Source organism: Chelmon rostratus, chromosome 22, assembly GCF_017976325.1.
Source record: "Chelmon rostratus isolate fCheRos1 chromosome 22, fCheRos1.pri, whole genome shotgun sequence".
In the NCBI taxonomy this organism is placed as follows: Eukaryota; Metazoa; Chordata; class Actinopteri; order Chaetodontiformes; family Chaetodontidae; genus Chelmon; species Chelmon rostratus.
In genome coordinates, this window is record NC_055679.1 from 12,964,149 (window position 1) to 13,022,850 (window position 58,702).

General features: G+C 44.1%; 1 protein-coding gene across 1 annotated transcript; it reads left to right on the forward strand.

The window, feature by feature from the left end:
- Positions 1-3,543: 3,543 nt before the first annotated feature.
- pcloa (piccolo presynaptic cytomatrix protein a) lies at positions 3,544-58,436 on the forward strand. Its single transcript, XM_041964078.1, has 27 exons — positions 3,544-3,755; positions 5,742-6,265; positions 6,332-6,816; positions 8,443-9,480; positions 24,572-24,769; positions 27,725-31,823; positions 32,149-33,692; positions 35,313-37,383; positions 39,186-39,233; positions 39,825-39,907; positions 40,131-40,206; positions 41,762-41,887; positions 44,412-44,520; positions 44,999-45,063; positions 45,284-45,468; positions 45,794-45,844; positions 46,051-46,181; positions 48,275-48,301; positions 49,408-49,501; positions 50,571-50,642; positions 50,721-50,967; positions 51,540-51,800; positions 54,276-54,417; positions 55,047-55,108; positions 56,178-56,312; positions 57,896-58,041; positions 58,232-58,436. Exons 1-27 carry the CDS (start codon positions 3,544-3,546, stop codon positions 58,373-58,375), a joined length of 12,375 nt encoding a protein of 4,124 aa, XP_041820012.1. The 3' UTR covers positions 58,376-58,436.
- The last annotated feature ends 266 nt before the right edge of the window (positions 58,437-58,702 follow it).

Here is a 58,702-nt window from a genome sequence, read left to right on the forward strand (position 1 = left end):
GTGTGTGTGTAAATTGCTGGCTTTGCACATGCCTCAGAGAGCGCTTGTCCCCGGGCCTGTGTTTGATGTTGTGTGTTTACACCTGTGTGTGTTTGCGTGGCCGTCTGTCCGTCCGTGTGGGTGCCTGCGTTTGCTTTGCATGGCTGGACTCAGTCAGTGTGTTTACGCGAACGTGTGGGTGAGACACAGATAGAGGGGGAGAGAGAGGAGTGTGTGTGTGATTGTGTGTGGGGGGGGGGGCATGCATGCACGGCCTGCTTCCGCCTCACAGCGTCCAGACAATCAGGCCATGCTCCAGCGATCGGTGGGAGGCCGAGGAGGAGCAGAGCGGTCGCTACACTACCATCGTTTATCACCAAGGACGGAAACCAAAACTCACCTCTGCCTACACATACACATACTGTACAGTGAGATGAGGAGGAGGGACAAAGACTGAGAGGACAGAGGAAGACAACGATCAAAAAATTAGGCGTATCTATACATAGGAAGGCCGGGGAGAGGAAAAAAATGTGTGCAGATAGAGAAAATAGAAACGAGGAAAAAAACAAAGCATGAAAGGAAACAGTTCGAAGGTGGGATCTGAAGCTTATAGCTGCAGCGCCCACCAAAGTCAACAGGACATCCACATATAGCCGTTTTCCCTCCGCTGCTCTGTTAGAGCGATAGTTTGACGCTGAAAAGCTTAATTTCTTTCTCCCTGAGAAAATACGTGTAAGCTAAACATGAAGCGAGAGCGAGGCGACGGTTAGCTTAGCAACAGCTGGCTTGGGCTAGGGTCACGCCATGTCATGTTTTGTTTGTTTAATCCTGAATTTTGTGTCATGTCATGTCTTGGCGGGGGGCGCTAACTTCCTGCACGCAAAAACGCGTCTCTCTTTAGACAGTTAAAGCTCGCCAGAACTTTTTGTTTTTGCAGCGTTAAAGCTGTTTGTGCAAGAAAAGCCATAAATAGTCCAGCGCATAATCCCCCCGTAGACCGAGCCATGAGATGGGTATGTTAGCTTAGCATAAAGACTGGCAGCAGGGGGAAATGGTGAGCTCTGGTTCTGCTCAGAGGTTCAAAATCTACCTACCAGCAGCTCTAAAGCTCACTTGTTAATAGGTTGCATCTTGTTTGTTTCACCTGTACAAAAAACTGTAAAGATGAGTGACTTCCTGGAGGTCCAGCATAAAACTACAAATTGTTCTTTTTTTACATCTTAAACAAACAAAACATTAGCTTTAAAGGTGCTCCTAGGTGGATTTTGTGGAGCCATGCTAGCTGTTTCCCCCTGCTTCCAGTCTTTATGCTAAGCTAAGCTAACCATCTCCTGATTCAGGCTTCCTGTTTACTGTACAGACACAAGAGAGGTGTCAATCTTCTCATTTACATTTTACTTTTTAACGTTCCCAACATTTCACTTGCTTGCGTCCCCCTGATGATTCCAGATTAGCATTTTTTAATCTAAAATCAAACAGTCACACAAAGATAATTCACTGGTATCTGACATCCCACTTGCAGAAGCTGTCATTGCATCTACAGTTTGGTTTTGAATGATGATCTGTGGTGTCACGTGGTCTTGGATGCTTTTATTCAGAAGCCTTTCCATATAGTAAGAAAAGAAAATATGGGAAAATGTAAATATTGGCCTTCGGCTGTGCTCCCCGTGGTACAGATCCTTGTCACCCAGTCCTCCTGTCCACCCTGCCCAGGTACTGAGGGCTCTGAGCTGGGTGCACAGAGAACACATCTGCCCCAGAGCTCCACAGACAACGCAGCAAATGAGCACTCGCTGTCACATTGCAACACATCTGCTTGACATACAGCCGAGCCGACGTGTTTTAATATCCTGCTCGCTGGATCTGGTGACTGGCCGTGCAGCTAAATATACTGTGGGTTCGTTTTGCAGCCATGTTCAGCATGACGGCTGATGTGATGCAATTGTGCTGCATCATTTTGATTTCAGGTTCCTACACCGGCGTGTGTGATGTTGTTATGTTTCACAGATGCAACACACCGCAGCCTCTGTGTTGATTTATTGATTCAATTACATCATGTCTTATACATTGCATGAAGCCATGTCGTCACGCGCTGCCTTCTCCATGATAACAGCAGCGATCAGCTCTTCACAGGTGGGGAGGAGACACAGAATTCATTCATGTGGCTGCAGTCGGTCTGACTTCCTCATGTGCCTCTGCCAGCACTGAGTTGCACATGAACATATTTGAGAATATAAAGGGTTCAGATGTGGAAAAGAGACATCTGACAACTGCCAGATGAAACAAAAACAAAGCATATGAGATATTATTCATGTTATGAGTCATCTGAAGACCTTCGCAGATGCTTTATCTGCTTTTTTATATTTATACTGGAGATTTCTCCTGAAATTAGATATATGGCATTTTAAATCATTCTTTGATGTTATTATTGTTGTTATTGCTTTGTGAACTGTGAACTGAATGGCTAGTTGTGGAAGAATAAAGGTACACATAGAGTGACTTATCATACATAAAGCCTGAAAAGCATTTTTCTGATCCTGGGACATCTAAGACTTTGTGGAGAGGTGTTATGTGTGTTAATGCAGTCGCCTTTACTTGAACTTCCACAAGCCTTTTTCCTGAAGCCCCCAGATGCCTGACCCACAAACAGTACTTTCAACTCTCTCCTGGTTTTCTACTTTAAAATCAGGACCATAATTAAGGACTAAAAGAAAAGCCTCAGCGACCCCCTCGGTCCTCTCCGCTCTGCCTCGACTCTTTAAACAATCCCATCACCTTTCAAAGACACATGTAGTCGAGTTGGTCCTCCTTAAAAACACATTTTCCTCCGCTGATGTCTGCTGATCACCTGTCAGGGGCGGGACATGCGCGCTGAGCAGGAGAGCCGAGTGGCTGCTGGAGAGTCCGCGTCAAGACACCCAGCGTTAGATAGCAGGCAAACGGAAGTAAGGCAAGATTGGTTTCAAAATAAAACATTTAAAATGTTATATTGGCGGTTAAAATGAATGAAGTGCGAAGGTGGCGGAGCAGAGTCAGGAGTCAAGCTCGGACGCTTCAGGTGAAGCCTGCAGACTCATTTTCCACTCATCTGGTGTGCGCCCTACGTTGCCTATTCTTTGGGAGATATAGTCAATTTGTGTGGAAATATTTCCATTTTTAATATTTATATTAATTGCAGGTTGTGTTTTCTGCAGTTGAGGCTAGTTTTCAATTGCACAAACTGAATACCTGCATTAATGCCGCTTAATTAGGATTTTATTTTGTAAGATCTACCGGAAACCACCTTCTGTGGCTGTGAGCAATAGTAAAACAGTGACCCCCCTCACGGAGAACTGTGGTAACTGTGGTGTACAGCTGCAGAGATGCGCGACACAGAAAAACAAGAAGAAACGAGGGAAATGGGAAGACGGCGCAGGGAAGGAAAATAACCGCTGAAGAGAAACCGTCTGAGATGCTCCGAGACACCGAGGAACACCGTCGTCGCTGCGCTCTTTGGACATAAAAAACGCGGAGAGGGCTCGGATCGTGCATTGATCCGAATACGGTGGACGGGAGGGGTCGATCATGGGGAACGAAGCGAGCCTGGAAGGAGGCGAAGGGCCGCCGCCTGGGCTACCAGAGGGGCTGGCACCTGACGGGAAGGGCGGCTTCGTCCGGGTCCCCGAAGGAACTCCGGTCAACCTGAGTGAACTCAGCGAGGAGCAGAGGAGACAGCTCGCCGCGGCGATGTCAAGGGCGCAAGGCAGGCAGCCCGGAGGCGCAGCGGCTGCACGAAGGCAGGGCTTCTTCTCTTTTTCTCTTTTAACATCCATGCACTTAAAATACCAACATCGAGCAGGCGTGCGTGAGGCAGGAACGAGCTGATGTGTTGTGTGTGTGTGTGTGTGTGTGTGTGTGTGTGTGTGAAGCATCGTTTTGTGAGGAGGCATAGAGCCCGTTCACGCCCATTTTTAATCCCCCCCCCCCACGCCAAGAAACGAGCCCGTTCACATAGCTCACGGTGGCGGATGATCATGAACATCTGATGGAAAGCTCGCCTAACGCGGCTCTCTTATTGGCCCGCAGGTCGCTTTGATGGTTGTGTGTCTGCCGTGTTTGCACGGATGCACGAGCCTGCTCTCACCTGCCCGCGGCGATTTTCTCGCATTTGACGTCTAGAATTCGGTGCGAATCGGTGAATTGTTTGACTGCGTGAGATCAGAGCGTAAGAGACACACCTCCAGTATTTGTGCGAAATTTTCGAAATGCCTGCTGGGTAAGAAAATCTGTCGTGCCCAGTGTTTTTTTTTTCTCCTCCCATCTGAACGATCCCTCCGCCACCTTTGTCAGCTGGCTCTCTCATATTTGCCAATTAAACTCCTGCTAAACTGCCATTGAATGGCTCGTGCGCCGGATTTGCTGTGTTGTGCAGGGGGGGAGGAGAACAAAATGCTACAGCTCCAAGGTGCTTCACATTTCTAATTCTGCTCATATAATCGTGAAAGAGAGTCCTGTATCTGCTAAGATCGCACCATGTGGACTGCTAATTGGCTCCAATTGGGGGAGAACTGTTATTTATATCCGAGCTAGAGATGGGGGGAGGGGTGCATCAATATTAATATGACTATAAATAGAAGAGCAGCGTGAATGTCATCACTCATAGACTTCCCCTCCTGCTGCTTTCTGAGTTTTTTATTGAAGTGAAAGTGGGGTTTCGTTCATTTCTGCTGTTGTGGAGGCGTCAGTGTTGTGTGGTCGCTGTCCGTGGTGCTGAAACACACGCTGCAGTGGATTGGCCCAAGGCGGGCATTGCAACATCACTGCTTGTGATATTTGCAGGGCTCTCACCCTGTAAAGTCATGTATTACTCAGTGCACATTGTAAAAAAAATAATAATCAAACGCTTTATTTATTCTCTGCATTAAACTTTATTGCCTAGGAGTGTAATTTGTCTCAGACATAAAGGCAGAAGCGCCAGGGACTTGCAAACAGCAGCCCGAGCACACATCATCACACAATAACAAAACATTAACCAATCAGCCCTTTAGTCCATTTGATGCATATCTCCGAGGAGCTAGCGCCGACGTTTGCGCCAGCGCCTGGCGGTGTGTGTAGGTTGCGTACGTTGCTCAGCCTGAGCTAACAAAGCTGTCTCAGCTTACCCCCACGGAGCCGAGCATCTCCCCCTCCATCTCAATGATCTGCACTCCGTGTCAGTCAGCGGTATTCACTTTCCTGTCAGCTTCACCCGAAGGCTGCCGGCTGCACAGTCTGCGTTCACTGATGTGTTGAGAGGGCCCACGATCGCACGGAGCTGAAGCTGCGGTCTTAACCTTTGTTGTTAGCAGAATGAAGCTGCAGGAGCAGGCAGAGGAATTAGCAGATATCCTTAGCAATGTTGTTTGAGATGGAAAAACGGTGAATGAATTGAAAAGAGAGCACAGAACATAGTGGGCAGTAACTCTCCCTTGTTAGTGTAGTATCAGAGAGCCTGACGGAGCTATTTAGGTTTAAGTCTTTATGTTTTAATGTCAGTTGATCACTAACAAACAAATTCCAGTGGCAAGTGAAAGGATAAGGCAGATAAAGCAGCGACAGTATATTAAAGAAGTATCAGGTCTGAGACGTTTGTTAACAGATCTATCGTTTTATTTTGGCTCCAGCTCAGATGAGAGTCGGTTTGCATTTATAAGCTTCAGGTTTTTCCACGTTGCCGAAATTAACACAAGTGAACAATAACAGCAGTGCTAACAAAAACTCTGTTTTCTTTTTCTCTTCTCCAGACCATCAGAATCTGATGCCCAGCAGCGTTCCCAGCAGGTAGGGGCCTCCAGGGGCCCTACAGGTCTCAGTAAGAGCCGCACTGTAGACGCCTTCAACCAGGGTCCACCTGGAAGGCCCGCACCGGGCCGCAGCCCCTCATCCCTCAGCCTCTTTGAATCCAGATTCCGGCAGGAGCCAAAAGACCCAGAGACTAAGTCATCTGGCATGTTTGGCTCCAGCTTTCTCAGCGGGGCCAACCCGCTCAATGCCGTGTCGTCCATGACGTCCTCCGTCTCCTCCTCCATATCCTCCATGGGCGATTCTGTCAACATGCCCAAGTTTGGACTGTTTGGGGATGAGGAGGAGGGGGATGCATCTGCAACACCGGAGTCCAAGCAGGGAGGAAAACCACCAGTCAAGGGCCCTCAGCAAGGGCCAGGTCCAAAGGGACCACAACAGGGAGGACCTCAGAAACAGGGTCAGGGCCCTCCTGGACAGGGCCCAAAGCCAGGGCAAGGACCCCCTGGGCAGGGACCCAGGCAAGGTCAGGGACTACCAGGTCAGGGGCCCAAACCAGGCCAGGGACCCCCTGGGCAGGGACCCAGGCAAGGTCAGGGACCACCAGGTCAGGGGCCCAAATCAGGCCAGGGTCCCCCTGGCCAAGGACCCCCTGGGCAGGGACCCAGGCAAGGTCAGGGCCCACCAGGCCAGGGTCCCAAATCAAGCCAGGGCCCCCCTGGCCAAGGACCCCCTGGGCAGGCCCCCAGGCAGGGTCAGGGACCACCAGGCCAAGGACCTCCAAGTCAAGGCACCAAACAGGGTGGCCCTCCCCAACAAAAAGGTGGACCCCCTCAACAAGGACCTGGACCCAAACAGCAAGGGCCACCAGGACCTGGGGCTCATCCTGGAGAGCCAGCTAAGAGCGGAGGGCCTCCTGGTCAGCAGGGGGCTGCAAAGCCCGGAGGTGGACTCTGTCCACTGTGTAAGACCACCCAGCTGAACAATGGATCTAAAGACCCGCCTAATTACAATAACTGCACTGAGTGTAAGAACCAGGTCTGCAGCCTCTGTGGGTTCAGCCCCCCAGACTCAGCGGTAAGACAGTCAACAGTTTCTTTTTTTCTGTTTCTGTTTTTCAACTGTTGGTCCTCTAATCACTCACATCGATCTGAGCATTTTGTATGTAGCTGTCAGTTTTCCAATTGCTAAATATTCTTTGGTCAAACAGAATTCCAGTCTGCTGTCGGGTGTACCGCCGTTTATCTACTAATACAGACACAAGTCCATGTTATTGATGGCAGAGGGTGGGAAAGGTCACACATTATTAACTTTTCTGTGTGTGAAATATCAAAATATCAGTCAGCTCAGTCCACATTACTCTATAAATTTGTGATCCTAAAAGCTGTTTTACTCTAGCATTCAGACTAAAAATATTATTTTTCTTAGAAACATCATGAATCAACATCATGAAACTATGTTGTGATAAAGAGAGAGGAAAATGTCAAAAGCGGTCAAACTGTATTGGAAGCAATGGAGAATACTGAAGAGTGACTTGTTTCAAATAGATAAAACAATATGATTTCAGAAATAAGACCAAAAATTGAAGCTGAAGGCTTGATTTTAACTGTGCACATAAATCCGGCACCAGCCTGTTAGCAGCATATTGCTGTTCTCTGAGCATGGCGGATGGAGCGCATCTCATAAGAGTGGCACATGATTTGAGGAACAGAGGGACCATATGGACCCAACGTTGGTCAAGGTGACTCATGTCATGGCCACAGGAAGATACTGTGCCAGCCTGTGAGGACACTCACACACACATGGATGGTGAATGCTGGTGGGCCATGATTACAGCAGCACAGAATGACTGGTTCCTTCTCGGGATTTGTCACAATGCAGATAGTACTATGCTGTTAGGGTCATTTATTTATCGGAATGAGCAGCTCAGGAAGTGGATTTTCCTTGTTTTTTAATTCAAAATAACGGCTCTAGAAACTGAATGCTGTTTGCAGTTACAGTTTGGCTGAATTCACCTCATCTCTGTTTTGGTTGTATGCATCCATCACACACAAAAATACGCACATTGTTCGGTTCTAGATGGTGATCAGATTGTCAACATGGGCCTTTTAAACTGTGGAGATATCCTGCACACTAAACAGAAAGCAGTGTGGTGGAGTCGGGCTTCTTTGGGAGCAGGTGCTGAGATATGCTGTACGGCAACTCCAGTACCTGTGATGAATGAAAGAACAAACAGCATTGATTAATGAGTAGTATTTACCTTTCTGCTAACTGTCTGTTTATAACATTCCTCTGGTTTACAGACTTTGTGTTGTTGCTGAATTCAAGCAATCATGTAGAAAGAACTGCCTTTTTAAAATACGATTTTAATGAGGAGCATTTAATGTTAAAAAAATGTCATAAAAATGGTCTGACTATAAATATCCAGTGCCATTTTTTTTGACTGATTAGTATTTCTGTAACTGTTGCCAGATTTGAATTCTCTCACGTCAGGAAAACAGGATTTAACATCATTTGAAACACTAATTAATGGACGTGTCTCTGAATTTGTCTTTTATTTTATGCTAAACGAAAATAAAAGGGGTTTAATTGGTTATGTTTGCCTGTGTATATACAGTAATTACACATCCCACTGATGTCTGTGCTCACAACAGTGGGGAAATTTGTTCCAGTCAAATCTAACCCATCTTTTGTTTCATGCAGGGTAAAGAGTGGCTGTGTCTGAACTGCCAGATGCAGCGAGCGATGGGAGGTATGGATCCCCCTGGCATGACAAAACCCAAACAAGGCTCGGCCCCACCCTCGCCCCAGAGACAGGCACCTGGCAAGCCGGGAAAGCTGCTCATTAAGCAGCAGAGCACCACCGATCAAGGGTTAACACCGCCAACCACGCCGAGGCAGAAGTCCCCGAGTCTGAGCTCTCCTGGGCCGCTGTCCCCAGGCTCTTCAATGGGAGGATCCCCCAAAATAGACCCCAAGACAGGCCGCCCCATTCAGCCCAAGTCCAGTCCCCAGCAGTCTCCAGCTAAAGGCAAACAGGAGTCTAGCTTCTTTGGGGGGTTTGGAGGTATCAGTCTGGGAGGCTTAACAGACACGGCTAAACCTCCCGCGGCTGCTTCACAAGCTACCGAGACCGTCACAGGGAAACTGTTCGGCGGGTTTGGCGGTTTGATGGAATCGTCGAAGCCTCCGGCGCAGGCCGCTCCAAAGCAGGAGGAGTCAGTGACTGGGAAGTTGTTTGGAGGTTTTGGAGGCTTGACAGAGTCGGCAAAACCTCCCGCTGCTGCTTCTCAGATGTTCAGCTTTGGATCATCGTTGTTGAGTTCAGCCGCCAACATTGTCACTGGAGAGGAGGAGAAGGCGGCCGGATCTCTGCCTGGGTCGCCGCCGGACTCCCCCGCCGACTCCGGACCAGGTTCCCCTCCGGATTCTGGCCCCGGCTCGCCACCCGACTCCCCCTTCTCCCCTCCTGGTTCTCCCCCCGATTCGGACTCTGCTCCCGACACGCCACCTGCTAAGCCCAAGAAACCCCTCAGAAGCATTTCTGTGGAGCAGGAAGAGAAGGCCCGAGCAGCCAAACCTGCACCTGCACCAGCCTCAGCACCCAGGGAAAGCTGCCCTCTCTGCAACGTGGAGCTGAATGTTGCATCAGCAGACACGCCCAACTACAGCCTTTGCACCGAGTGCAAGAAGAAAGTGTGCAATCTGTGTGGATTTAATCCTACTCCCCATTTAGGAGAGGTAAGACACCTTATTACAACTACAGCTGTCTTGAGCCCCTCAGCTTCCTGTGCTTTCAACACACTGCACCGACCAGTAATTTATGCATTCTGTCGCATATAAATAGAACGCAAACATCCTCTAGATGCTTCATTGAAATAGGTCACTGTAAAGATACCATCAGGAGCCGCAGAGTTTTCAGCTCTGCGCTTTTCCCCACCAGCGTCGAACAAAGTGATCTGAAAGGGGGATAGAATGATATTAGTTGTTCTAAGTACATCCACTTATCCACAGCAGACACCGTAAAGACACTACACATGACATGTTTGACCGCCGAATGAATGGTTGTGGTCAGTTATGCTGTGTTTTAAAATGCCAGTCTCATTACTATCAAGCTTTCTTTAGCAGAGAGGGCAGCGAGAAATGTGAAGATAAATTAGGTCGTTTAAATGGACGTCTCATCACCAAAGAGCACTTCAAACAATTGACACTTGACTCTGAAACTGAATACTCTGCGTGTGTGTGCAGTGTGTGTGTTGGCGTGACCGTGTCTGTATTCGACCGTGTGCACAGAATGCACATGTTCCTTCCTCTTGCTACTACTCTTTTATTGTACTCAGTACAATAAGAGATGCTTGATGATTTATTTGTGAGTGTGTGAGCGTTTGTGTGTCCATTCAGTGTCTTAGTTTGTCCAACCATGATGTGGAAACCGCACGCTTATGGCCTGCTTATGTCCTGAGGTGTGGGGACTGGTTTTGTGGTGTTACTGTGGTGTTTTGTCTCATATGGAGGCAACATCACAAGACTGTGTTGAGTTCCACAGAACAGATGGTACTCAATGGTGTAGGATCACTATATTATGGGAACAGAGGCCAAAAAGTGCTTTCGGTTGAGTGGTTTCTCAGCATGCAGGCGAAACATATTCACATATGCTACACCCACATAATAATCCAGGCGAAGTATCCTAGTTATTGTCTATATGCCACTCATAATCGCCACAGTCTTACACGTTCATTGAAACTTAGAAGCCTTGCATGATTAAGTAAAGCCATAGGTCACACACAGGATGGCATTTGATCATGTGATCCACAATCACGTGCTCGTCAACCAGCAGCTCTATCCAGGCTTCACGTGTTCGCTACCTCGTTAGCTGGTGGTTTAAGTGTGTCTTCTGTAATCTGCTGTGTATTTCTGGCTCTCTGAGGGGACTTTCATAACACAGAGTGAAACTAAGCTGGGAATGAACTCCACCTCCACTCTATTTACAAGAAATGCTAAATTCTCATGGGATCAACTCAAATCAACTCCTGCAAAAGAAAAGTCTGGCGGGGGAATGTTGACTTGAAGAAATACGTACGTCCCATTACTTATATGTATTATTGGTAACTTAAAAAATGTAAAAATGATCACATTTCATTTATGTGAGAAGATTGATACCACTCTCATGTCTGTTAAACACAAGGCTACAACCAGCAGCTGGTTAGCTTAGCTTAGCACTCAGACAGGATAGTGGGGGAAACAGCTGTTTCTTGGCTTGGAGCACTAACTTTCTGGGGTCTCAAACGTAACCATTAAAACGTTTTTCTTTACAGTTTAGAATTAACATGTTATTTTGAGAGCTGGGAGAGTAGATTTTCCACGTTTTTATTCCGTCCTCCACATTGCTGCAAACCCCAACTGGGCACAACTATTAATATGAAATTGACTCTTATTTTGTTGTGATGCTTCAGATTGGACACTATTTGTGTGTTGCTATGCGTGTTCCACATTAGTAATGAAAATATCTTCTGCCCCACTGCTACCATAAAAATCCAAAACAAGATGGCTGCCATTTGTTTACAGTCGTGATTGCGCTCCCACTACTGACTCCACTCCTTTTAAGTTTCGGACTCTTGTCCTATTCAGCAGCTCTTAATTGCTCCTGCTTGCTGGGATAATGAGGAGCTGAACTGCGCAATCACTTAATTGAGGCCAAGCATGGGGAAAAATGTAATTATGCTAGAGAGATGGGCACCCAAGCTACTAGTGGCCTAATTGGATATAGATTAGTCCTTTGAACAACATCTTGTTGTAAACCCAGAATGGTCAGCTCGGTTTTGTTTTTGAGACGAATGAATTCTAAATACACTTAATAACAAGTTAAATCTTAAAGCAGCAGCAGCAGCTTGTGGAATATGGCTGCAGAAGGCACAAAGACTCACATACACAACACCTTGGCTGAGTCATCTGCCCCCTACGTATTGCGCCTCGCTTCTGTGTCATTCGCTGTCACAATGTCGCCTGTCAGTGGGGGTTCGTTCGCTGACGCACGAGTGTCAAGTGCGTACCTGAGCGTGTGCATGCGGGAGCTGAAGTGTTTCGTCTGTAAGGCTGTTGCATGCTGGGAAGGCTGGTGTGAATTTGCGTGCTGTAGGTGTGTTGCTTGTTGTGGTTAGTGGAAGTTCTGATTGTCTTCCCGTTGAAATGCTGAAGGTTGAGAGTGCCTGCGTACTGTATGTGTCAACACATGCGTGGGAGTAATCTCTGTTTCCTAAAAGGATTTAAAGGGCAACAGGAAGCATGTCATTCCTATCAAGGCTTGATCTGGGACTTAGGTGTCTCATTACTCACCTTCGTGGTTTATCTTTCTGTCTTTCTTTCCACCACAGCCCTCCATCTTTGCATTTTTTTATATGTTTATATTGTCATCTTTATGTCTTCTTTCTCTGTATCCTCTAATATTTACCTGTCTGTATTAGGCCTAGACGAGACTCACATAATGCCAGTGTTTTTTTTGGTGCTTATTCTCCCTTTAAACACGGTGTCTTCTCTGTGTCAGGCTCTTTCTTAGCAGTGCTATCCCTTTGCTTTTCTCAGTGTCGCTCCCTTTGATGCAGGGAAAGTCTGTAAATGCGTGTCTGTGTCTAGCGATGCTACTGTAGCTCCGACTCTATGTCACGTCGCCCTTATCAGTAATGAGCGCGCTCGCTGGAGAAGTCTTACGTAAAATGGGAGAGGCGCCACTTCGCTAACAAGCACGAATCAAAGAACTCGAGCTAAGAGAGGAGGCTGCAAGCCACAAACTATATCACAGACACCAAGGAAAACCAACTAAATCTCACCTTTCTGACCAAGCTTTGTGGAACATTATCAGTCACAGCTGAATTTTTCCAATTTTGGAGCTTAATAACCATCTGTGGTTCGTTTAATACCCTGCAGCTTAACATCCAATCATAGATACAGTGATGTAGTTAAGGATGGGTGCACCTGTGCCCAGTTTACTGTGCAATTCTGGCAAAAATATTAACAAAATGTGCCCTTTTTTAATATCTTTTTATTTATACTGACACATGACTCATTTATTGTGACTGGAGGTTTGCAATTTACTCACCTTTATATTTACCACTATGCTACCACAGGTATACAGCTGACAAAGTGTTTTACTCAACAGAAGATTGTGCTGTAATACATCAAATGATCTCCCTGCTCTTAATTATTTAACACTGTGAGGCTGTGGAAAAGGGAGGATCCTCGCAAAGGAAATGTTTCATTCTAAAACTCCGCAATTATTATAGCTCGCTGGGTTTCCAATGGAAAGCCCATTAGAAGGTTGGTGGGAGTATTTTTCCACTGAGTGCTGTGAAGATAAATAGGTCATCCTGCTGTTAAACCAAACATCCAGTTTAGACGACTGACATCACTTTCATCTGAAGGATTTGTTTCACCTCAGACTGGAAACATGCCAACCAGGCTCCATTCAAAATCTTTATCTTAAGCTATTTAAATGACTTGTTCTACATTTTGGGAAATGTACTTATTTGCTGTCTTGGCGAGGATAGCATGAGAAGATTGATACCACTTCCATGCCTGTGTGATAAATATGAAGATACCATCTGCATCCTGTTAGCTTAGTTTAGCATAAACTACTGGAAACAGCTAGCTGGGCTCTGTCAGAGGCAACAGAATCCACCTACCATCACCACTGCTTACTAAATAACATGTTATAGCTAGTTTGTTTAATTCATACAACAAACAATAGTGTAAAAACTTTTTAAGGTGGCTATGTGCTGGACTATTTCTTTCTAAGGGCAGTAACTTCCTGCTTGGCAACCTCATGGTAGTAGTAGATGCAGCCCTGTATCATTAGCTAGCAAGGTTCCCCAAAACATTAACTGTTAACTAATTTTGCTCAGAAAAATGTAATTTTTTCTTAAATGTTTTTAACACATGAAAGGTGAGCAAATGAGTGGTCATAAACACAGTCTGTAAGCCAGCGTTGGGGCAGAATGAAAATTTAAAACGTGCTAGCTAGCAGGTTCCGCTAGCTAGGCTAAACACTTCCTTTGCCTATTTAAATGTATAAATAGTTCCTCGTCTGACTCCGGCTGAGGCAGCATACAAGTGTATTCCTGAATACATCATAACGATCCATTAACTTTTCTTGCGTGTGTGTCTGTGTTCATGTTTTAAACACACTGTTCCATTGTAGCGCTATATTTGAGTAATGGCAGAAAATATGCAGAGGTTAAGCGTTGGGATTAGCCAACTTGATGACAGAAACAAATGTGGCTGTGCGTGTTTGTGCATTCATGTTTGCCACGGTCGGCCCAAGTCCTGCGCATCCTCACGTCTGCGGGGGCCTGATATGCTAGCGCACACTCGCTGCACGGTATTTCCTGTGTCTTCCTCCCTCATTGTTATTCTGTGGTTGTGCACACAGAATAACAGTGCCCACCCACAGTCTGAACCCTCCTGAGTCTGCGCTGGCAGATAAAAGCCTACTCCATGGTCATACATACAATACACACACATGCATGTAGCATACAGTAGCAGCCTTTGGTGTCAGCTGGCACACATGCAGTCAAGGCCCACGCAAAATCCTATCCTGGTGTCTGTTTGTTATCCTCTTTACGTAATCATCTTGCATATATAACCCAGCTGTGATATGAATCTGTTCTTTTTTTACTGTAGTTTTATTCCCGTTTAACGCAGGTTAATGTGTATCCGTATTACAGTCCAGTTGCCTCACAGCTTCGCCATCACTTGCCCAGGAGGCTGAAGTGTTCAAAAATAGTCACAGCCACAAAAGAGCCACAAAGGGGAGAACACAAGCTACTGCGGGGCAGCTCTCGCTCTCCGTCTCCATCTATCTCTCTCTCTGCAGGCTCTTTTGTGTTCCCTCTTTCATATTTCCTCCTTTTAAAAGGGTGTGTCTGCTGCACCAGGCAACCCACAGAGCCCCCCCCCCCCTTCACGGCCACCTTGGAAGGCTTGAAATGGGTGGTATTTTTAGACATTAAGGTGTTTTGTGTGTGTAATGCTTGGTCTGTTTGTTGGCGGAGTGTTTTAGCTGCTTTGGCAGTGTGAATGCCAGTTTGAATAGGAATATACTGTGCATAACAAATTGTTTTGCCTGAGTGGTAGCACACACAGGCTTAATAATTACTGTTTTTCCATATTTACCAGCTCCTGGACCTTGTTCAAGCCATGACAAGTGGCTGATCATTGTTTTAGGAACTGCTATGATTTAAAGGAACTGTCCTCAGGCGCTGCAAACAGCCACCTCTTTTCCTTTTTATAGAGCTCCCCCTCCAGCTCCACTCCAGAATGATCTCCAATTATCCCCTTTCTAATTTACTGGTGCTTGCATGCTTTGCAAGGGCCGCATTTTAGCCACTGAGCCTTCAGTGCCAAGAAGTGGGGGGAAAAAGCCAAGACATACAGTGTGCCAGCACTGAGCCCTGATGAGACGGGCAAGAACAGGCAGGCAAACACACACAGAGACACTTAAACACACACATCCTGGCACCGGCCTCATCTAGTTAGCACAGGCTGTTGTATTTACAGCCTGACTGTCGCTGCTCTCCCTCCTCTTGAACACAGGGTTTACCGTAGTGACAGGAAGGTCTCTGATTTGAGTTGAAAAAAGCAAGTTGGCTTTGTGGATGGAGTGTCTGACTCTGACTTCCCCCATAAAAAATTGATATTCAATAGGTGAGCCCAGCAGCAGAGCCTGGATGAGGAAAGGGCTTCACCACCAAAAAAATCATTTCCATGCATTAAAAAACCTGAGAGGAAAGTGGATTAACTTTTTTTCCCCCACGTTTAAAGTAGTGCCTTTCTTCCTGATTGGAGAATATAGAAAATGCCAAAGAGAGTGAAGCTGGAAGATGCTTGTTGGATTGACAGGAGATCCTCGTCACATAGACAGTATAACAAGTGGACAGAGCCTTAAGTGCATTAACCCACATTCTCGCTACTGGCCAGCAGGGGTCCACTGGTTGCAAAAAGAAGTCTGATTGCATGTAAGCTTATGAGAAAATAACCCGAATTCTTGATTTATTACCTCAGTAAACGGTTCCAAATGGGTTCATGGTCTTAATCACTACTTTAAAGTCTTCTTCAATACAGCATGATATTCTTTTTGTAAATTATGGTCTCATTTAGAGTAAAATAGAGTTAAAGCAGGGTATGCTTTAGGGCCTGGCTACCTTGTGATCACTACCACGGCGTGTCTTTGGGTTCTCCATCAGATCCAATCAGGATAGAGGCTGAGCAAAGTGTACCTTCCCACCACCCTCTGCCTCCAAAAATCCAAGATGGTGACGGTCATAATGACGAGCTCAGTGCTTCAGAATGGTTCAGCCCACAAACCAATGGACCCTCACAGTCGCTCACACAGTGTTTATTGCACAGTCTATAAACTGCCGCTGTTTATTCATTCACAATTGCAACAATTGCAGTTACACACACGCATGAGTCAAGCTGAAAGACACACTTTCCATCCTCCAACGATGTAAGAAAAGAATGTAAAAGAGCCGCAAAATGTGTAACAAACAGCGACGGATCACATGTGATTGTGGAGCGGAGGAGGACAGGCTCGAAACAGAGGAGCGAGGAGACGAGAGGGAGTGCTGTGACAGAAAGTGGAGTCCAGCAGGCGAGTGGAGAGGATGGGGGGATGTCACAAAGGATATGGGTGGCAGCCCATGCTGCCCTGAGCAGTGTAGACCATGACAACCTGACTATTGTGGTTTGCTTTAGCGCTCGTGACTCACGCCTCTGAGTCACATTTGCAGCACCTATAGGCAGAATTTACTGTCAGGCAGAAACATCTGATGAAGCAAGAAATGTAAGATCATACGAGATTTATGAGAGTAAAGCAGGAGGTTAGAGTGTGTGAAGCTGAATTACAGCTCTGTGATCAGTTCTGCTTAGAAGTAGAAATGTCTTTCCTCTTGACTTGAAGAAAATACCTAATTGGGATTTAAATTGTAATTATTTTTATAAATTAAACTCCAGACCTGTGTAATTAAGTCAGAGAAATAGAACTTTTAAAGTAAGCTTGCTTTGTTTTCTGTAGAAATATTTACAAGTTCGGTACTTAAGCATCATTTAATACATTAGTGGCTAATATTACTCAGTAGCATCCAAGTGTAATCATCACATTCAAAATGCTGTTTTTTGGACAAGAGCGTTATGTGTATGTTGTTTTATGACAGAATAAAAGTAATCTAAACTCGTATCTGACAGTGATAGCACCGATATCAGGCTGAAAACCTCTAATCACATTCATGTGATGTATATTTGCTTTGTCATATGAAACCAAAGGGTTCCTAAATGGGTCAATAACATTACATGCTTGAAACAGAGTCGCTGCTGCCGTTCAAGTCGTGGATTGCTCGTGTTTGTGCACGCATTGAGTGAAAAAGCCGCTTTGTACTGTGCAAGAACAATTAATTTGTGTCCATTTTGTTTTACACAATCATTGCACAATTTATACAGAATTCATATACAGAATTACTGTCCTCCCACATTAGAATTTGTAAATAGTAGTTTTTTAGGCAATATACTGCATTGTATGCAAATGTCATATTTGTAGTTTATGCATAAATCATACTTTACATTCCTTGTAAGTGTGCAGTAAATGTCATACACAAAGCACACATGAATACATCACTTCTATGCTGCAAACGCAGCTGCAGTATTTGGCATAATGTGCTACTGTCTGTTGAATGGAAGCCATTTCTTCTCCACCTGATAACGCCATATCTCCTTTAAACAACAGCAAGCCCCTAAATGTTTGTGTTAACTAAAGCCTACAGCCCATTACGCCTAACCTTCACACTGAGTAGAGATGGGGGGTGGGAATCTTCCTCCCCCTTCCTCTTGTACAATTTCCCCATCCACCTGCACTGATACGCTTTGTAGCAGAAAAGCTTGGTAATGTTGAGCACATTTATCATCAGATGATGAGTATACAAGCGAACAGACAGCCCGGGCTAGAGCTGTGCAGTAAGACCCAAATCTCATGTCCTCTTTAGGTTATGTCATCTACGGATAGCAGCGATACATATCACGATGGATTTTTAATCAAGTATGTAACAAAATATATATGAACATGTAAGGTTTTAAAGATTTTCTGGCCCGTGTCAGGTGTTTCATACACAACAGCGTCCCTGCAGCAGAAGTAGCTCCTCTTTTATGTCCGAGCTCCTTGTTTTGTCCTGGCTGGTTGGACTCCTCCTCCTTGTTCACAATGACTCCATCATGTTTGTTTGAGTTGCTTTCGTGCAAACCCTGCCTGCATCCGTGCTCGGTGGAACGGCGAACAGTTCTGTTTGTTGCCTCCACCAGCTCTTGAGAAAAAAAAAACATCTGTCTCTTTTGCTGCTACGTGTTTGACTTTGTCCATCAGGCAGTTGCTAATTTTGTCTGCCCGCCATTTGGCGCTCCGCCTCGGATACAGCGGGTTCGTATGTGAGCTTTTTTTTCGGCTGAAAACAGCTGCCTGCTGCTGGAAACGTGGCAACTGTGAGACTGAACCAATCAGGTCATCTACAGCCTGTCAAACCAAAGCTAACAGAGGCTAGCTGCACAAAGCTGCAGAATTGGCTAATAATCCTGTGAGGTTGTTATGCAACCACTTTCTCATTACATGTCGTTATTTGATTCATTAAAGCAGTCTTATTGCTTAACGAAGGTAATGATGATGATGACTGGAGCTCTAAACGAGTAGGACAGCAGGGAGTTGTGGTTGGATTCTGCATACATTTATTTTGCTGTATGGCTCTTTGGGACAAAAGTGCCCATTGTGTGACATAGAATATGTAAGATGACGAAGGGAACAGAAGCCTGAACCAGCAGTTTGGAACCAACGATATTTCAAAGCCGTTGACAGATGAAAGAAAAGCATCTGAAAATCCTTGAATGTCTCAACTTCTCCTGTTTCAGATGGGAAGCTGGCACATGCAGACAGATAATGAAGTGGGCTGTCACAGATGGAGACAGAAAATGCTCCGAGACAAATGTCTTTCCTTAATCCCTGGGCTCATAGGTGCAGTCTCACACCTATTATTTTGTTTGAGATCCACATACGTAGATTTACACTCAGGAAAGCACACGTTTTCTCTCTCCCCTGGCAGGGGGAATATCAGTCCACAACGGCCTGACACTCCTGTCAAGACAGAGCAGGAACATTCAGATTCTTGTTTGTCACCTGTCAGCTTTGTCGGGTAAAAGATCAGCATATAGAATTGGAGAATCAACTTTTCTTCAACCTCTATTTACCCGGAGAATGGTTGCTCTGTCGGCTTGCTGCGGCGTCCCTGCAGCACTCTGCTTCACCCATATTCGGTTACACACAGGCTCCGACCAGCACAACCATTGTCCTCTTGTGCTGGTTACTAAGCAGCAGAGGGTTAAAAGTACTTTTCTCAGAGGGTTTCTGACAGCAGCTTTTGATTTATTCAACTTCCCGGCTCGGATTTCGCTGCTCATTTTGGGATTAAAGCCAGCAATCTCCTGGTCCAAAGCCCAGTTCTCCAACCTTAAGGCAATCGCCGCTTGCACGACATTTAGTTTCATGATTCGAGCAAGAATCACATCAACACATGAGCACGGATCAGTTGGACAGCGTGCATGCAGCACATGGATCCCGAGATGGGAACATATATAACAGTGGGACATTTATTAGGACAAAGATCTTTTTTGGCTTGCAAAGGAGCTGATGCTGTGATGTTCTGCTTCCAGTCTAATGCATTATAATTAAGTTGGCCGCTCAGCAATGCTCATCAATGAGGAAAGGGCAGCGACTTCACTTTTTGCACAGAAAGGTGACTTGAGCAGTGCTGCAGAAAGGACACTAGTCTTTCAACAGCCATATTATTTACATGATAAGGATTATGTTGTGTTTTCGCAGATTTACACCACATAAATTGAAGCAGAAAAGTTTGTGTTTTATCAGGATAAACATGTCCGTATCATGTGATTATAAATGCTGTCTCTGCTAAATACTTTTCACAAAGAGCAAAATCGACAATACTTCATATCTTCAAATGCTTTGTTAGCACTCAGCAACATTCCTAATAAGCCACCAAAGCATTTTCAAAGCTCCGTACAAGCTGTACGTGTTGCGTGCTGACAAAATTATCTGGCCTTTGTCTTGGTTAAAAGAACAGTGTGCAGTACATACTTGCCTGCATAGTAGATACCCATGGATTGAAAACACCAACATCATGTTTAAGGAAGAATCCTTTTTTTTTTTTTAAGTATTTGCTTTCTTACTTAAAGGATGTCATATATTGCTGTTTCAGAGCTGTGGACAGCCCTTTTTTCCCTGCTAATTTTGACAGAGAATTCATAAACTCCCCAAAATATTAAGCACTCTGCTAATGCTACATTCTTGTGTGCTATTTCATGGTTAAATAAAAAAAATTGACTTCATCGTGGTGCCAGGCCTGCGAGAAGACGTTAGCTTAGCTCAGCTTAGCTTAGCGTAAAGACTGGAAACGGGGGAAACAGCTAGCCTGGCTCCGTTTTGAAGGTAACCACATCCGCTAATTAACACATTTTTTCTCGTTTGCACAAAGTACAAAAACTGAAGTGTAAAAACAAGTTGTGGTTTTACGGCGGTAATGTACTCGAATATTTCTTTGCTGGGAGCAGTGACTTCCTGGAGTCTTGTCACAATTGGGTTTTCAGCCATTTTTCCAACGGCCCAAGCAACAAACTGTCCAATCAGAGGGACACTGGGCACATCTTTTCAGACATCTTTTTGGACTATTGGTTTTTTGGAATAATAGGCTGTCCGAATAATGGTCAGACACAGTTGGTTTTCCTTTGGACAAAGCCAGGCTAACTGTTTTCAGAGGCTAGCAGAGCAGGAAGATACGCCACTGCATGTGTAGCTGACATCAAGTAAATCCTCGCTCTTTACTGTACCATTTTAAGGTCATTCTTGGCAGTCATCATGAACTGCAGCTTTTCCCGACTTCCTGGCAATTGATTAGCAGGTTTTACTGGGTGATAATGTTAAGCTCGTTGGCAGGAGCTGGTATTGAGTCACCTCCAACGACCATTAAGCTCCTTGTCTTCCACTGCTTCGCCTTTTCCTCCACTACATCATGCTCCTTTTCTACTGCCTTTTGTTTCCTCCTGCTTGCTTACTCTCCCTGCTTCTTTTGTTCCTCCTCTTGTTTTTCTCTTACGTGTTCTCAGATTTCCTCTCCTTCTCCATCCTCTCGTCTTTCTTTGTCCATCTGTCCCATCCTCTTGTTCTCCCACTCTCAGTGCCAGGCTCCATCTATATTTAGATGGGTAAAACCCTCATAGGATCCCTTGTCTTAATCAAAGAGCTGCACCGACCTTCACAACACTCCAACTCCCAGTTGGAAACAATAACCGTACATGGTTACGGCTGCAGCCCATCTTGTCCCAATATCTGGTTGCCGTCTGCGGTTTTCAGTCAGGCTTTCTGTCCTTGGACGAAGTTTGAAGCGGGAGAAAGTTGGAGATGGAAGAGAGGTGGAAACACTCACACTAAATCTGTGCATGAGCTTGTATTTGTTTGAGAAATGTGATGTGGGAAGAGAGATTGACTTCCGAGGTATTTCGTGCCTTTCGTCTGAGTATATGTAAGTCATCAGCACCGTCACAAGCTCATCTCTGTGGGTGTTGGTGTGTGTCAACTTCTCGGTATCCATGCACATGTGATGCTAGAAACCGTCTTTGTAAGCTGGTGATGTGAGTGAGTGACTCCTCTGCTTTTATGAATCATCCATGTCGCTGTTTGCGGGACTCGTCTCAGCAGACAGACAGAAATACACACAGGCGTGTCGCATTTAAAAAGCTCGAAAGGTTGTTATATAAAAATACACCTGTCTTGTTAGTGTTAATGACAAGGCAAGGCTGCCGGAGAAGAGAGTACCAATCCCTGTGGATTCACTCTTTGTGATTGGTGTGGTAGAGCTGGTGAGAAATCTCTGACGGCAAAAGAAGACGATCCTTATGAAGAAAATTCTGTGTAGGCCTGTAACTAATGACTGTTGTCAACGTCAGTTCATCTGCTCATTAACTGTCGCCATGCAGTGAGGCTTTACAGATGGAAATGTTGGTCTGTCAGTCTGTTGGTAGGTCGGACGACCCAGCCCAAGTTACTTGTTTTGTCTGGCAAAAGTCCAAAATCCAGAAAATTTTAATTCCTGGCAGCCACAAAAAGTTGCCATATTCACTTGATAAATGAATAAAATCATTTATGATCAAACTTACCTGTATATTGTCCAGTTGGCTGATAGAATAAATTACAAATTGAATAACTCCTGAACAGCATAACTCCTGACAGAGAGCATCCTATATCAACTGGCATGTTTTCCTTTACAATAAAAAAAACTTTATTAATACAGGCAAATACTGCACACAACACCTAGACAATATGATGACATAACAATATAACCTCACAAAAAAGACTAAATTTTACAATTGCAAAATTGAACATTTATTTTATATCTTGAATTTGGCATTGAAAGCTTTAAATGTGCCTGTTGTCTGTGGAGATACTCATTCATGCAGGTCATGGTACTTTTAGGGTATTTATCCTCTTATCCTCCCCTCTCTGGTCCATAAGACTTCCTACCAGCCTTTTGGATGAGAGGCGAAACGTCTTCTAGAACTACTAACAAGTCCAATTGCCCTTTGGAAAAACCTTAAATGTGCCTGTTGTGATGTGTTGATAACGTCAGTGATGACTGGCTCTGAAGGGGCTGAGGCTGACTGACTGTGTGACTCAGAGTTTTTTCAGCTTTTCGTATCGGCTGCCATCTCTCCAGCTCTCAGTGCCTGCTCTCTCTGGTTTAACTGATGGAGCCATCAAACTGGAGAAACTCCCCTCTCAAGGCCTCCCAGCAGGGACGGATGAGTGGTGTTGATAGCACACGCTTGTTCATGCACATACATGCGCTTACATCTGTACTTTGTCCATCATCATGACTGAGGATTAACTGGATTTCTGTCGAGTTGCGATTGTAACTCACTAGCATTCGCAAACCTTGGAGATAGAAGGAGTGGTGGCATCTCTGTATGGTGTTGTTTTTTTCCTTGGCCTCCTTCCACGTGTCTATTTCCTTCTCCCGTTCCAGATATTAAAATCATCCCTTTCATTACCACTTCTTTCATCTTGTGAGTCGCATTTTCACATACATAGTAAAATATTTGCCCTGTCAAAATATTTTTGCAGACTTTTTATAGTTGGGTACATGATCCGTATGATGTGTTTCCAGGTGTGTCATTCTCTCTAGAGTGTAAGCCCCCTACTGTTTAGGCGTGCACTGAAACACGGCGGCTCATGCCTTATTTACCCTGACTTTGCAGCAGCGACATCCCCTGTCATCTTCTCCCATCCTCCTCCTGTCTGCCTCTTTCTTCCTGCCTCTCTGTGCTTGGAGAGAGGTGGCTTGTCTGCTGCATGGCTTAACATGCAGGCTGCGATCTTCTCTGAAGCCCGAGTTTAGCATAAACCCCCCTTTAAGCGGAGCGAAGGCATCCACAAGAGGGGTGTCACAGAGGAATGTTAGAGCACTTGGTGCAATGTGAAATGAGGTGTTTACGTCAGAGTGGAGGGTGGTTGAAAACATGCTGACTATTACCTCCTCTGAGGCTCGCTGTATTTGTGTGTGTGCAAGTGGTGTGGCAGGTAGACGAGTGTTTGTGTGCGTGTTTCCCATAATACATGTCCTGGTCTGGACATTGGATAGGTGTGTGCATGCGTTGTTAGTTAGCACTGTTAATAGCTACCGTGTTTTGTTTTCTCAAATCCCAGCGTGTGGATTGTCTACCATCACTTTAATTTTCACTTTAAGCAAAAAATTTCAGTTATAACTGCAGCTCTTGAATTATAGCCCCCAGCAGGACCTTCAGCCTAGGTATGCTCCTCTAGAGCCCTGTTTTTAAGTGAGTACCTGGAAATATACAACAGTTATAAAATAGCCATGACAGGACAGATTTAGCAGAGCTATTAGATGACAGATCCGCTGCAAGCGTTAAGAGGTGGTTAAGGACTACATCCCAGGTGATTCTAAGGAGCAAATTATAGTCAAATTATTGTCCTTAAAGAATAAACAGCACTGAAAATATTCTTTAAATTGACCTGTGCTGGGATTCAGCGTTTGAAGAGAGGTGCAATTGAAAATAAATAAGATGTCAGGGAGCGTAGAGTCTTGGGAAGAGCGGTGCCTTACACAATAGTCATGCAGAAAGTGCTGGTTTCTTTCAGTCTTGAACATTTGTAAGCAGTTAAATAAACAACAGAGAGTTAACACAAGGTTTGGGTTATGTGCACATTCTACTGTCATGTTTAAAGCATGCATACACATATGCACACCAAGTTATATGACCATACAAACACAATATGCATTGGAACACAGTCTCTCTTTTAAGTCTGCTCCATGAAATGTCTGCACAGGCCACCCAACTCTTTCTGACACGACTTGTTAAACCCCTGTCCCATTACCATGCATTATACATGGACCTATCTCTTAAGTCCCATAAATGTAAAAGCTTCCCTTGAAATAGAAGAAGTCACACTGGTGCCCTGTCACAGTGACGTTTTAACTACGTAGAAACATGTTGTTTCACATAACAGTGCCAGAATTAAAGGAATACATCTCAAATTATACTTAGTTATGGGGATTTTTTTAACAGTGTTGTCAAGTCATTTTGTGCAATTGGGGCACTTCACAATAATGTGTAACCAATCTATGTCAGTTACTTATTTTTAATTTATTGGTAGAAATCATATTGCTTTAAAGAATTTGTATTACTTACTAACAATTTTCAATCAATCTTTTTCTTACAGAAAGAATGGCTTTGCCTCAACTGTCAGACCCAAAGAGCCACGTCAGGCCAGCTGGGAGACATGCCACCACCAGCCATGGCTTCCCCAAAGAAGCAACCACCCGCTCCTGCTCCCTCCTCCACCCCTGCCCCAGCTGTTGTAGATAGCAAACCTGTAGTTGAAGCAGCAAACTTAACCCCACCAGCTCCTGAGGCCAAGGTAGTGCCTGAAACCATTCCCACACCTGCATTAATTTCACCTGATCATGATCCCCCTCTTTCTGTTGGTGCCCCTCCTCCTGATTCCACCCCTCAGGAAACACCACAGTCAAAAGAACAAAAACAATCATTAACAGCTGAGGCAATATCAGTAATTCACCCTGAACAAGAAGCTCCAATTTCAGACAATGTAGCAGAGGGTGTCCCTGCAATCCCAGCAGTTGAGCAACAGCAGAACAGCTCTGAGAAAATAGCAGAGGACCATCCTCACCCTGAGACTGAGCCATCTGATGCTGATCAACAAACACAAAGTGCAACTCTCAGTGAAATCCCAGCAGTTGAGCAACAACAGAGTAGCTCTGTGAAAGCAGCAGAGGACCATCTTCACCCTGAGACTGAGCCATCTAATGTTGAGCAACAAGCACAGAGTGCACCTGTCAGTGAAATCCCAGCAGTTGAGCAACAACAGAGTAGCTCTGAGAATGTGACAGAGGACCTTTCTCTTCCTGTGGAAAGTGAGACACAAAATCTATTGACTAATACAGGTTTAGACAAGACAACAGTCCCTGCTGAGGTAGAAACAGAGCCAAATCCCAAGATTACTCAGAGTGAGGTTGCAGCTCCCCTGACAGATAATGAGAAAGTGGAGCCTACTCCAGAAAAGCTTCCAGAACTGACAACAAATTCATGTGAGGCAAAGGCTGACTTCGTCCCAGAAGCAGTATCACAGGAAGTTCTTATTCAGCTTGATCCAAAGCCAGATTCCTCAGCTACAAATGTAGAAGAAGAGAAAATAACAGAAGAAGAACTTGGTAGGCCAAGTGAGAAACCCCAAGATGTACCCCAAGCTACTGCAGCAGGTCATACTCCATCAAATGCAGCAGATAGAGCTTTAAATGTGGAGCAAACAGACATTATTCCCAAACTTGAGGCTGACAGTGTAGCACCCCACATCAAGGATGAAATTACTACAGAAGTAAAGGTAGAACCAGACCCAGTAATAGAGAAGCCAGTATTCAGGGAAGGTGCTCCTCCTCCTTTGGTTGAGGGTGTAGGAAATTTAGCTCCTGTTGCCCTTGTTGACAACACTGAGGTCCCTAAACTTGACGAGGCCCAGCAAGAACTTAAACCAGAGCCAGCAAAATGTGTAGAAAGTTCTCCAGTAGTGTCAGAGAACAAACATCCTAACTTGGCTCCAGAGGAGGAAAGTCAAGCTAATAAAGTGGAAAACAAATGCATAGAAAAAGAAGAGGAGCCTACTCCACTTGACCTAGCAGATAAGTCATCTCCTTTTGCTGCAATCGATGGAGAAACTAAAGCTCTGGAGAAGGCAGAAGAGGCAAACACTGTTGAAAATAAAAGTTTTGAAAAAGATATTATTGAAGGGGAAATAGCAAAGCAGAAAATACCTGAGAGGGCCGACGTGGAAAGTGAGATTAAAACAATAAAGGACACAGCTGGAGAAAAAAATGTTGAGGAGAAAGCTGTTGAAAAAGAAACTGTTGAGGAGAGGGTTATTGAGAAGTCAGGAACTGAGAATGAATCATCTAATGGCAAACCCTTTGAAGAGGAGGGAGTTCAGAATAATGCAGCTGCAGAGAGGGCTATTGAGGTAAAAGCTGACGAAGGAAAAGATTTTGAAGGAGAGGCAACTGCACAGAAAACAGTTGAGATGGCAAATGACCAGAAACCTCTGGAGGAGAAGGTTAATAAAGCCGAATCAAGTCCAGCACCGTCCTCTACTGACACAGAGCATATTTGTGCTGTAATGGAGAAGAAACAATTAGAAATGGCTAGAGCACTTGCTCCAACTAACGCTGAGGAAATCCCAAAAGAAGAGATACAGATACATAAAGAGATAGAACCAGGAACAAAGTCTGACCAGCCTATAGTCGAAGTAGAGAGTGCAGCCCACAAAGAGAAAAAGCAAACACCTCTTGACACAATGTTAAAGGCAGATGATAAAACCGACAATGCAGTGGGTATGTCTGAAGAAAGGGTCACTGTCAAGGAGTCAGTGCAAAGTGCAGAGGTGGTGTCAGGCATCATTAGTGAGACACAAGTCAGCTATACACCCTGTGAGGAGAAACTCATTCATAATGAGACAGAAGCTGGTTCACAAAACACAGACAATATTGCTGGAAATCAGCATGAAGTAGAAAAAGAGACATTAACTCTGACAGGCAATGATGAAAAACAGTTTGAGAAAGTCACAGAGCACAAAGTGTTAATCAAAGAGAAGGAGGAAGAACTTGACAAAAAAGAGGCTGAGTCACAACTTGTTGCTGGAAACATCCAGGAACCTACTTTCGTATCAGAGACAAGCTCAGTCTGTGACAAAGATGGCACTGCACAGTTTGATGTAGAAAAGAACAAAACATCAAAGAAGGATGAGATATCAGAGACCACTTTTGAAAATGGAGGTGTGTCTGTATCAGTAGCTTCAGTCCCAGTAGCAGAACCTAAAATCCCAGTCTCTGTAGTTAGTGAGCAGGACAAAGGCCCAAAGGAGGACAACAATAATGTGGAAGTGACAAAGAAGGCTGAAGCTCAGCCTCTGGGAAAGCCCAGTGATGAAGATGCAGTTGCTGAGGTGACCATAGTATTTGGCGCAAGTGGTGGTAGACTAGATTATCTTTTGTACTTACCATATTTTAGAATGTATTTAGATGTGTCAGTTATGGAAAATGGAAATGGAAACTAAATATTGCAATAACTGTTTTGCTTTCACATATCCTTACTTCCTTATTTTATGTATTGGAAAAATATTCTGTTTTTACAACCAATTACTGGATTTCCAGAGGCATATTTTCAAACCCACATTTGTTATTTTTCATGAATTTCTCTACCCTTTATGTGGTGCACATGTAAAAAACTTTAAATTCCTGTTTAGATATATTCATTTTTATTGCAGTATCTCAGGAAAACATTAACTGTGTCTGTTTCAAACCAACAGGTGACAATGGTGGAGACCCTGAAAGAACCTGCAGAGAAAGAAATGGCTGCCAAGGAGGGCAGTCCCACCAGCCCATCAGACCTAGCCAAGCTGGAAAGCACAGTCCTTCCCATTCTTGAGGCTCAGGCAAACACACAACCAAAGGATGAGGAGAAACTAACAGACACTTTGAAGACCAGACGCAAATTAGAGGTGCTTCCTCTCTCACCTGACTCACCCAGCTCAGAGGATGACAGAGAACTTTCTGAGAAGAATACCAAAGGTACCACAAAGAAAAAGCTTCTTGTGCCCATGGATGTCAGAGCAGATTCCCTGGATGATAGCAGTGAAAGTTTTGGAAAAGAAAGCCCAATGTCAGGGGATGATGAGGATTTTATTCGAAAACAGATAATGGAAATGAGTGAGAATGAGGATGCCTCCCCGTCTGATGAGGAGAATCTAGTCCGGCGAAAAATCAGAGAGGATGAGAAGAAAAAAATGGAACAGAAGAAAACAGAGACAGTAGAGAGGAGCACATCAGGAAAAGCCAGGCGACTTACGAAGAAAAGCACTATAAGTCCAGATGATGAAGAAGATAAGCAACTCAGAGGCTCATTGGATCAACCTGATATAGACAAAGAGGAGGGACCAGAACCAAAAGGAGAGGAGCATCAGACTGGTACTGCAGTTCGCAAATTCCAAACTATGGAGCTGAATGCAACCAGCAGCCCTATGCATATACCTAATGATGATGGAGAGCCTGAAATGGAAAGCCTTACAGACTCTCCAGATGATCGGTCAAGAGGTGAGGGGTCATCCAGTCTACATGCGTCCAGCTTTACTCCTGGAACATCCCCAACATCCCTGTCATCACTAGATGAAGACAGTGACAGTAGTAGTCCCAGCCATATCCGTTCCGGTGAGGGTAAACAACATAGGAAAGCCAAACACAGGCAACCTGGTCAAATGCTGCCAACTATTGAAGACTCTTCTGAGGAAGAAGAGTTACGGGAAGAAGAGGAGCTCCTTAAGGAACAAGAAAAACAAAAGGGCTCAGGGAAAAAATCCAAAAAAGACAAAGAAGAGATTCGAGCCCAGAGGAGACGAGAGCGTCCAAAGACGCCGCCAAGCAACCTGTCCCCCATTGAAGATGCCTCACCAACTGAGGAACTGAGGCAAGAGGCTGAAATGGAAGAAATCAGGCGATCATCCTGCTCTGATTTCTCCCCCAGTATTGAGTCAGATCCTGAAGGGCTTGAAATCCATGCTGCAAAGATTGCAGCAGTTCAGAAAACGTATCAACTGCCTACATCAGTATCTCTTCAGTCCCCAACAGATAACCAAAATACTGAGAAAGAACAGAAAAAAATTCTCAAATCTGCTGATGAGACCTATGAGGAAATAATGCTGAGGGCTACATCTCCAACAGTTGACAAAGGTGAGATGCAACCAGGAAAAGAGTCCCTTTACGGAGGCATGCTCATTGAAGACTATGCCTATGCATCTCTTGTTGATGATTCAACAGCTGATCTGGGGGCTCCAGAGAAGATTGTTGTTCCTACTCAGCCTAAAAAGCTGAGATCACCAGATGAAGTTTATGAGGACATGATAAAGAAGAGGAAAGAATTCATGCAGCTGGAGCAGGAATATCAAAATATGCAGCCAAAAAAGGAAAGTACTACCCCAGAAATTGTGTTGCAACCTGCTGAGAATACCTTCTCCAAAAGCAGTACAGTAACATTAGGTAAAGATGGGAAGCCATTGCTGGATGCTGAAACTGCCTATGAAGAGCTAATGAAAAAAGTGCTGACTCCTGGAACAAGTCCAACTCAGCAGGAGCCAGAAGTGGAAGCCACTGCATCTAGAAGGGCACTCCACCCCATCCCAGATTTAAAGGTGACGCAGTGCTCTTCAGGAGAGTTGTCCTCTGATGATGAGAGTATAAGCAAGAAAGGAGAGGAGATAACTGCAGTGTCAGATAAGGCATCATCTGCAGATACTGAGCCTGTGACAGTGTTTTCTGAATCTCCTCCATCATCCACATTGGATCAGCAACCTCACACCACAATCGCAGCATCCCAAGCTGATGTCATTGACTTATCTAGTGCACTCCCAAGAACATCAGCCCATGTGATTGCCAGTGTATCACCCTTGCCCACAGTCCCCCAATACACACCAAGTATTCCCAGTGTAGTGTCAACTGCCCCACCTGTGCCACCCAAACCAAGCGTACCACGTAGGGCTAATTCTCAGGAAAAAACAGAAGTACCTGTTGCACCACCACTGCCTCCTCCTACCCCACCAAAACCTACTGTTTTTCCCAGGAAACCTCCAGTTCCACTTCCACCTCAGGCTTCAGCAACTTCAGTCAGGCCAGAGACAGTGGCTATGACTGCAGCCCAAGGACCACCTACAAGACAAGCAGTTACACCAATGTACAAACCTCATGTTCCCCCTCCTATTCCTCCAAAGCCATCCATTCCTGTTGGGATTGGAGATAGCAGACCTGGACATGGTGTCAAACCACCAATTGCACCAAAGCCTGGCTCACAGCCTTCGTCACCTGCCCATGCCCCACATCCACCGAGACCAACTGTACTTCCCACTGGTTCTACTGACATAGCCCTGAATCTGAGCCCTTCTTCTGAGAGCAAGCCGTTTCAACCCTCACCAAAGTCTCCTTCTTCTCCAAGATATGCCAGCAATCTTCGTGACACGTATGTGGTCATCACACTGCCGTCCCAGCCTAGCTCTCCAGTAGACAGTGTCTCAACTCAAGCTCCCTCTAGCCCTGGCCCAGCATCTCCTTCACGCCAAGCTCAACCCCAAAGTTATCACCAGCCACAGCCTCAACCTCAGTCATATCCACAGCAACATCCACAACCAACCCCTCCTCAAACAACCAGGGTGCCTCTGGCATACACTCGTGTCACAGAATCCATTGAGAGTCAAGAGATTTGTGGCCCAGAAAAACATGTCTCTAGTTCTTGTCACATAATTGAGGCTATATCTGCCTCAGCACAGCGACCTGTGGTTATGCCTAATCTCATCTCTCAAGTGGTCACTACAGAAGTCCAAAGGACCATGGTCTCTGTCGTTCATGAAAGGACACCACCACCAGTGCCAGCTCCAAGGGCAAATGGTGTCCCAATCTCAATGGAGAAACCCAAACCCCAATTTCCAGCACAGAATGGACAGGCCCTTCAACCCTCTGAGGTGGTAGATCTTAGGACTGTGAAGGTGGACCCAGAATCAGACATGAATGGTGTGGATCTGTCTTCTGGCCCAGACTCAAGACGGCAGTCCTTTGCAACAGATAGCAGTCGTCAGAACAGTGCGGTGCAGTCACCTGTGGTGAATCTCAGTGCTGAATCATCCACTCTATCTATAGTGACTGATAGCATCACCATTGTGACCTGTGCTGCCACAATCCAGCAGTGTGACAATTTAGACACCTCTCAAGCATCTTCAGTGCCCCTTCAGCTAACAAAAAACAAAGCATTTGAGCCTGTCTCCCAAATTATATATCGCCCAATTGATTCTCAACCCTCCACTCATGCTGGTACAGAGATCCCTATTAACCTCTCAGTAGGATCAAGCACAGGTGGGGGGACATTCCAGACCACCCCTGTTACTATTGCACCCACTTCTACTGCAAGTTGTGCTGCCAATGGATTAACTATAGGTTCAACCACAGTGGCGGGAGCTGTTGACCTTAGCACAACGAAACAATTCAATACTGTGGTATCAGTTGATGCTGCTTCTGCTGAAGTGGCCACGGCTGTAATCACAGATGATGATGGCAAACCGGTGGATCTGACTGCAGGAAAAAGAGCTGTATGCTGTGATGTTGTATATAAGCTTCCATTTGCAGGAAGCTGTACTAAACAGCAACCTACCACACCCTTGCCTGAAGACCGTTTTGGATATCGTGATGACCATTACCAGTATGACCGATCACCTTATGGCATGAGAGGGTTTGGTGGAATTAAACCATCTATGTCAGACACTAACCTGGCAGAAGCTGGCCTGTTCTTTTACAAGAGTAAGAACAGCTATAATTTCAGTGGCACCACAGAGGGTGCAGTAGATCTTACCTCTGCGAAGATTTCTGATGCAGGTCAGTGCAGTGACATTGCAGACCTGTCACTTAAATGTCACTTTGAACTGCCTCCACTCATTCATGGCTAATGTGCCATTTTTGGTTTGTTTTTGTTTTTGTTTTGCATGGACAATTCTTTTTTTTTGTTCATTCATCATAATATTTTTGCATGTGTCTGCATGCTGTTACTGTCCATCTTGTTTATGCTTGTTGCATATCTCAACAATGGAGTTTTTTTTTCCATTTTCCACCTTTTTTCATAATTTGGATAAGGCATGGCTTGCTTCCATATTGAATAAGTCTGTATTATTTGGACTCAACTGATGTTTTTGACTTTTGACAGGTGAAGCTGTTGACTACTCCAAGAAAGGAACTTACGCAGGACTGACAATTCCACCCTATTCCCAAGCCAGAGTCACAAGTGCTGTTGGTACTCTCTTTGGTACAAGCAGTGTCTTAAGGTCATCAAATGGGGTGGTCTATTCTTCTGTTGCAGCACCAATACCATCTACATATGCCATTACCACCCAACCTGGGTCCATCTTTAGTACAACATACAACACCCTGTCAGGTATGCACACCAGCGACACCATGCCTTCCCTGTCCAACCTCCAGAACTTGCCACTTACACGATCCCATAGTTTCCTGTCCACTATCTCCACTCCTGCAACAGAAGAGCAAGGCGATGCCCCACTGAATCTGGAGATCTCTAGAGGTGGAACTACTGCTGCCCATGCTGTCAGCACAGCAACAACCTCTTTATCCCTTGACACCTACACTGATGCATCCCTGGAGGCCATAGCTGCTTCACTTGAGGCTCTGTCTTCACCCATGGTTCCTGGGGATGGCCAGTATCAGGCAGAACGTGAGAGGCTGGAGATGGAGAAACTCAAGCAACAGCGCCTGGCTGAAGAATTGGAGTGGGAGCGCCAGGAGATTCAGCGGTTCCGTGAACAGGAACAGCTCCTGGTACAAAAGGAACTGGAGGAGCTGCAGGCCATGAAGCAGCACATCCTGACCCAACAAGAAGAGGAAAGACAGGCTCATCTAATGATGCAGAAAGAAACTTATGCCCAGCAACAGCAGCAGCTTGAGCAGATTCAGAGACTTCAAGAGCAGCTGCGACTTCAACTGGAAGAGCAAAAGCTTCGTCAGATGTATCCAGGAGGGGACATACCAGGGCATGGCTTGCAGGAAGCAATTGTTATAGGGCCTGATGGCACAGTGCTGGCCCGAAAGATCACGGATAGTGGGTGTCAGACAGATGAAGAAGATGAGGCAGTCAGCAAAGCTTATACAGCAGGGAGAAAAAAGAGAAGTGCAAAAAAGAGTGTTGACAGTTGTGTGCAGACTGATGATGAGGATCAAGAGGAATGGGAGGCTCAAACCAGAAGCCGACAAAGCCGACCACGCACTGCCAGAGGTGATAGGGGTGGACAGTCAGAGATATCTCTTCAAGCTCACACTGAGATTTCTATACAAACAGATACAGAGGGGAACATTAGAATGGACACCAGGATGGAGCTGTCTGACTCTGAAAGGACCTCACCAAAGAAACGACCTACCCCCTTAGAAATAGGCCAGTCTCCTAATCTCAAAGTTGAGTCCTCTACACTTCAAGCCCCTCCTAAATCTCCCAAAGTGCTCTATTCGCCCATATCCCCCTGTATATCCCCGAGCAAATCCCTTGAGTTTGTGTCCTATGAGAAGTCACTGGGTGATACAAGCCCCCAAAAGCTAAGAGGAAGTGAAGATCCATCAAAAGCCTCTCCAGGAAGTCCCAGGGGAGCAAAAGCCATGCAGAGATCCTTGTCTGACCCTAAGCCCATGAGTCCAACAGGAGAAGAAAGGGCAACATCTGGCACCCAGTATGGTGACAGTTATACTGTGAGTATTATAAGTATCACTTTAATTTACAATAGAAAAAAATAGGCACTAGCTCACAAGAACAAGTGTTTTTTTCTTATTTATTATTATTATTTTTTTTTTATCATCATTTTTATTGTCAGAAGGCAAGAATGTTATTTGTGTTTAAACTGCTCTTTGAGTCAGTAATATGCAAAGTTAGATGTGTCTGGTGAGGTGTTTGAGTATTGAGCATATTTCTTGATAAAATAACATGGTAATAGCTCTAATGATGACAGTTTCTTTTAAATTTGGTTTGTTATGGCATTTAAGGTCATATGAATTAGACTTTAACTGTTTTACTCACAAATGCGTAAATATTTTTCCAAGCAAACAAGGAACAATAGAAACTCACCTTGTACACCTTGCCTTACTGATTGTAAGTCAATCAGTTTTTATATATTACTCCATCGGTCAAGTGTCTTGCAACACCAATGAAACCATCCTTTGTTATGTCTTACTCATAGCACAAGTGACATGATGGCTCTGTAGTTAACAATCCTGCCCTACAGCAAGAGATTGCATGCTGTCTTCATGTTTGCATGAGGACGCTTGCACAACACACAATATGACATGCATATTAAGTACTGGGAATACTGCTACCATTTTGACTACTTAATACTCCTGGTGGATGAAGGAAGAATTTAAAAAAGAACAATTTAATAGATTGAACTGAATGGAGATTTAATGGAATACCTGCTTTGTGTATTAATAGAGAATTTTGCTGAGCCTTCACACAAGCAAATGTAGTTATGCATATATACTCCTTCATTGAACTTAATGTTATACAGTGTTGTTGTTTCCATTCTGTACACTGGTGTGACCACTTAATCTCAAAGTCTCCTCTAATTAATCTAAAGAATTACAGTATGTGTTACTACCATAATACTCTATTACATTTTATGAAAACACTCACAGTAATGCGCAAAGCTCTAATGTAATTTTGAAGGGAAACATATATTGTACATACAGGGAAATGAAAGAAACAACTGAATAGGTTATGCATACCCACTTAAGCATCCTATGTTGCTCTTGGCCCTCAAGGGGTATAGAAGTCAGTTTTCTGCCTGGGCAATTCACTCTTGAGAATCTCATACATACATAAAAGGATGGGAAATCAGCTGAGCTTGCATGAAAATATTGAGTTGTCAGAGATCCACAGAGGCTCAGTGTGAATAAATTACTTCTTTTGAAACCACACTGAGGAGTGTACAATTTAGTGAGTAGTGGGCAACATTTATGGGCAAGAATACATATCTTATTGGGATGCACAAAAGGTGATCAATAAACTGTGTTTTCCTGTGTTTACCTTTATACACTTAAATCCCCCAGTGTGCATGTCCTAATTTTTAGTCATTACTTTATATTAACACTATGGAGACTGGAATTGATTCCGTTTTCCCCTTGTTTAATTTGACAAATGAATTCAGATAATAATAATAATTATTGAAGTCATGCAAAATTAAGCTATTATCTCAAGTTAATAATTTCTGAGTAAAATGGTTCAGAGAAAGTCATAACCAGCTGTCTCATTTATGGGGATTAAAAAAAGGCTTTGAGTTCCTACAGTCCCAATCAGTTTTTTGTTTATCTTTGATACAGGGGAAAGGCTCAGGTGGCACACCAACAGGCACTCAAAAGAAGGTGAAGAGGACTCTCCCCAATCCACCATCAGAGGATGAGTCAACAACAAGTGGCCAAACAGCATACAGCACTGGCTCTGCCCGCAGAAGAATGTGCCGCAATTCCAACATGGCACGAGCCAAGATTCTACAAGACATTGATCGTGAGCTAGATCTGGTGGAGCGTGAGTCTTCCAAGCTCCGCAAGAGACAAGCAGAACTAGATGAGGAGGAAAAAGAGATTGATGCCAAGCTTCGATACTTGGAGATGGGCATTAATCGTAGAAAAGATGTGCTACTGAAGGAGCGAGAGAAGAGGGAAAGGGCCTACTTACAGAGTGTTGCCGAGGACAGAGACTATATGTCAGATAGTGAAGTCAGTAACATCAGAGAGACTAGAGGTGGGCGTGGAGGTGGTGAAGATGAGGAGATTGAAGGTCATGGTCTTGAACGTCCTAGGACAGCTCCCCAGTCAGAGTTGGATGACTTTGTGCCACCTCAAACCAAGCATGAGTATGGAAAATACTCCCAGTACCAATATAATCAAAGCCAGTACCAGCAGTCTCTCTACCAGACTCCCCAGTCCTACCAGTCTCATTCTATCTACTCCTCTGTCCCCTCACTGACTAGCTCCCAGCAGCAGAGTTACCACCAGATGCTCCTGTTGCAGCAAAAAGCTGCCAGACAAGCAGCCCTCCTCTCAGAGCTAGATGCAACTAAGTATGATGTCATTAGCCGCCAGCCTGACCCCACATCATCAGCTTACCTGGGAGTCAAGTATGACAAATATGGCAACCATCTTGACCTCAGAGCCTTGGAGGTAGGAAGTATGGCACGTAGCCCCATGTCAGGTGTCTCTGATTCCTATTACAGCGATGTAGATCACCACACACCTCGGAGTTATATGTTGCTGGAAGATGCTGCAGAACTGGCTAAGGGCTCCACAGGTCTGTCTTCATCTTATAGTTTGGCTGAGAGGGAGCTGGCTAAGGCAGAGAAGCTACTGCGTAGGAGTGCCGCCGATCTGGGGTCTACTGACTACCTGGGATCCACCTCTAGGCTCCATACGTTTGGAAAGACCCCTGATGAAGAGGATACAATGGAGGAACCCTACGAACTAAAACTTCTGAAACAGCAGCTCAAGCAAGAGTTTAGGAGAAGTACTGGAGGGACAGAAAACCTAGAACAACTGACAGGTCTCTCCCAACACTACTATACCCCTAGTTCTGGCATCTCTGGTTACTCTCAAAGACAGTATCCAAAGGCGGATAAGTATAGCATAAGTCGTCTTACTCTAGAGAAGCAAGCAGCTAAACAACTTCCAGCATCCATGTTGTACCAAAAACATAAGACTCCATTGTTAGAACCTAAAATATCATCCAAATATTCATCCATTACAGACAACAGAGGTTTGGAGACAGACTATACCAGCTACATTGGGTCTACCAGTGCATCCCCAAGGTCCAGCCGGCTCCTGCAGGACGAGATTACCTTTGGTCTTCGTAAGAATATTGCAGAGCAGCAAAAATATCTGGGGTCTACCTTGGGAGCCAACTTGGCTGGATCTCTAAACTTGGGCCAAAGCTTAGGTTTGGACTCTGCCTATCCTAGTGGCAGTCGCTCAAGACCCTCATCCAGGCCCACATCTTGCTATGGTCTGGACTTATCTATCAAAAGAGACCCTTCCAGCTCTTCACTAAGGCTGAAAGGAGACGGTGAAGCATCTGGAGATGGACCAAGCTATCAAACACCCTCTGGTCGCACCAAACCCACCAGCCTTCCCATTGTGCAAAGTGGCCGTGGCCGAATACCCATCGTGGCCCAGAACTCAGAGGAAGAGAGTCCACTGAGCCCTGTCGGGCAGCCTATGGGCATGGCCCGTGCATCAGCGGGACCTCTGCCGCCCATCTCAGCTGATTCAAGGGACCAGTTTGGTTCCTGCCTGTCCTTGCAGGACTCTCAGCAGCAGCAACATATCAGGGAAGAGCCAACCAGGGGTAGGGGTTATGTGCTGCTGGATGACCTTCAGGGCACCATGTCAGATAGTGAAGGTAAAAAACAGACTTGTCACACTGTTACTCTTTTACTACTTAAAATTTCATCCTTGAGAGTGTCTGGTTATGGTTTGTCTTGCTTTCATTTATTACTATTGTGTAAAAGTTTTAGGTTTTGTGTATTTATTGAAAGTCTGCATGTGTCTGTTTTTCCTGTTTTGATGTTTAACCTTGACTTGTGGTGAATGTATCTTCTTTCTGTTTTCTGGTGTCAGTACTGTTGGTCAGTCAGTTTATATCTGGTGTGCATGCATGCCTTGTACATTTTGCTTGGTGTCTTAGAGGGTATGCTTGAATGTATCTTTATGCATGCGCTGTGTTTCTGTCTGCATTCCAGATATTGTGTAACATTTTCCAATATTAGTTCACTGCATGACACCATTCAGTCTAACTTTCTGTTACAGCCACATTGTGTGGGAGGTTTCCTTCCTCAAATTGCAAATGCTCACTTGTGGAAGTCTGCACATTATTTAGAGCATGCTGTCATTTGTAGCTGTTCAACTCTCAAAGAAGATTTTCGTAGTCTTTCAAATCCTGCTTTTTAATGATGCAAGACTTGAGCCACAATAGTCGAATAATCCTTCAAAATTTAGATCAGATCTAGAAAACTTTTTTTTCCTAGAAATAATAAACTGAAAAAGTGCCTCCCCCACTAAATTAACTCAATTGGTACAGAATTCTGTCAGTTGAACCACTTCTTCTGCAATTACTCTTCAAAATGACAATATATTGCAATAGTCCAGTATTTTTGGATTCTACAACAGTTGGTGTAAAATGTGGATAGTGTATGACGTTTGTGTATTTAGTCTATAAATATATTTGTGGGTTAAATTATTACACAAAACTATAGGCCACATCAAAATGTTAACAAATTAGAATGGCATACTTTGAAGCAGGATACAGTCATCACAATAGGGGGACCTTGATTGTATTTTTATTGCGAAATGCATGCTATTTGGTCACAACACTAACATGTGTGTAATAAATATATCACTTTAACGTGCATGTCTTGTCATGAATATTTGCTTGTATATATTGTGATACATCAGTGACTTTATGTTGCATGGAATACATTTATGCCTGTTGACCTTTTATACAGGTTTTTCTTATCCTGCATTTCCTAAAAGAATTACTGCCTCATTTTACTCAAAATGAACACACTCTATTAGTATGACCCATTGTTTTCTGTAGTTTTGATTATGAAACAGGAAATGACCTGATAAAAACCATCAATAATGCAAGAATACTTCAGAACTGCTGAGCAAACATTTATTTTTCCAGACACTTTTTATTACTAAAAGCATATTGTATTCTGACTTGTCATCACTAAGAGGAGGCAGTGTTGTAAAATGTGCCTCATTCCAACAGGAAGACGATTAATCTCATAAGCAAGAATATAACATAAATCTTAGTTTACTGCAATCCCCTCTTTCCTAACCTTTGGATATGTTTTGCTTGGTAAAAGCCATAGACCATCAATTCAATTTATAAGCAATATATTGTCAATGCATACTCGTCCTGTCATGGTGAAAACCATTCTATCACATTAATTGATGTATTCTGTGAAGTGCTTACTTAAGCAGCAACAACCTGGTCAGTTTCCTAACTAACAACAGTGTTTTCATGAAATGGGATGCAAAATGTGACAACTTTATTAAGTTCAGATTCTAACAGAGTTTTGGTTTAATCATTTAAAGATCCCAGTTTTGAGTGGTTTTGAATGCAGCAATAACTACTTGTTAATAAATTCATATGGATCCCGTCATTTTGCAATGTAAACCGATTTGCCTTGATTCCAGCCCTAAGTGATTCCCTGATGGCTTTGAACAGAGACGATGCAACCAATGGTAGAGTATAGTTCAGTTCTCTAGTCATCCATTAGCTAACATATTAACCTACATCAAGTCAAATGCACATCATCATAAATTGATAGCAAAATGTTGGGGAGGTTTAAGACACTGAAATGGCAAAGAACCACCATAATTTGCAATTCTTCAAACAAATTTCAGTGATTTTACATTGCAAAAATGTCATATGATAAGACACATACCGTTCTGTGCATAATGCAAATGTACATACCCAACATTTACATTCATAGAAAATTACCACATAGGTTTAAGATTATGCTACTATACATCCTGTACTAATGCTGTTTTTATTCACTGTCTAACTGCATTTTGTGCTGATAATACCTGTGAAAAATGTTGCTTCACATCTTTCCCCTCTTCACATGAAAGTGAAATAATTAGCATTTTTTGGACCCTTGTTTTCCTCATATTTTTATTCCAATCACTAATTAATATAGACTTTTCATGCTCAGGATTTTGTTTAATAGCATATAGTCACGTTTATATGAACTGAAGAAACATCCTAAATAGAAGGAAAAAGTGCAGGTTCTCAGACCGGTTCTGAAGTACTGCTTGTTTGTATCCCTGAAGCGTACCACCTTAGACGAGAGGAGACAGACTGGTTTGACAAACCTAGAGACGGACGGTCAGAGAATGGACAAGAGAAGAGACAGGTGAAACAGGAAAAAACACACAAGTATACTGCACGCACAGACACTGGTAAAGTTCTTGCATGTACTCTATAGTCCAAGGAGTGATGAAATGCATGCACCCACGCTCAATTTCAAGGCACTTAAATGCCTCATATATATGTCCATGTTGCAAAGAATCCATACTTAACTGTTTCCCATTTACCCTGTACATACATGACATCTCACCACTGTGTATGGGCCACAGGGAAAAGGTCCGTACTACCCCTTCCCTCACCTCAGGGTCAAACTGCAGAGGGATCCCAAAGACCGCAGTGTCTCAGGTAAAGTACCACAGTTTACTACATTTCATTGCATAACAACAGCAGCATGCCAAGAGAAGGACTAATATGTGTTCAAAGAGGCATGTATTACAAGCTAATGTGTTATTGACTGTGATGCATGCATTAGATTTTATTGACCCCATTGCTTACTGACTGTATCAAATATGCACTGCTTACAGCAAAGACATTCTCTTTTTATTCAATGTGAATGATCATAAATAGATTCAAAACTATTTTGAAATAACAACAGTTGAATGTACGTATTAATATGGATCATAACATCTCATTAGTTTGACAGAGCATGACTTGCATGCTTCACGCATTGTACTTATTGATATTCATGCCAGATCTCAAGAAACTGGCGAGTCACTTCCCCTGCCATTACGTTCCATCACACCATTCCTCCAGGCTCGAAGCAGGCAGACATTTCATTCCCTGGCTTCCCTTTTGATTTGGCTGTTCTCCACGCTCATCAGTCATTGCCATGCTCAAAATGGCGTATCCCTCACACTTAGGATTATCTTACGCAATTAACAAACAGCCCACAAAGGAAGTGTTCTGTTTACGAGGACCCGGTACTGAACTGAGTCATTTTGCCTCAGTCATTTGGTTCTTGCTTCCATTACCATTATAAAGTGTTTCATACTGTAAAATGAGGGAAGCTCCAGTTCTGTGTAAGTGAAGGCATTTTTATGTGTGACCTGTGCAGGGACAAATAATAGATCCACATGCAATTTGGAGATAATCAGCAGAGGAGCTGACATGTATGCTGTTGCTGTTGTGTGTGCTGCTCTACAAAGGCAGAAAACTGTATGCAGAAGCAGTGAAACTGAGAATGAGAACTGAGAGACAAACGAACTGAATAAAAGAAAAATTGTGTTGCCTTAATTTTTATGCTTGTTTAGGCTGAATTAACACCTCCATAACTGCCGTTTAACCAACATAGTGCCTAAAAAATGGAAAACATGAGCTACAAATAAAATGTGTTCCTCAGTCTTTGTAGTCCAAGAAGAAAATAAACTTTATTTTTAATATATACAATCTGTAGTCACAGGGATTAAATGTAAGATATCTGTTTTGCTAGTGTCTGTCTGAATTAAATGATTAACGCAGTTTAACCACACCAAATAACAACAATTTCACACTGGTCAAAGCTGAGATGACATGCTACTCTGCTAAGCTAGCTAGCATGAGTTTTATTTAAATTTTTTCCATCAGGATTGCCCTATTTCATTTAGTTGTGTAGAATAATGAACACAACGATCACGATGGTACATAGGAGCAGGTATTTATAGGTTACGGGGAAACATCTGCGAGTCAATGTGGCTGTAGCTTAAGCTTTAGCTAAGGCTAATATCTCCCCAGCTAGCTTTCACTCGATAAACCTCTCCTGCTTATACTTCTGTCTCTCCGTGACAATTTTATATGCTGTCTCCCTGAAATAAACGCTATGCAGATTGTAAAACTGTGCCGAAAATTATTGCCAAAAGTATTGGTGAGTCTGAATGTTTGCGTGGCGGTCGCAAAAACAGGAGATGCCATGTGTTTGTTTCAGGAAATGGTCTGGGTATCCGTGTGGTTGGAGGGAAAGAGGTCCCTGGCTGTAATGGAGACATTGGAGCCTACGTTGCCAAAGTGCTACCCGGTGGAGCCGCCGAACAAACAGGAAAGATTCTTGAAGGTAAGCTTTTTTTACCAAATCAATTCAATCAACGCCATGTGTAGGCGTTAGGAAAATTAATTAGTTAAGTACGCAGTACTTAACCAGGACGCTGCTAACATAGCTTATCATCTGACCTTTTATATATAAATATTTATTAAATATTTATTTCTGACTTACAGAATACAGTGGTGTGGTTTTAAATCAGTAATGGCACATAACCCGCTGTTGGGGTGGAGAGTTTGTAAAGCAGGATTTGTATTTTTGTTAATATTGAATATATTAACTAAAAAAAAGTAGGCTGAAACAGCCACAGTTAGCTATCACCAAGTGACCAAGTAGCCGTTGTGCACTAACTCAGTGATATACGACCTGTGAGTTCACACTCACACACCGCTCACTGACACCACCTCAGGATAAATTGCTGTGTGGTACAGTAACAGAAACACATTTCATGAGGTGCTATTGATTTCACATGGGGGAGTCTAGGAACAGTTAACCCTGCCACCCTCCAAGTCCATCTGTCTACTCATAGTCCCCTTTAATCTCTGCGTTGAGCCACATTGAGGGTGTTGGACAATTGGTAAAGCTGTGGCCCGAGCGCATCTGAAGCTGCCACACTTGTGATCTATGGATGGTGAGATCGGGAGAGAGAAATACTGCCTGGTTTGGACCTGCGTAGTGTGAAATCCGTCTGTCTGCGCTCTGTGGATGTGTGTGTGTCTGTGAGCGTGGGCAATTCTTTTCATACTTTCTGTTCTTGTTTGTGTCTCCTTACATTTCCTTTGACATTGCTGTCTTCTCTGCGTTTTTCTCTCTCCACTTCTCTACGAGGACATTCAAAAAGGGCTCCAGCGAAAACTGCATAATCAAAGAAATGCAAATAAAACAAACGCACGTGGGAGTTAGCTCCCCAATGTAACTCGATAACAAAATAAAGACATGTTTTATTGCAAAACAGGGGAAATATAAGTAGAGCATATCAAAACAAAACTGCTACAGCCATGCTCGCAACTCTGTGAGACACTAATTAGGCATGAGTGCTTTGAGCTAAATGCTAACATAAGCATGTAACGTTCACCAGGTTCTCCATCTTAGTTTAGCATGTTAGCATGGTGCATTTGCTCAGTGGTGCTAAATACAGTACAGCTGGGGCTGAATGTCAGTTTTGCAGGTATTGGGTGAATTAAAATTTCGACCTGTTGATGGCGCTAGATGAACACGAAAGTCATAAAATTTTGTTCTATAGGGACCTAGAATATCCAGTCCACACCTGCTCGATATCCCTAAGAAAAATGCAACTTGCATACTGTGCTGTTGTGTCATGCTGTGTGTTATGTCGCCTGTGTCTTATAAATAAACTCACACCGCAAGGAAACACAGTTTACATGTAAATCCTCTGCTCCCCATGTCCCTGTCTCAGCCCTCATCCAGCCCGTTCTATACTAGTCTCATTCATTATTACTCCATGTACAGACAGAAGTCTGTTGATGATTGCTTCGGTCCAAGAGTCAAGATGCATCTGCGGCGTTGTTAGCTGTGAGGACAACTCAACCATAATAACACCCATAACCCTGTCATCAACACTGAGCAGAAAGGCTGCAAAGTACTTTGGCTCTGTCAGCGGGAACACGGCGTCTCACCCTCCGTGGTGTGAATATGGGGAAACGTTGTCAGATTCAACAGGCGTAGAGGCTTAGTGTTGCAGAGGCACAGAAACAGAGTGCGTGTACGAATCCGCACTTGTTTGTCTGATCACTGAATTTCAAGTTTCAAACGGCAGCACGCATGCAAGCCATAGACTGTCTGTCTGATGATATCAGGGTGAAACTACAGCAGCTTCCCTGTCACTCACACATGCAGCTCGAGAGTATCGTCGCAAACAGAAGACCCTCCTGATGAGCTGTTTCAATCTGTGTAAGTCCTGCCAGTGAGGCAGGGTGTGTGTTTTTGGAGGATGCAGTGGGTGTGCTGTGTTGTGTGGATTCATATGAGCTTTTATATTAAATATAAATAAATGGCCTGTTCCTTCTATGAGACGTTAGTCTTTGCTGGACCAGATTGATTTTTGTGTTCTTTCCAGGCCGTAACGCACCGCGTTTGAAATGTGCTGCAAATGCGAGTTTTATAGCTGAAATAAAAATGAGGGCATTTTCATGTTCGTTTTAACCCACTTCTGTGCCTCGGTGCTCTACAAGCAGCTTTGTCACACAGCTGCTGTTTGGGCTGTCACCAGCATTTATCTCTCCGCTTTTTGGCTTGCCGTCTGATGCACATGCTGTTTGAGTACAAGAATCAAAGCCTGGTTTCTCTCAGAAGACTGCTCACTGTGAATTTAATAAAACGATGGATGTTAGACCCTGAACTGGTCCCCCATTCAGGTCAATGTGAATTTCATTTTAGAATGAATTGATCCCTTTCAGAGGCTTTGATTTGGTTTTGGTTTGATGTGAATTGTTTCAGCAGACATTTATCTAAGTATACTGTTTTTTTGATTGTTTTCTCCTTTGTACTTGTGCGCTACCATATTTGTGACTGCGTGTAGGAATGCAAGTCCTGGAGTGGAATGGCGTTCTTCTGACGGGGAAAACCTACGAAGAGGTCCAGGGGCTCGTCGGACAGCCGTGTAATGAAGCAGAAGTGTGTGTCAGGCTGTGAGTATAACCTTTGTCACTTTCTTTCCTCTTCATCTTTCTCTCCTGCATTCCACTGTGAGCACGCCGCACCCATTTTTTTCTCTCTTCCTCATACTTTCATCATCACTCTCAAATGAATCTTTGATCTGTCATCTTCCTGATCCAATCACTGCTCTTTTTACATTTCCCCGCCTCTTCATCTCTTCTTCTCTGCTCCTCTTTTGCTTCCAGTCATTGTCATGACTTCAAAAGGCTCAATTTCCCCCTAAATTACACATAAAATTCTGAGACATCCATCTTTAAAACAGAACCTGATTTCCCATTTTAATTATTTAAAAGTAAGTCATGATTGGTAGCTTTGCTTTTCCTGAGTTTATCAGCAATCAGACCTCTTTATCTATGTATAGTCCTTCAACTTAGTTCCTCTTTTTTCCTCATTTGACATGAATTTTAAATTCAGAATTATATGACCCCTTATTTTCTGTCTGTCTTTCAGTGATCTCAACATGCTGGCTGAGTCTGAAGGGTCCGACCACCTGGATTTCCAGGAGCACAGCAAAGGTGAGCTACTCGCTTTTTCTACTCGCCACCGTTTTCTCAGTATTTCCAAATTAACTTTTGTCTCTTGCAATTTTTAGATTGTTCCCATATCGTTTTCATCTGCAATACTCTCTCGTTTCAAGTTCAGTCATGCATTACAAATCGATTACGTGGAACTCTTCATTCTATGTGTTTATCTCCATGTTTGCATGCCCTTGTGCACCTGGTGGGACCCCTCCAGGTGACAGACCACCCAGGTCTCCAGGTGTTGACCCCAAGCAGCTGGCGGCTGAGCTGCAAAAGGTGTCCCAGCAGCAGGCTCCCACGTCCACCTCTTCCTCCGGCCTGCCTGCCACCACCTCAGCAACCTCTAGCCCCGGTCAGCCAGGATCACCCTCCGTCAGCAAGAAACGCCACAGCAGCAAGGCGAGTCCAGGGGGGCGGTTTGAGACATATTTTTAGCTTGTATCCCAGCTTGAACATAAACATTTTAAGACTTACCACATTTGGCAGCTTTTCTGGTTTTGTGAATATAACATGTAGCACTTGTAGTTCATCTAAAATGAATATTAAAACAGATGCATCAGTTTCGAGAGTTTAACTAGTAGTTTAGCCTCAAGCGCTGCATAAAACCCAGCACAGCACAGCACAGCACATAGTGTTCAGTATTAACACCCACCAGTAAACACAAAGTATCCACCTCCAGATTTTTGCCAGCAGTATCTAAGCATGTTGCTTTTATCGCTTACAGACTGCAGAAGGAGTGAAGACCCAGTCCCACCCCATCTCTGGAGAGATACAGGTCTGTGAAAGCAAAGGATCAGCTCTGTTTAAATGCTGATGTTTTAGATTTAAGGGTGTGTGATCACTGTTTAGGGAAATACAAAGTGAATCCTGTATTTTATGTTCTTAAAATTGTTAGTTTTATGCAGTTTTCAGTTTTCTCACATCGTTTCTCTTCCCAAATGCATTTAAATCCATTTTAATTCAATCTGCTTCTTTTTGCAGCTTCAAATCCACTACGACAAGCAGCTCGGCAACTTGATCGTTCATGTCCTGCAGGCCAGAAACCTTGTCCCGCGGGACAACAATGGCTACTCTGACCCATTTGTTAAAGTTTATCTCCTACCAGGGAGAGGGTGAGTCAAGGGTGTGAAAACTGCAAGCACGCCTTAAGTAGTTCAGAACAGGAACAGGAACAGGAAGGTCAGCGTAGGATAAATTATATAAAATGAGAAAAGTGTTGCAGCTTTACCAGTTTTGTTGATTTTGAGAGATGGAGGTGTGCAAGCTGCGATTGATTTCATAGTTTTCTGTCTTTTTCAGCCACTTTTGGAGAAGGAATTAGAGCGCTATACCTACTTAGATATCCCCAGGCTGCAAAGGAAGCACCTTTTTTAAGCTCAAATCTAATTTCCATTCATTTTAAAATCGATTTAAAATTGATTTTGGCTCACCATGACATCTTTCAATGTGCAGCACATGACCTGTCTTTGGTATCAGTTCCATGGCGCATACACACTGCACATCACGTTCGTCAGATCTTTAATGCTGTAGTCCCAGCGGCATCATGTGATACAAACTCGTTGTTGTGGGGCTCATCAGCCTCTTATCGCTGCTGAATGACATACAACATTATGTAAATGATATGAAGGTGCCAGTGTTCTTTTGTTGATGTTGCTCCCGTTGATGGGTGATGAGCGCAGTCAAAATCAATAGCTCTCATATTCACGTGCAATACGATCCACACTCCCTCACAAGTCCAGGGCTCTCTTTCTCGCTGTGATTGCGCTGTAACGTAATTGACTCTCCCACCTTCTCTGCTGTATGAGGTCCTTCGGGAGAGTGCTTTTCCCTGGCATCGTTTTAGATAAAAGCAATAATATATGGCTGTGGGCTTTGCAGCCGCCACTCTCACGAGCCTTTAGTTTGACATGTGCAGGTGCAGACGCCACAGTGGGTTTTAGACAGGGTTCGGGTTATGCTAAAGGGGCTGGGATAGTGGCACCCACAAGCCCTGCAGCCACCCGACTGAAAGTGGTTGCAAAAACATGCCCACTTACGTAGGCACATGCGTGCAAATCCTCGTGTATATGCTACATGTGTGTATACATGGACAGGCTCACAGCTGTCTGAGCACCGACTGCAATCCATACAGGGCTTTTCAGTTGCATCACAGATCTCCTGGCAACCACATGGAGCTCCTGCAGTGAAACGGGTGGTTATAAATAATAGCTTAATACACAGACACCAGGAAAAAGGGAAAAATAGTTGTGATTCAGTGAAAGTAATGCACATTTCAATGCCAGTGTGTACAAAGCTGGGATTATGCTTCATCGGGCTGCACGTAAAAGACAGGAGTGTTGTTCGGACGTGTTTCCATTTATGTTTGCACAGATCGGGTGTATAACATACATGTCCCCTTGGAAAATGTCACCTTTAGCAATGTAAAAAAACATAGACGAAATGAGGAAACAAATTTCAATTTCACTCTGGAGTGAAACAACACGAGAGAATTTGGATTTATCAGCATGAATGGACGAGATGGGAAATAATATTAAAGTGGAATTTAGTTTCTAATGTTGTGCCATATGTTAACAGAGAAAACTTCTCCATGGGATGTTAAAACAACCAATCAGCTTCCTCTGCATAGGTTTCCAGAGATGTTTTCGCGTATCTCTGCAGAAGCATAACTCCAGCTTAAGTTCTGCAGGAATCTGTCATTCAAAACACTTTAACTTGTGATTCAGATCGGGGAAATGTTCATTTGGATAAGTGTTAATCCCTTTGATTTTCATGTTTTACACAGTGGTGCTCTGTAAAGAGATGATGAGTTGCTAGCTGACAAACTATATAAACGCAAATTAGATTAGATTTTGTGTTTATATACAAAAGGATGAGGTCCTTGTACCACAAACTTTTAGTTTTCTGTTCACTCGGGCTCATGAGCAGCAGATCTCCACTACGGTTGCCAATGGATGCGTTAAATCACCTGAAAGCCCCCTCAACACACATACATGCTATTCATGAGACACTAAAGCACAAATCCAGTCCACCGCTGCAGCACACCACAGTCCCCCCTCCTGCCCCACACTGAACCTAAATACAGTGATCTCCCCTTCCCACACACACACTCACAGTCCACAGACTCTCTCTTTGACCCCCCACCCTCCCTCTGACTATTGTTTCTGTATGTTGTTCTTTATATTTAATGCATGCTGGACCCCCTCAGTCAGGTCATGGTTGTCCAGAACGCCAGGTATGTGACTTGCCCACTTTGGTACTTTGGTTCTGTTTTGGTTGAAATTTGGTTGTCAGTTTGGTGAAGGTAACAAAACATTCAGGTTGTTTTCTAACTGTTCGGAAGCAAGTCAGTTCCACTAATTCCACTAGCTTAGTCTCTCTGCATCACATTTTAGAGGAGCTGAATCTCTAAATATTAACATCCACCCATCTCTTTACCATATCACTTCTAAACTTATATCCCCTGTGCTGACAAGTAGTGTTTTCCCAGCTAACTGTTGTGTTCTCCTGGTAGATAGTCTGTTTTTGTTCCTAACCATTGTAATTTGAAGTCCTAACATTGAACCTGACACCCCTTAGTTTGTCCCTGTTTTGTGATTAAAATCCCTCAGTAATGTCCTACATCGTGCCCTGACATCTGACTGTACCCTCGATGCCCCGCCACGTTCAGCACACACTCCCATTATTTTGCTCTGCAGTCCTTATTCATTCCATTATTTCAGTCCGTGTCTTGACCAAACTAACTCTTACGGACTTACTCATATGCTACAATCTTAAATCAAACCCTACGCACTGCAAAAAACATCCATCTTAAGTAGCCATTCATTCTATTCCAGCGAGTCTGCTGCGATGTAAAGTTGTTTTTCCCTAAAACAAGTGAAATAATTAGTCTGTGAGGTCAGATTATGCTGTTGCTTCATATGCAAATTGACTTCTTTTTCAAATAAATGTTTTCTCCTTTTAGTAGGTCAGTGATCTGCTGAGCTATTGACACTAAAGGAAGCAAGAGTTTTATCAGAAATAAGTCAGCCTCTCTTTCCTCACTGACATTCACTTTCACTTGTTCCAGGGCATCAAAATTTCATGATTCTAAATAACTTGATGGACATCAAAATGGACTTTTTTGCAGCACACCCTGACATCGTACCCTGCCGTCCATGCACGTAGGCCCATACATTGTTACCGTCCGAACAATGTGCATCACATTCATTCTCTCCTTTCTGCTGTCACGTTGTGCCCTACTCCACTATATTGTGCTCCCTGCATTGTGGTGGTCCACTGATCTGCAGGGCTTTTGCACGGCTGTGACCAAACCTATCTCGTTCTGATGTGTTCCCACAGTGCCGAAAACAAGAGGCGGTCCAAACACGCAGGCAAGAGTCTCAACCCCGAGTGGAACCAGACTGTCATCTATAAAAACATCCTCCTGGAGCAGGTATGTGGTCATACACCCGTTTCTCACAGGCATAGTTGCACACGTTCAGCGTCACACACCTTTTGATTTGGGTAGACGTGCATGGGCTCATATTACACCTAAAAAGTTGCAAAAGCAGTGTGATTTGAGGATTGTGTATTAATAACTTCAAAAAATGATGTCAATATTGTCTAGAACTCTACAGTAGTCAATGTATAGAAGGCAAAAACAAGACAAATTACAGAGTGCCAACTTACATGTTAAAATTATATAAAAACAAAACAAAATATTGCCTTTTCTGTGCTGGCATGCTGACTGGCACCGTGGCCACTGGTTTTAGTCAAGCAGATGGATTTGCCACTGGGATTTAATTATACAATTTTAGATCCCATTTTAGAATTATTGGACCCTTATGAATCATCGCAAATTTGTGGACTCCTGTGGTCTGTGTTTTTAAGCTGTCCTCTCCCTCTTTAAGCACAGATCATACGGCTTTTTCTTTAAAGGGATAGTTCACCCCAAATTGTTTTTTTTTTCCCTCTTGCCAGAAGTGCTATTTATCCATTTGGATAAACTGGCTGTAGCGACGTCTGTCTGCCGTCTCTCAAATATAATGGAACGAGATGGCGCTCGGTTCGTGTTGCTCAAAGCGCCAAAGAAATACATTTGAAAAAGTCAACAGCGATTTGTTTTTCCAGAAATCATGAGCCAGTTACTGCACGGAAGGAAGTTTGCATCTACTCCTGGAAAAGATGCTTGTGCTTGTGACAGCGCGGGATGTAAACATTAGTGGCGTTCTCCTCGGCTGAGCTGTAATGTTAGCAAGCAGTATTGGTTAACTTTATCTCCACTAGCTAGCAATGTCAGACTAATATTAGCGTTGTTATTTTCTACTCATCTTAAGTAACCGGGTCATAATTTCTGGTACGACACGTTTCAAATGTATTTTATTTTTGTACCATTGAGTTCCATTATATTTAAAAGAAGGCAGTATCTCCAAAACTCAGCAACTTAGAGGATAAACAGCACTACTCAACAGAGATAGGTTACCATAAAAGATCTATTAACCCTTTAACTGTGTGTGTGTCAGCTGAGGAAGAAGACCCTGGAAGTGAGCGTGTGGGACTACGACAAGTGCTCCTCTAATGATTTCTTAGGAGAGGTAAACCTCTTTGAGAATACCAGTTTTGCCAACACATTTTCATGCACATGCACATTAAACTGCTGTGTTTGCTCCCAGGTCCTCATAGACCTGTCCAACACAGCCCAGCTGGACAACGTCCCGCGGTGGCTCCCCCTGAAGGAGCAGAGCGAGGGGGACCACCACCGGCGCTCCCACTCAGGCCAGGGCCGACACAGTTCCTCTAAACCCTCCTCACAGCACTCCTCCCCTAAAACCACCGGCTCCTTACATGACAATCAGGATTCCCCCAAATCATCTGTCATCAAGAGCCGAAGTCACGGGATCTTTCCTGATCCGGCCAAGGGTAGGACGCAATGACATCCCCTCACCTGCTCGACTTTATCACCGTCATCCCCTAACAGCCCTCTGTACTCTGCTCCCTCTGCTATTTCTACTTCTCCTCTCCTTCCTCTTCTCTGTTCTTCACACCTCTCTGTGTCTACCTCTGTCCACCTGTCTCTCTCTCTGCAGTCTTTTCTTTATACCAGCACCTTCCTATGCCCATTTCTGCCCACCAGTCATAGCTTAAGCTTCATGCTTTTTGCTTTCTCATGGTCTGTTTTCTTGGTTGTCATGATGTCACCCAGCTCAGAGGCCTAGCCTTAGCTTCCCTCTACCTTTCTTTCTAACACAGAGGGCAACATGGCCGTGGAAGGCTTTGACTGCTCCCCTAATTTAGAAAACATAACCATCAAATTTAGTGAGGATGCCTGAAGATTGTAGACTTAATAGGAAGTTACTATGCTGGCTAAATGGAGTTGCTCTCTAGCCAGCCACTAACTCACCACAGGTGATACCAAAAAGGTAACAGCCTCTAAGTTCGCTACAGTAAAAGGTAGTTTTTTTTTGGTAATTTGGTGAATCTGGTTGTTTTAGACACGCAGGTGCCCACTATCGAGAAATCTCACAGTAGCCCTGGCACATCGAAGCCTTCCCCGTCCGAGGGCCAGAGCCAAAGCCACAGCCACGGACACGGCCAACACTCTCGCTCGCACGGCGCTTCACGCTCCAGCAAAAGCGCTGCACGGCAACACCATCACCAGGACAGCGGCACTGGAAGCGGCAGAGGCTCTGCCATAGCACCGGGCGACGCCCCGCAGCAGTCACAGCAGCAGCCGCCGCAGCGCCTGCAACCAAGTAAACCAAGACGCAAATAAAGCCTACGCAGCATGGCCTCCTCGCACTCATCTGTTCAACCTTCTGTTGAGTTCTTTTTTTTTTCCGTTCCTTTAGTTTCCGTTTCTATTCTTGGTTTCTTTCACCCTTTACACCCTCTGGTCCTCTCCTCCGTAGTGTGTCAACGCTCACACCGCTTCTCTTCTGTATGTACTCACAAGTGTGTAGAGCCAGCATCTCACCTGTACTGTAGCACACTGTCTTTTACCTTCCTGAGTTTGACCCTTTTTCAGTGAACCCAAAGAGGCGTAATGGTTGCTTATTGAAGGCCAGTTCTAAGTACTTAAAAACCTTTTAACCCTAAAAAAAACTAAACAAGCAATAAATCTTATTCTCTAACGCTAATTTAATATGAAGTTAAACAGAAATAATTACAGTTAGGTTGGGGTTAGCTTTTGCTATTTTTGAATAGTTGATTTAAATCCATTAACTTTACTTAAGATGAGTCTGAGAATGACAGTGTGGAAAGAGTTGCAGCACATTTTCTGAAGGAACAAATACTGTCAGAGCTCAGCGACGTCTCCAGCTCTCGCTAATGACAAGACAAGCAGCTTCTTAACTTTGTTGCTACAAGTTCAGTTAACAGAGTTCACCGGGAAAAAAAGTCTCTGCTTCCAGAAGAGGTTTCTGTCGCCAGCTAGTAGCTGTACATATTTTGGATTGATTGATCCAAGAAGTAAAACAGAAGAAAGTTGCAATCCCACCCCCTCTCCCTAAAATATCATTAACCTCTTTTGGTTTTTTATTATTATTTGTTTTTAATTTCCTTTCCTTTAACAAAGAACAACCAGCTTTTCTGAAGCTCCTCCAGTGAGATGGCTGTGCATGCAGTCCGCTAACCCCCTTTTTTTGTTTGAACAACTACCGGACCCACAATGCACCTCAGTAGATGCTGCACACCCCACCTCTTAGTGGAATGCAAGAGGGGAAAATGTGCACCACACACTGTGGCTGCATGTGATTGACAGTCAAGCTGGTTGCCATGGTGAAGATAAACCGCTCTCTGAATCTCCATCTCGCTCCTCCCTCCTTCCATCTTAAACTGCGACCCCATGACCTTTGTTTCCTGGCGTTGACCCCCCCCCGACATCTGACCTGCGCCTGCGATAACGAACGCACCCAGGCCAAAGAGGCCGCCTCTCACTGAGGCACCAGAGACACAGCGTGGTGGGCGTGCTCACCATTCAGAGGGCCCAGTCTGATTGGCTGCCTGCCCTGCCATCGGTTGTGTCGGCCAAAGGGAGCAGAGCAGACGGCAGACACCTGACCCTCAGGAAAGCCGTGTCAGAAGAGAGGCCGCAGAGCATCGGAGGTGAGAGTTTGCCCAAGAGTCTCCTCTCTGTCGTGTGACTGAAGCACAGATGGAGCACGGAGAGAGAGAGAGAGAGAGAGTGAGAGAAAGAGAGGATGCGATGCTACTAACGCACACCTGAAGAAAGAGAGAGGGGAGTCCTACACGCTCATAAAAGAGCCAGGAGGACAGGGAGAAAGTTGCACTCAGCCACATCACCAGAGATTCATGCAGCAAGACACGCTTTCTTAACGGCCACCAACACAGTTCACTAATAGCAGGAAATGAATGCCTCAAACCGCCATGTGATTCATTGAGAGTTAACACCGCGCCACACTGCCACATCCGCTGCGTCATGACTCCCCCATTGCTTCATTGAACTGGTATTAGTGAGCTTTTGCAATCCCACAATGCGTTGAGTGGCCTGAAAGAAAAGAGAAAAAAAAAAAAAGGTGTCGACATGGATCCTGTTCTGCACCACATCCACGCATCTCACACCATTCATTCTCTCACACACTGCCTGATCAGCTGGTCGAGAACAAAATGTCGAAATGTAAATTTCTTCAAGGATAACATCTAAAATATGGTGCATTGTTAAAACAACCCTGATAAAAGTTACACTCATAAACATCCTTTAAACTATATTGATGTAGTTTGATTTTTAAACTAAACTAATGCTGAAACTGAGATATTAGATTTTTTTAATAATAGTTCATACAGATAACTAACAACGTGAGTAGGGTCTCCGTGCCTCTTGTTTGGTCGACCTTTGCGTAAACATATATATGTGATGTTTCTCTGGATTTGTTTGTCTGTTTCATGTTAAAGCTTTATATGTGAGTTATAATTGTCTCGTCTTTGTCTGAGAGGAAGATTCTGAGTACGCTGTGTGTTCACATGCTTCTCGCTGGTCCTCGATGTTTGTGTGCTTTTCATAACAATCCAGTCCTGGTTTGAATAAACTTCCCTTTCGACTGCGACATTAATCATTTTAAGGAAGAAGTCGACTGTGATTTTTTATTTTAGTTGCTGCGGATATTAACTAACACGTCTTGGCCCTAGTTTTTACACACTTGGAGCCGGCAGAGGTGCAATTTTTGTTCGTGTCTCTTTGTCGTGATGGGTGTGGTCGTATCTCTGCACAGCTCGGTCGGGCTACAGATCCAGTGATGCCCCGGTCACTGCGGCCTCTCTGGACAGCGGCCTGAGCGGCAGCGCCTACAGCCTGTTGGACGAGGACGGAGAGACAAACGAGGTGGACAGTGCCATCTTCCAGGTGCCCCGATTGTGAGTGGGCTGATTTAAACACTTTTATCTTAAAAAGCCTCGGTTTTTGTGATGTGCTTGCTATTTTTTATGCTATTATTTCAAGATTGCGAGCTAATTATTTTGTTATTTTCAAGATTAGGAAGCTTCTTTTCTCGCGATAACAGGTTCATTTATCTCATTATCTCCCAGTAGGCTGCAACCAAACAAATTCTCATTGGCAATAACACCCATGTTATCGGGTGTTTGAAAGCTATGATGTCAGTGCAGTCTGATGCATTGATCAGCAGTGGATATTCCTTGATCTGGCATTTTTACAGCAGAAATCAGGTGCTACAGTATTCAAGACGCCATCTGTGCATGCTGTCATGGCCTCCTGGTCTCTGATAAACATAAGTAATTAGAGGAAATAACCTTTTGTTTACTGGTGATAACTTGATTATCTCGCATTTCTTGAGATATCAAAGCTCGTTTTCTCGGGACAACGAAATAATCAACTTGTGATCTCGAGATAACATTTAAAAATAAGGCGTGAAAAAAAAAAGTGCTGGCGCAGCCGCTCTCGCCTTCTGTACAGTTTCACATTTTGGATGTGCTGTAGCTGTTGTGTAGTTTGGTCATTTCCAGGATTTTGTTTCCCCTCTCCTCAGTGGAAAGATCCCAAACGGCACAGACGTGATGAAATCATCAATGGGACACGGCGACAGTGAAGGTCAGACACACAGTGCATGTATGTGTGTGTGTGTCCAGATGTGTTTCTCTTGATGCCTTTTAGTATTCATTAATATATGCATCTTTAACATGTATACTTGTATGTAAACTTGACAGTTTTTATGGACTTTGAAGGCTTGAGTCAAGAAGTTATGACTAATGCAAAGATCCACTGCCCTAAGGTTAGCTGCAGAGAGGGCAGGGCCTCTGCAGCTAAATACACCACCACATGCTTCTAGTGGGTCATAAGTGATGATTGAGAAGGATTGCTTTCGTATGAGTCTATACGTAATTTTTTAGGAATATCCTCCGCAGTGTACCTTTAAAAAGTTAAAAGGTTTGTTGTCTCACTTTCACATCTACAACAATGTGCGAGGCTGAAGCTGAATACTGTGCACACACAGACGAACACATTAACACATTTCTTCCTACCCATGTTTTCTTCATCTCTTTATCATCTGCTCTGTTCCCTCAGTCCATTTCTGTCAGTGTGTCTCTCTGCTCATAAACACACACATGCACAGTCGTGTTTCCATCACATTTGGGGACTACCACCATAACCCTGACCTTTACCCAAGTCTTCACCCTAAAATTTAAAGATTCATGTCATGGGAAGTTACATTTTGTCCCTGTAAGGGAGGCGAGTCCCCATAATGTGGCTGTGTAAACAGATTTGTGTCCCCACAGCATGAGTAATACATACACACACACACACGCGAGGCTACGCTTACCATTTGCCAGAGTCTTGTTGACCCAGCTTTCAAAACTGTCATTTCCATTCAGTTTCCACGGCAACCAGAAGCCAGGCAGAACTCCTCATAACTTCTCCCCATCCTTTTAAAACAAATAGCTGCGAACGCTCGCAGGCTGTGTTTGACATCGCCCGTCATGACAGTACCCGTGGAGTCCAGCAGAGGGCAGTCAGACACAGAAGAGGGAGCGAGAGAGCAGAGATGCTGGGAGCGGACTGATGGGCATTGAATGTTTGGAGCAGAGAAGTCACACCCACATGTGTTGTACGTTTCATTGTGCCCGGCTGATTCAGTATGTGTGTGTGTGTGTGTGTTCAGGTAAGTCCCAGGTAATGGGGGAGATAAAGATCGCTCTGAAGAAGGAGATTAAGACGGAGGGTGAGCACCTGGTCCTTGAGATTCTTCAGTGTCGCAACATCACCTACAAGTTCAAGAGTCCAGACCACCTGCCTGGTAATGGAAAACAACACACACACAACAGTGCACATGCACATTTCACAACATTAAAGGACAATTTTATGTGCTACTTATCAGTCTTGATACTTGACAGCCAGGAGGCCCACACAGATGCTCGTTTAGACAGGCATGCCACATAATCCTCGCCAGTTTTTCTACATGCAGAACCACAGGTGTCGTGATGGTGTTTTCCAGCCAACGTTCCCTTGGATAGCGGCATATATTAACCAGCCTCCAATAAATATGTATGTGCAGGGTTAAGACGGCTCACACACGAACACGTAAGCCTCTTGCAAAAGCAGCACACCGTGGACATGTTGGAGGTGCGATGCGTCACTGTGTGCACACTTCACCAGCAGCGAATAGCAAGTAAATGCTCAGGCTCAGAGATGCTGCTGAGAGAAACTGGAGAAAGACTCCCAGATATTTGGAAGTGAAAAGCAATATTTATTTGTTAAGATTTCTCGAGTTTATGGCTAGAATATGTGTTACTGCTTGTATAAAAATTAATTTCCATGTTTTCAAACAGTTGCATCAGTTATATTATAGAGTAATGTTTAATTTAAGCACAAAAATTGAAATATGTTCTAAAAAAAAACCATATGTAGCTCTTGGCGAGTACAATTTATCACTACTTTACAGTTAGAAATTGAAATACCCAGATGGCCACTTCTGGTTAACACCCAGGATTAAAAATTCATGTTATTACATAACTGTCCTATAGGATAGAAAACTAACAGCACCCTGAGCTGCGAGGTCCACTGTAGCATCTAACAGCACGTACGACTTTATTTAGATCCATCACATGAAAGCATGACTTTCCATGAACACTGGACAGACGTGTCACAATCACACTCCCCTCGATGAAAGTCTGCCCACCTCGCCTCCTCCTCTAATATTTACATCCTAATACAGCAAGCTCAGCTGCTCTGAAGGACAGAATGTGCAGCAGTGACTCTTAGCTTTAACGTTTCATGTCATCTGTCTATGGCTACTTCTAAAGCTTGTTTTAGGCTTCTTCTCTACATGTTTAGGGGCTTTTGACTTTCTAAACAAACACCATCTTTGCAGCGGTCTTATTGCCCTCTAGTGGCCGGCTGCAGAAAACTCCACCCGTCGTCAATATTCATGCCCAAAGCCCATCTTCAGCTACACATGAAAGCATTGTCTATTTATTTTTCTCATTCTGCAAATTAGGTCGCTAACGTTTCTCTTGACGTTTAATTGTTTTCATAATGAATCTGTTATAAGGGAGATAAGATCAGTGTCTGGGTGTTTATGTGTGTTTGGATAATTCTGTAAGCAGGGCTTTGTGTTTCATGTTGCGTTATGGCAGTTTAAAAGGATTTGGTTTGGGTTCCTGCTGTTCATATTACTATAAAAATAACATATAATAGCAAAAATAGACACGGATATGAGAGAGTAAGTTATATATACACATAGACCGCACAATCTGTTATTTCCAGTATAAAACTGAAACATGATGCTATAAATAATTCTCTAACAGTTGAAATGACACATTCATAGCTGCGTCAAATTGATGTGCGTGTGTTTGTGTGTGTGTGTGTGTGTGTCCACAGATCTCTATGTGAAGCTCTACGTGGTGAACATCGCCACCCAGAAAAGGATCATCAAGAAGAAGACCAGAGTGTGTCGCCACGACCGCGAGCCGTCTTTTAACGAAACCTTCCGCTTCTGTATGAACCCCACCGGACACTCTCTACAGGTGATCCCCCGTACCTGCACACACACACACACACACACACAATTTAACAATACATACAATCACTCATAGACTGACACTAGATATTACACTTAGCTTAGCATAAAGCTAGCTTGAAAGCATACACCAATCTCCTGGATTCCTTTAAACGCTCCATCGTATGACATACTGCTTCCTGTTCTTTTCACACCAGCTGTTCCTGGTGTCCAATGGTGGCAAGTTTGTAAAGAAGACCCTGATTGGGGAGGCCTACGTGTGGCTGGACAAAGTGGACCTACGCAAGCGAGTGGTGAGCTGGCACAAGCTGCTCGCCAGCACTGCGCAAATCCACTCGTAGAAGGAGACCGAAGCTAAAAAACTGTACCTGAGGGGGAAGGAAGAAGCTTCTGTTATCTGGAGACGCTTAGCTTCAACGTCTGTAACGCTAATCCACTCTTGTTGGGTGGGGGAGAGGGTGGTTTGGGTACGGGAGGGGGCGATATATCCTTTTCTTCAATCTTTGTTTCAGGGCTCGGATAGCGCGAGCTTTGGAAGACGCTTTCGTTCGTGCGGGCGGTTCTGTTGATGATTTCTGTCACGCAGGAAGTTCGGAGGAAGTAGTTATGTGTTTACAGGCAATGAACACAAGTTTACAGGACGTACGGTGTACAGCAGTGTAGCCGGG

Bases quoted from the DNA above. Each gene is read 5' to 3' on its own strand.
- pcloa (XM_041964078.1), top strand. From the start codon at position 3,544: ATGGGGAACGAAGCGAGCCTGGAAGGAGGCGAAGGGCCGCCGCCTGGG. The intron at 3,756-5,741 runs GCAGGGCTTCTT...TCTCTTCTCCAG, and splicing joins GGCGCAGCGGCTGCACGAAG to ACCATCAGAATCTGATGCCC. The intron at 58,042-58,231 runs GTGATCCCCCGT...TTTTCACACCAG, and splicing joins CCACCGGACACTCTCTACAG to CTGTTCCTGGTGTCCAATGG.